Source organism: Gossypium arboreum, chromosome 10, assembly GCF_025698485.1.
Source record: "Gossypium arboreum isolate Shixiya-1 chromosome 10, ASM2569848v2, whole genome shotgun sequence".
NCBI classification, from domain to species: domain Eukaryota; kingdom Viridiplantae; phylum Streptophyta; class Magnoliopsida; order Malvales; family Malvaceae; genus Gossypium; species Gossypium arboreum.
Genome location: NC_069079.1, coordinates 112149967 through 112222055, shown reverse-complemented (window position 1 = coordinate 112222055; position 72089 = coordinate 112149967). Strand labels below are relative to the sequence as shown.

Sequence of the window (72089 nt, the reverse complement as noted above, 5' to 3'; positions counted from 1 at the left end):
CCTTTTATTTTCGTAAGTGAAATAAAATAAAATAAAATAACTAAGAGAAACAAAAGCAAAAACAAGATAAAGAGACATAAATTTTCACACAAAATAAAAAAAACCACCTTTAAAACGAGTATTCTATTTTTTTGATTAGTTACCCTTTTAGTTTTTTTGTTTTTTGCTCTTTATTTCTCTACGCTCGCATGCTTCTTTCTCTGCTATTGTGCTTGTTTCAGATGTCAGACGACGCGTGGAGGGCGACTGATGGAGCAGCGTGCGAAAGCGCATTTAAGAGGCACGGGCAATGGTGAACGTTCCTAGGGTTCTGCTGATATTTTTTTGCATTAGATTGATAGTTTGGGTTGTATTTGTTATTGGGCTGATTGTGGTTTTAAGGTTTGGGCTAAAATTTGAGTTTGGGGTTTTTTATTGGGCTGTTTATTTTGGTTTGAAAATTTGGTTTTTATTTATTTTTGTTTTTGGTTTTGAGTTATGGGCATCGGGCAAATTTAGGCCCGTACATCTATATTACGACAAAACATAATTTAAAGGTTAATTAAGCTAATTTAAAGACAATGTTTGAATTGTTTTCAGTTTGGAAATGATATGTAAACTTTATTGAATGCATAAAAGTGAAAGAAATGTGAATGTAAATCAAATCGGTATAGTATGTTCATTTAGTTATTAATTAAGACAATATGCTTAACTGAATCAATTGGCATCACTAGTGTATTTTTTACATATATATTGTTGTATTATTTGAATATTTGCACAATTTACATGTGAATTAGTTAATATTTGCATTTGAAATTAGTTATAAGCAATTGATTCGGATTTTGTATTATAATGATTTGAATCATGGAAATAAAATTGAACTCTACTGCTTAACTAACCGCTATTGTGCATAAGCGTAAAAGCAACTAATTTTATTTAAAAAAAAACTATTCTAAAGAGCAGTTTTAACTGCAAGCATGCAGTTTTAGTTGTAATATTTATAGTTCCAATGGAACACGAAGTATTCCAATGGGTCGAACCCAAAATGAGTCAACGATTTAATGATTTCTATTCAATGAAGCATACAAGAAAAGAGTAGCTAGCTGCTCACAATGGATATTATTTTTGGTCATATTTTGAGGCATTGTTAGATTAGCCTTGAGCATAAGTGATTTATGTACATATTAATTTTGTGTTTTTATTTGGATTGGATTGGGCTTTGACTTGACTTGGATGTATTTAGGAAGCTATAAATTATTTCTAAGGGTTGCCTTGATGTTATGTGAGTATAACCCAAGCAAAGATGTATTTCAAGTATGAAATTTCATGGCTCTAAATGATCTTTTAAGTATTCTATGCATTCACTTGAGTACGAGGTGTGTTGGAGTGGTTTTAGACTGTTTTTAACTTAAATTTTCATCCCCGACATCAAGGTTTCAAAACCTTGCTTTTACATATCGACACATGGTAGTCAGAGAGCAATTTTTTGCTTCAAGAAACTTAAGTTTTAGAACATTCAAGTCAGTAGCTAAAAAGTTATAGTTCCAGGCTAAAGTATCAACATCTTTCCCCTAGATAGACATCATTGCACTATTTTGGTTGTTTTGAGCTCTTCAAAGCTCATATTTGATTTCAAACACCTTCAATCATGTACGCATCGATTCTAAATTATTTTAAAATATTTTCAAAACCTTTTAAATAGTCTCAAACTTAATTTAGTGGTGTTTTTTAAATTGTTCTAAAGAATAATCTTTTCAGATTTGCAAGTTATGAATGTTTTTTGCATGTGTTATTATAGCATCTTATATCCATACTGATCATTGGGATAGATAAAAGGTGTTACACCTAACATCCTTCATTATCTCAATGAAAAACTTATTTTTTTTTCCTGCCCAACGCCATCCTATGAAAATAGGATTTATTATGATCCCCATTTTGAATCCAGCCCTGAACCATTGTTTCCAGAGGATCCCTTTATCTTCCAGTAGAAGGTTGATGCTCACTTCCAACTTCTTAATCTTGACATCACGATCTTTATACGATAGGAAGCTGTACAAGTTATCTGGCTGATATTGGTTAGATTGAATTTTCTTCTAATATTACGAGTATTTATGTTCCACTTCAAATTTTGGTCGTAAGAAACAATGTCCTTCTAAATACTATGGAATTGAGACTTCTCTCCATGACCGCAACATCATGTCTCACGAATAATTTTATAAGACTCGCCATCCTTTTTCCCAAAACCTTTCATATTTGAACTCTTTTCTGCTTTGAGGCATCATTTATCTATGGTCCAACACAACACTCAACACACAATAATGTCCATTCCAACATTACTCAACACACAATAATGTTCATTCCAACATTTTTTTGCTTATAACTCTTGCAAAAAGGCTTGGGAAAAAATTATGTAGATGATGTTGAATGGGTATGGAGAGAAGAAAGGCCTAATGAAAATGAATGGGCAGATGAGATGTTTAATGTGATTCTGCCTTTTGATGCTTTCATGATGATGATATTAATTGTGTTTAATAATGATATCCAACTGAATTTTAAAAAAAAAAAAACTCTTGCAAAATGCCAAAATCAAGTTTTATAAATTTAAACGAAACCGTGATTTTTTTAACATTAGGTTAGTCGGTTGAATTGAAAATCGGTGGTTTGATCGATTTGATCATCGGTCCGATTCTGAAAATCATGAAAAATAGATTAATATATTTGGGCACAATTAACTTTCAAACATAAGAAAATTAATGCTGAAATTATTTTTGAACAAGATAAAAATCAGGCCAATAAACAATAACTTAAAAGTTCATAAGAAAATTAATGTTATTTAACAAAAGTTACTTAATTATGAAATCTATTAATTAATAAGGTATGACTTAAATATTTAGTTTTATAAAAATATTGTTTTCATAAATAAATATTTGGTACAGCTTTTAGAACTATTTAAATAATTGTTCATATATTTATCTTTGGTGACTTTTGGTGTATTGAATTTTAGGGATCTAAAGACACATACAACAAGTCCATATCTCGAATATGTAAAAACAATGTCATGAGAAGGATGAGCCCATGAGTTTGATATTGATCACGAATGTATTTAACTCTTTATTTTTTTTAAAAAAGTATGTGTTGATATTTAATTACGTGATATGAACTTTAATTTTTTAAATAATTTTATTATAAGTTATGATTATATCTGCTCTTTTTTATATAATATTTAGAACTATTTATAATCCCTACTCAATTTATAAATAGAAGAATAATACTCATATCCTCCTATATTAACAATAATACTCATACCAAACGAGCTATAACTTAATTGACACTTTTAAAGTTATTTTAAATATATAAAATAAATTTAAAAATTTTAACCATATTCATATTTGACTTTCAGATAACATAACTCCTAACTACAATCTAATAAACATTTTAAATCATGAAAGAATACTTGAGTCCAGATGGATATGCAGAGTCTTTATACAACACATGCAATCCTCGCATACATGTTATGATATATCTCGTGTTAAAAAATTCGATTTAAAAAATTATTTTCATTCACATCCAAAAATTAAAATTTTAAAATTGAGTCAATTTTTAATATATATAGTAATATTTTTTTTTCAAAAAATACATGTACCTTAAGCAAGACGGATCTCAAGTATTCATGGTTTTCAATCAAACGACCTTTTCCACTATTTTGTACTACGAATTACTTCGAGTGTAGACTTGAATAATCATGAACCAAACATAGAACTAGTAGAATTTTAATTCCCGAAAAATATAACTTATTCTTAAAAAAGTAAATTATCACTACTTTCTGGAAGAATAACAATATATCAAACCTATATAAAGCTTGTGTAAATAACTCTACCAGTATCATCTATTTATAGGGAGAGATAGGAGAATCTAAGTTGAATTAGTAGAACACAAATAATATTTATTTAATAGAAAATAATATTTTACTCTAAGTAGATGGGGATTGCGGCACACCCTAGTAAATAATACTAAGGATGCCGCCCCTCTCTTTTATGATGAGAGGATTTGGATCTCTCTTATATTTGTTCCAATTATATATATATATATATATATTTACTTTTAACTCAACACTTTAAATTTTAATTCAACCAAACATATATTTTCTATTTTCCAAAATAAGTATTATTTAATGAATTAATTTAATTAGATAAATTAATTTTCTAATTAAATAATTTTCTTAATCTAATTCTAATTTTATTAAAGTAATGACAACTTTATCGTAAAACAATCTATGAGGAAATATATTTAACTTTCATATTCAACAAATTCACAATAACTAATTAATTTAATTCTATTTTCAAACTTCAATTTTTAGTTAAATAATAATTTAAAAAACTTAAATTAGTTCTTAAGTCATTCCTATACTTAGTGAGAAAACACATTTATTTGTGAATGTAACTCATTTCTCAAACTTCATCATTTCCATCCATTTTTGTTCATTTGGTTCTACATGCAATTCATTTCTGGTTTCAACTAGCTAACGAATGGACCAATTAGACATATGTAATTAGGGCTCAAATAATTTATAATTAAGTTTCAGCTTTTCGCCTATTAATTTTAAACTTATTTAGTCACAAAGCCATTCCACTGTAGTATCGTGACTAAGTTCTCTCCAATTATATACCATTACAAAAGCTACTTAATCAGTGCTTGTTCAATGACTTTGTCATCAGTATGTTACTCTCATAAGATATTTTTAATCTCTTTAGGATGAATTCGTTCTCCCAATATGATCATCTTTTATCTCATAGTGACCATTACATCTTCCTTCATATAATTCAATTACTACCAAATAGTAATCAAGTCATTTATCACAAAGATAAATGACTCGTAGTCATATTTATTTTTCACTTATCATGTAATGTCGATAAGAGGATATCATTTACACATTTAGTTGGGCTATGAATTCCACTATTGTGGAATAATATTACATATTGTAAAAGTCGTATACCCAACACACCAACTTTTGGTTCCTTATCAATTTGAGCTCAGGCTTTTACGTATAGCAAAGTATATGAGTCACACATACATGATCCATCATCAACTCAGGATTAGGTATGTCACACTGTGAACGTAACAAATGAATAAATCCATAAACAGATCTAGGATCTATTCTACTTGGGTACTGTCCGATGTACTATAAGTTCAGTTAGTCACATCTATGTCTCTATCTTCTGAGAGTCATCTGTTCTGATGCCCAAGACAAAACATCTCCCCAATTGGACTTGATAGACGCCATATTAATCTTTCAATTAGTTTGGTTTTTTTTTATTAGACTAAGGACATATTTAGGTTTATCTACTAATACAAATTGTCTTTCCATATTACAATCTAACAATGCAATACTGCTTAGTATTAGTTAAATATTAGATAACTAGTGAATTGATATTTGCTTCCATTTTACTTTGCGTGTAAAAACATGAAGATAATATACAAAAGGTATTAATATAATTAATGGATATTATTAAACCAATTTATTTGAAAAATACAAATATATAAAACGAATATACTACACTTACAATACTAAATCCAACATCACGACACATTTATAAGGGCAAAACAATTTTGTACTATTCCTACTTATCAAAACCCAATATCTCCAATTGTGTATTTACTTGTTGTTATTCAGCAAGTGGCATTCCAAATTGTTTACAAGACTTTTTGTTAGATACTTAAGAATAAATTACTAATAAACCTAATGAAAGAGAAGTTAAAAACAACTTGGTTTCTACATTTCAACCTCTTTTAGAGCCTTGACTAGTGTCTGATGGACAATGCAAATATGTCATTGGGAAGTATTATTGATAGTGTTACCCATGCTTCAGCACACTCACATTAGATATATTTACTTGGTCATTAATTAGACCTTTTTTTTTTTGGTCTAATTGAAATGCTATAAGTTGGCACCAAATATCATATTTGAAGCTTCTCATATGCTAATTAGCTTTGTCTCTAGTTCTATTTTGCCTATTTATAACATTCCAAATGGGGAACTTGCATTTCATCATAATTAATTGAAAATGGCTCTTCTTATTGGTGGTGCCTTTTTTACTGTAGATTATATTCTCCTTGGCATAGTGTACTAAATAAGTTTCAACCAAAGGTTCATGTTTGGCATGGTTTTGAATGTATTCTCAAATACAATGGGTGAACAGAGTGGAGGCCCTAACACAAGTAAAGCAAGAAATAATGATGCTAAAGGAAATATGTTTACTAACCAACATAACAAGGATGATTTTCTAATTGACTATGATGCTAGGTTTTGGTTTTAAAAATAAAATCATATAGTGAGGATGATGTACATGAGCACAAACTATAATGTTTCGTCCTCTACAGCACATGGGAAAAAAGCTGGTGGGTAGTTTTGCAAGGAAAATAGTTGCAGATTTGTAGAATTGTTCACCAGTAAGATATTGTAGCCTTATGAATTGTTGGACATATTACACGTTGCTACGGATCCCTGTGTTCAGCCTGATACTATTGAATTCCCAAGTTGGGTTGAGTCTTTAGGTATTACTACAAATATTGCTACTGAGATTAAAAGCTTAGTTTTGTTATCTGGATCCTATCTATAAGCCTTGGAATCTGATCAATCTTAAAACAACCAACAATACTTGAGGCATTGTCCTTTAGCTAATTGATTGTTTATTCTGAAGGATGGTTTGTAAAATTTTGCAACATCAAGCTTGATGTTTCTGCGAAAAGTCTTAGTGACAATTTGCCTTCATTACTAAAAAGAATATGAATGTAGTGAAGATAATTTGTTGCTAAAAATATCTACAGGATGGATGTTTAAATATTTTACTCTTGAAAAAGTATATAAGAATGATGTATATAGTGATAGAAAATAAATTGTTTTGGGAATATCTATACTGCCAATTGTTTTAATGATTGCAAATGTAATGAGAAACAATGGATTAAATATTAACTACTTGATAAAAAGAAATTTGTTATTGAAAGTATCTATGGTGACAATAATTTTATTGACAAGCTAAAAATGCAAGATTTTTTTAATTCAATTATGAAAACTCAATTAAGTATGAAATTATATGAGCAGAGTTTTACTTTTAATAGAAGTGAAATTTTATCTATTCACTCAGTTACTTGATAGACATGCCTGACTAAAAATTAAATCATTATAAATTGATCCTCTTTTTACCTATTAGGGTTACACAAACAAGATTATAGCTTCTACCACTTAGGGTTTGTGTGATTAAAGGAGGAAGAGGTTAATAGAGAAAAATTAATTTATCTAGTGTTCTTCTTCGTCAAGCCTAATGGTCACTTCTAATTCCAAATAAGATATTTCTTAAACTTGTGATAATATCAGTATTGAAGTTTTGAAAGCCCATGCTCAGTTCATTCATTATGTGTTCGAAAATTAACTGGTTATGTTTCTTTTCTTTGCTCTGTTATTTATGTAGGTCTACAACAAGCTTTGAGGATGCAATTATGGGAAGCATGGGTCAAGTTGCGAAAGAAATGAATGAGCCCTGGATGTTGGTAGGGGATTTCAATGTAATTTTGTGTAGTGAGGAATGCAGAGGGGGTTCAGAATCCCACAGAGCAGACTTTAATCATTTCAATTCCTTTGTTTTTGAACATGGTCTTTATGATATGGGTTTTTATGGGCCGTTTTTCATATTGAATAGAGGGAATCTTTTTCAACATTTGGATCGAGGCCTTTGTAATGACCAATGGCAATCCTTCACACCAAATTTAGAGGGTGCGACACTTGCATAAGCTTAAATTGGACCATCGTCCGATACTTTATCGATCGATAAGGCGAAAATGGGGAGAGAAGATAGACTATTTCGTTTCCTCACTAGCTGGCTGATACACCTAGAGTTCAAGGATAGGGTGAAATAATTATGGTAAAAAAATGATGGAGTTGGGAATTTGGAGAATTTTACCCAATCAGTCTAAAATTAGAATAAAATGGTGTTTGGAAATATTTTTTCTAAGAAAAGATGAGCTATACGAGAATTAGAAAGGGTATAAAGAGCTTTAGAAAGGCGGAATATGACAAGGCTTAGAAATCAAGAAGCAGTTGTTCGTTTTGGGAATAGAGCATCTAGGATATCTAATTGAAGCTGCTATGGAGGAGGGAGTTAGGAACCTCTTTTTCTCTCTCGACTGGGACCAGGTATTTCACATCTTTTCTTTGCAGATGATCTGGTTCTCTTTTGCAAAGCTGATTGGAAAAATGTAGAGTACCTCCAACATGTTCTAATGACTTTCTATCATTTTTCTGGACATCGGGTTAATCGTCAAAAGACCCAGGTTTTTTTCTTAAACAATGTTACATAGGAAGAATCAACTAATTTATGTAACAGTCTTGGATTTACAAAGGTAAAGGATCTGGGTATGTTTTAGGTGTTCCTTTCTTTCACAATCGAGTTGGTATTGGGAAGTTTCAATTCAACTTGGATAAAGTTTGCACTCGACTTAATGGATGAGAGGCACAGAAACTATCTCTGGCAGATCGTCTAACATTGGTTAATGTTACTTGCTATTCCAAATTATTTCTTGTCAAGAACAAGAATTCCTAGCTCAGTTTGTAATGCAATTGAAAAACTAGCTCGTGGATTTTTATGGGGTTCAACATCTTGTATGTGGAAACTGTCACTTGTGAGTTGGGAGGATTGCTGCAAACCTCGGGCGTATAGGGGGATAGGTATTTAGAGATTACAAGACCAAAAAAAACTTTTTCTCATGAAGTTGGGGTTTAAACTAGTTACTAGTATAGAGGAGTTGTGGGTTTAGGTCTTGAGAAAGAAGTATAAAGTGCATGGATTACTGCCAATGGACATTCATCGTACTGGCTGCTCCTATAAATGGCGTTTTATAGCCAACATATGGAGTGAGGTGAAAAAGGGTATATATTGGGTTGTTGGTGATGGTAGGCTAGTGAATTTATGGAATGATGATTGGTTCCGGGACTTGGGTATTCTATGACACTATTACATTGGTCATGAGGCCCTTCCAGACTCACTTCGTGATTGTGATGTAGTGATAGAAGAGGCGTGGAATGTTCATTGGCTAGCTACGATTCTTCCACAAGTGATTGTTGAGCATATTTTGTCTTATATACCTTTATCGGCGAATGCAGACATGGATCACTTAAGTTGGAGATAGTTTTTAGAGGGTAAGTTCTTCGTTTCGAAATCCTATAAACATTTATTTTTTGATAACATTTCAGTTAGTATTATCAACGATGAAATGACATGGAAAGTTAGGGCACCGCAAAGGGTTCGAACCTTTCTTTGCTATTGGCTCGTGGTAGACTTCTAACAAATGAGGAACGAACTAGGCAATGTATGACGACTTTTCCTTTCTGCGATTGTTGTGGTTTGGACATTGAATCTATAATGCATGTAGTTAGGGATTGTGTCTTATCAAAAGTAATTTGGCAATCTATAGTACCTAGACAGCTCTTGAATGGTTTCTTTAGTTTACCTGTTGTTTAGTGGATTATTTGGAACATTAGTAATGAAGGTAAAATAGTGTTAAAAAATGGTTAATGGCCTACCTTATTTTCCATTGTGTGTTGGTTTCTTTGGAAGAACCGAAATGATTTTATTTTTACACAAACTAGTGGTAGTAGTCAGCCTCTGCTAACATCTGCGGAACCTTGGACGAGATCTTTATTTGGTACAGATGGGCCTCATAATTGGAGTTATACTTCAATGACTAAAGGTTGGTGGTAGCTTCCGCCTCATGGATGGATCAAGCTGAATGTGGATGATTCTATGTCAAGTACTAGGAGTAGTGAGAGAAGCAAATGGAGGATGGATGGGGGTTTTAAAATGGTAATAAGGTTGTTTGATATTTTTCAGGTTGAAGCTCGGGCACTACTCGAGGGCTTAAAGTTAGCTTGGGCAAAAGGATACTGCTAAGTGGAGATCGAGAGCAATAATGCTATACTGATTTCCGTTATACAGAATGGGTTAGCAGCACGCAACATTTACAGTGAAGTTTGACTTATACATGATTGGTGCTTTAAAGATTGGAATGTGACTTTCCGTCAGATTGTGAGAGACAACAATATGGTGGCAAATCGTCTTGCTAGAGAAGCTCAAGGCGGCATGAATGAATTATTCATTCATGTGAATCCACTAATATATGTGAGGAACTTACTTGAAGACGTCATCTGTCGTGCGACGAAAATTCTACCTGCTGTTGACTAAGTTTAATGTAATTAACCTTGACTAATTTTTCATATTTACCAAAAAAAAATTCATTCGGAATTATGAGCCTGATTGAAGAACATATGATTTTCGTATTGTGTTTACCATAAATCCATGCGATAAGAGCTGTCAAGTTTTATTAATTTTCAAAGTTTCATGCGGTTAAAATAAGTATTTATGGTATATGATAGAAATAACCTCACATCAATTGTTTAAGAATGTGAATTTACTTTATTTCTAAAGAATTGCGTTATTTTGCTTTTAAAGATTTACGTCTCGATTTCCTGACGTGTTCCATCTATCATTATGATTTGCACAATTTATGTTTCAGCTTTGATAGTAAGTATAGATTTTGAATTTGATGGATATATATATTTATATTATTATTTAAACATTTTATTGAATTGATATTGTCTTTAATCGGATTATCAGTTCAATTGTTAAATTATTTATAATATCTTTCCATAATAAAATTAAGTTATATTATGTAAAAGTAATTTAATGTTTTTAATTTAAAAATCAAATAAAAATATGCAAATGATGGGATTCAAATCTAAACTAATTTTATTAGCAAAACATTTAATTTACCACTCAACTAATATTTTATTTTAATATATTTATACATTTTAATTTTAATTATGCACACTTTATTCCTTTCATCAATTGTATATCTATACTATTTATTAAGCTCTTGACTGAGTTGGTGCTACTCTCAACCGGATCACCCACTTAATTAGAAAATTACATAAATATTATTTTGTAATTAAAAAAGTTATATTATTTGAAGGTATTTTAATCTTTTATTTTAACATAAGCCAATTAATATATAAATATAGTTGGATTTGAACCCACACCAATTGAATTATTAAAAATTTAAATTTGCTAATCAACCAAAACTTCATTTTAATTTATTTAATATAATTTTATTTTAATATAAATATTTTATTATTTCTATCAGTTGTATATATTAATAATGTTACTTTTAAACATACATCTATACTTTAAATTTGTGGTTTCTACATGCATATATGTTTGATAAATTTTTTAATATAAAAGAGCATCGACATTGATGACCAATATAAATATACATACCTTACCCTTACAACTTTTGGTTCTAGTTTAGGAAAGGCAACAACATGAATATTTATAATCTATACTATTATTTAACCTACTAATTGAGTTGGTGTCACCCTTAATCGAGTCACCAACTCGGTTAGAGAAATTATAAAAATTTTCTTTCATAATTAAAATAAATTATATTATTCGAGGGTATTTTAGTCTTTTACTTAAAAACAATAAAATATGCATATGATGATATTTGAACCAAAACCAATTACATTAGTAAAACATTTAATTTACTACTCAACTAAAATTTTATTTTAATATTTTCATATATTTTAATTTTATTATGTAAACTTTATTACTTCCAACAATTTTATATATATTAATAATGTATTTAATTGAGTAGGTGTCACAAGTTACTCGACGTCGACTCAAGATTGATGACAATATAGTGATAAACAATTTAATTTAATTTCTTAATTTTAATGTCGTATATATTTTATATGTTATTATTAATTAGTTTTAAATCATATTTTTATTTTTATTGTTTGCTATTTTTAAACATACATTTATATTTTATATTTGTGATTTCCACACGAATACATGTGTGATAGGATTTTTAGTATGTTTTATGAAATTGAATACTATTATACCTATTTTACATTTGATAGCATCAGTGTGTTTAATTTTGTTAAAAAATTAAGTATATTATATTATGTGGCTTTTAAGTATTTTATATAATTAATGAATTATATTTTGATATATAAATTTGAGGATATAACCGATCATGAGTATTTTATGTATTTTATATGAATGGGTATTAAAAATTTCATCTCCAAAAGTTGAAATTTTTAATTTGATATCTATATGATGTATATAATTTGTTAGTCACTAAACCGGTCAAATTAGAAATTTTTATAGATGCCAATTAAGTTATGTATGTAAATTGTTAATATTCATGTATACATAATTAATTAATTAAAGCCTTATGATGAAAAAGTGGATAGCTAATTTTCACTACTCATTAGAACTTTGAAATTTACTTAAAGGTAAATCATCTGCTCTATGAATAGTGAAAATTATGGTGACTGATAAATCATAAAAGTAACATGTTTTAATCTCATGCTAGGCATGTTTTTGGATGATTTATTATGTGAATGTGAATTAGTGAATTTGATGCTCTTAATCCTTTAAATTTATGTTTCTATACTTAGGTGAGCATAGAGAAGTGAAAGGAGGGAAAAACGGGTTGAAATCGGACAAAAAGAGTTGTTTTCCGGAACCACACGGCCTGGGCATTTCCACACAGGCTGGGCACACGCCCGTGTCGATTTCGAACCCTGCTTCTCTTTTACGCAGAAAAACCCAATTTTTAGGGTTTTTGAGCATTCTAAAGTTTATAAATACATATTAGAAGAGGACTAAAGGGAGCACGCAGAGTAGAACGAAGAAATTACTCGAAGAACGTTGTTGGAATCAACTTAGAAGCAGATCTCCTTCAAGATTGAAAATCTCCATTTAAATTTTCTTCGAATTTTTATTGGGTTTCTTATGTCTTGTTGTTATTCTAATTTTGAGATGTTTCTCTCCCAAATTATGATCTAAATTCCCTAGATACCTAGGGAAGATGAAACCTATGGATCTTATTATTTGATTTTCTGAATTACATGATAAATACTTGATTCTTAATCTCAATTATCTATGCTTATTTCTTACTTTAATATTTTCAGCATATTAATTCAAGTGTGATGTGCTTATTTCAGAGGAGTAAAAGTCCCTGTCTAAGAGTAGATATGGTATAATTGAGTGGAGTTGCATGCAATTCTAGAAATAGGACGACGTAAATCTACCAGATTAGAGTAGAATCTAATAAGGGAATTCATAGATCGAGTTAATGCAACAATAGGGGTTTTAATTAGAAAGAGATTTCAATTAATCAACCTAGAGTTAGTTGTTCTTACTCTCGAAAGAGATATTAACATAATTTAGGGATTTCTACAGATCAAGGCACAAGTGAATAAATCTTTTAATTCAGATTCAGAATAATAAGTGAAGTCTAGGTAGATTCTTTCCTAGGTATTGTCTATCTCATTGGTTTTTTTCAAATATTTTCCCAATTTGCTATATGTCACGTTCTAAGTAATTAGCTTAGATAATTTTAGATTAAAGACATCCCCTCCAATTTTTTAGCTAGATAATAAAAAGATAGTAATTATTAGTACTTTTAGTCCTCGTGGATACGATGTTCCCGACTCACCATAGCTATACTACTATTTGATAGGTGTGCTTACCTTTGTCATGAAGTTAGCTAGTTTAGTGACTCATCAGTGAAAAATTAATATTTTTGCTATATATATATATATATATATATATATATATATATGAATGTCCAAAGGCTACATGTATATTTGGTGAAAATTATTTATTTGACCATTAAGGTTATTAACATTTATTTATGATAGTATATTGTAGTATGTACCAAAGAAGAACTAGGATATACTTGGATTGTTTACATATCTTAATTCAATATTTGAGAATTTATGCATTGTTTTCAGCTATTTCTCTTTATTCGCAAGCTTCATCTGTTACTTTATTTAATCGGTTAAACTTCTCTGAATGGAGTGAACGAGTACCATTCAGGTGTTTTGGATCGTAACTTGGCATTTTTAAAAGATAAACATGCTTCTATTACAAACTCAAGTAGTAAGAAAGAGATGTTATACCATAAACAATGGGAACAATCAAATAGATTGAGCCTTGTGTTTTTACGAATGACTATTGTCAGCAACATTAAGACCACAAACCCACAAACTGAAAGTGTGAAAAAATATCTTATGCTCGTGAAAGAATGTTTCCGTTCTACGGATAAGTCACTTGCTAGTATTTTAATGGCACAACTTACGATCATAAAGTATCATAGGTCAAGAGGAACGCAAGAACATATCATTGAGATGACTAATATTGCAACAAGGCTAAAGACTTTAGAGATGATGGTGTATGACTTATTTTTAGTGCAATTCATATTGAACTCACGACCTTCGAATTATGGGTCATTTCAAATTAACTATAACACTATTAAAGAAAAGTGGGATGTTAATGAATTGGCTAGTAAGCTCATTCAGTAGGAAGCATTAAAGAGTCAATGAAGTAATTCCATCAACCTTGTGGGTAAGGAGCTGGCAAAGAACTTAAGGAAAAAACCAAAAAGTTTAAAAAGAAGAAAAACTCATTTGTCAATGTCTCTAATGGTGAGAAAAAAGGAACGAATGGCATATAGGCATAACTTTTGTAAGAAATGAGGACACCATTAGAAAGATTGCCAAAACCACAAAGTTTAGTTCAAAAATAAAGGTAATTTTTATTTTTCTATATGTTTTGAATCAAACTTAATTGAAGTTCCTAATATTACTTGTTGGTTTAATTCTAGTGCTACTACTCATGTATCCAACATGATGCAGGGATTCCTTTAAATCCAAACCACAAATCCAATTGAAGATTTCCTATATATGGGGAACCATCGATTAAAGGCATAGGGACTTATCATTTGGTCTTAGATATTGGTCATCACTTAGACCTATTTCAAACATTTTATGTACTTTCAATTTCTAGGAACCTTATATCTATTTCAAAACTAGATGTTTCTAGGTTTAATGTTAAGTTTGGACATGGTTGTTTCAATTTATTTAAGAATAATATTGTTTTAGTTTCATGAAACTTTATTGATGGTTTATATCAATTAAAAATTGATAATATTTTTTTGTGGAATCCTTACTTGTTGATCATCAAAATGTTGGAATTAAGCGCAATATGCTAAATGAAAATTTTGCTCACTTGTGACATAAATATTTGGGTCATGTATCCAAAGAAAGGCTTGAAAGATTAGTAAATAATGAAACTTTACTGAATCTAGATTTTATTGATCTTGATGTATGTGTTGATTGCATTAAGGAAAAAAAAACTAAATATATTAAAAATTTGCCATTAGAACTACCCAATTTCTTGATGTTAGAATTAAGTGACCTAAATTCTTATTTAAATAAAATACGATAGAAAATAAAATAAAAATAAAATCCATATAGAACTAGACTTCTTTTATTTTATTTTAGAATAAGGTTTTTAAACCTTATTAAACTCCATCTATTTTGTATTGATTAGGATAAGGTGTTTCAATCCTATTAGAATATGGCTTTGCAAGCTTATAAATAGACATACTCTATTCCTCTTGTATTTCATTCAAATTTTTCGACATAGTGAATTTTCTTCTCCTCTGCCCTTAGTTTTTCCCCGAAAGGGTTTCCACGTAAAATTTGTGTCATCTTTATTTTATTTATTTTATTTTATTTTATTTTTCACAAATTGGTATCAGAGCTTCCGAGTTATTCATCTCGATCACGGTAATGGCGTCTTTGAAGTATAAAATTCCGCTGTTGGATCACAACACCAGATTTGCATTGTGGCAAATTAAGATGCAAGCAGTTCTTGCACAGATGGATCTAGAGGATGCCCTGCTAGGGATAGATAAGATGCCTTCGACATTAACAATTGAAGAGAAGAAGTGTAAGGATCGAAAGGCATTAACACAATTATATCTGCATTTGTCCAACGAAATTTTGCAGGATGTGATGAAAGAGAAAACTGCCGCTGCATTATGAAAGAGGCTAAAACAAATATGTATGTCGAAAACTCTAACAAGCAAGTTGCATATGAAGCAACGTCTTTATGCTCATCGTTTGGAGGAAGGTGCGTCTGTACACGAACACTTAACAGTGTTTAAAGAAATTCTCTCAAACTTGGAGGCCATAGAGGTTCAGTATGATAAGAAAGATCTAGGGTTGATTCTACTTTGTTCGTTGCCCCCGTCTTATTCAACCTTTAGAGACACGATTTTATATAGCCGTGAGTCTCTCACAGTTGATGAGGTTTATGATTCTTTAACCTCGTATGATAAGATGAAGCATCTTGTGGTTAAACCCGACTCTCAGGGAGAGGGTCTCATTGTTCGTGGGAGACAAGATCGGAATACTGATGATGATCGTGGTAGGACGCATGAACGGAATCCTCGTGGTAAATCTAAGGGTAGATCGAAGTCCTCAAACAGAGGTAAAACTTGTAACTTCTGCAAGAAGAAAGGGCACATTAAATCTGAGTGCTATAAGCTACAAAATAAGATTAAAAGGGAGGCTGCGAATCAAAAGGGAAAACAACCAGAAAATTTCGGTGAAGCTGATGTTCTAGAAGACTACAGCGATGGTGAACTTCTAGTCGCTTCTGTCAATAATTCTAAAGTAAGCGAGGAGTAGATACTTGATTCAGGCTACACCTTCCACATGAGTCCCAATTAGGATTGATTTACAACTTACGAAACAGTATCTGAAGGTGTTATTTTGATGGGAAATAATGCTTCGTGTAAAATCGCAAGTGTTGGAACAATTAAAGTTAAGATGTTTGATGGAGTTGTCAAAACACTTAGTGACGTGCGGCATGTCCCAGAATTGAAAAGAAATTTAATTTCGTTGAGTACTCTTGATTCAAAAGGGTACAGATCACAGCTGAAAGTGGGGTTTTAAAGATTTCCAAATGGTCCCTTGTTGTGATGAAAGGGAAGAGAAAGATTGCCAAGTTATATGTTTTACAGGGTTCTACTGTTACTGGTGATGCAGCTGTCGTTTCCTCTTTCTTGTCAGATGATGATATTACTAAATTTGGCATATGCGCCTAGGGCATATGAGTGAGAATGGCATGATAGAATTAAGCAAAAGAGGACTTCTTAATGGGCAAGGAATTTGTAAACTGAATTTCTGTTAGCACTGTGTTTTTGGGAAGTAAAAGAGAGTTCGATTCACTAGAGGAATCCATAACACGAAGGGAACATTGGAGTATATTCATTCTGATCTGTGGGGGCCATCCAGAGTGCCTTCGAGAGGTGAAGCTAATTATATGCTAACCTTTATTGATGATTTTTCCAAAAAAGTTTGGGCGTTTTTCCTGAAGCAGAAAAGCGATATGTTTTTCGCATTTAAGTCTTGGAAAATTATGATTGAAAAACAGAAGGGAAAACAGATAAAATACCTCCGCACAGACAATGGCTTAGAGTTTTGTTCTGATGAGTTTAATAGATTGTGCAAGTTAGAAGGGATCATGAGACACTTGATAGTTCGTCATACTCCACAAAGAAAACGGCTACCGCAGAACGAATGAACAGAACGATCATGGAGAAGGTTCGATGTATGTTGTCAAATGCCAACTTACCGAAGGTATTTTGGGCAGAAGCGGCCTCTACTGCATGTTTTTTGATCAACCGATCACCATCCGTTGCCATTGAGAAAAAGACTCTACAAGAGGTATGGTCTGGTAATCCTGCTAATTATTCTGATTTAAAGATTTTTGGGTGTCCTGCGTATGCTCATGTTGATAATGGAAAATTGGAACCAAGATCTATTAAATGCATTTTTCTTGGTTATAAAGCTGGTGTAAAAGGGTATAAGTTATGGTGTCCTGAAAATAGAAAAGTTGTGATTAGCAGAGATGTTGTTTTTGATGAAACTGCTATGCTACCTAACTTATCTCTTAAAGACTCTTCCAATAAAGAAAATCAAAAGCAGGTGGAGCATCAGATTAATACAGAGCCAACTCCTCAAGCCAGAACAAAAATTGAGAATAGAGTTGCTTCTTCACCACAATACTCTATCGCCAAAAACAGAACTAGAAGAGAAATTAAACCTCCAAAGAAGTATGCCGAGGTTGATCTAGTTGCTTATGCTTTAAATGTGGCTGGAGATATAGATGCGAATCAAGAGCCATCTAATTATTCGAGGCGGTTAGTGTGAAGACTCGAAAAAGTGGATGTTTGCTATGCAAGAAGAGATGGAATCACTCTACAAAAACAGAACATGGGACCTTGTGAAACTTCCTAAAGGTAAAAAGGCTGTTCGTTGTAAATGGGTGTTTAAAAAGAAAGAAGGGACTCTAGGAGTTGAAGAACCCAGATATAAAGCAAGGCTTGTTGCAAAGGGTTACAGTCAAATTACAAGAGTGGACTTCATAGATGTGTTCTCTCCAGTTGTTAAGCATAGTTCTATTCGAGCTTTGCTTGGTATTGTGGCCATGCATGATTTGGAGTTTGAGCAGTTAGATGTAAAAACTACATTTCTGCATGGAGAACTTGAGAAAGATATTTACATGCAACAACCATAGGGTTTTATAGTTTCAGAAAAAGAGGACTATGTTTGCTTGCTGAGAAAGTCCCTTTACGGTTTGAAACAGTCACAAGATAGTGGTACAAGAGGTTTGATTCCTTTATGACTTCTCATGATTTCAAAAGAAGTAGTTTAAATAGTTGTGTTTACTTTAAGAAAAACAGTGATGGTTATTTTGTGTATCTACTTCTTTATGTTGATGACATGTTGATAGCAGCAAAAGATAAAGGAGAAATAAGAAAGGTTAAAGCCCAACTAAGTGAAGAATTTGAGATGAAAGATTTAGGACCAACAAAGAAGATACTTGGTATGGAGATTCTTAGAGATAAAAAAGCAAGTAAATTGTACCTAATTCAGAAGGGGTACATTGAGAAAGTTCCTTGCAGGTTCAATATGCAGAGTGCTAAGCCTGTTAGTACTCCTTTAGCAGCCCATTTCAGACTTTCATCGGCCTTGTCTCCTTAATCAGATGATGAGATTGAGTACATGTCACATGTTCCATACTCTAGTGCAGTGGGATCTCTCATGTATGCTATGGTTTGTTCACGTTCAGATTTATCATATGCAGTCAGTGCAGTTAGCAGATATATGGAAAATCCCGGTTAAGAACATTGGAAAGCAGTTCAGTGGATTTTAAGATACTTACGAGGCACTACTGATGTTTGCTTACAGTTTGGAAGAACTAAAGATGGAGTTATAGGGTATGTTGATGCTGATTTTGCTGGAGACCTTGATAGAAGAAGATCTCTCACAGGTTACGTCTTTACAATCGGAGGTTGTGCAATTAGTTGAAAAGCCACTTTGCAAACTACAGTCGCTTTGTCTACCACTGAAGCTGAGTACATGGTTATTACTGAGGCTTGTAAAGAAGCTATTTGGTTGAAGGGACTATTTATTGAACTCAATGAAGACCTTCAAATCAGCACAGTATTTTGTGACAATCAGAGTGCCATCTTTCTTACAAAAGATCAAATGTTTCATGAGAGAACAAAACACATTGATATTCGGTATCATTTTGTTCGTAATATTATTGCTCGTGGTGATATTGTTGTGAGCAAAATTAGTACTCGTGAAAATCCTGCAGATATGATGACTAAGTCACATCCTATAACCAAGTTTGAGCATTGCTTAGACTTGGTTGGTGTTCATTGTTGAAGTTAAACCCTTAAGGGGTTTTATGGAAGAGGTGGAGAACTTGTTCATTGAAAGTTCGCGATGAAGAACTTGTTCATTGAGAATTTGTGTCAAGGTGGAGATTGTTAGAATTAAGTGACCCAAATTCTTATTTAAATAAAATACGATGGAAAATAAAATAAAAGTAAAATCCATATAGAATTATACTTCTTTTATTTTATTTTAGAATAAGGTTTTTAAACCTTATTAAACTCCATCTATTTTATATTGTAGGATAAGGTGTTTCAATCTTATTAGAATATGGTTTTGCAAGCCTATAAATAGACATAGTCTATTCCTCTTGTATTTGATTCAAAATTTTCGACATAGTGAATTTTCTTCTCCTCTGCCCGTGGTTTTTTCCCGAAAGAGTTTCCACGTAAAATTTGTGTGTTCTTTATTTTATTTATTTTATTTTATTTTATTTTTCACACTTGAGATAATACATATCGATATATGTGGACCTTTTGATGTTCTATCTTTTAATGTAAAAAAATGTATTTTATCACTTTTATTAATGATTTTTCATCTTATTGTTATATCTATTTGCTTGATGAAAACTCTTAATTAGTAAATGTTTTTGAGAACATTAATGACGTTGAAAGGTAATTAGATAGAAATGTGTAAATAGTGAGAATTGATAAAGGTGGTGAATTTTATGGAAATTTTATTGAATTGAGATAATGTCCTAGTTCATTTGCAAAATTCCTTAAAAGTCGTGACATATGTGCATAGCATATTGTGCCAGGCACACCTTGACAAAATGGTGTTGTAGAAAGATGTAATCAAGCTTTATTGGATATGGTTAGGAGTATGATGAGTAACTTCTTCTTACCTATACCATTGTGGATGCATGCACTTAAAATCGTTATATACTTATTAAAACAGGTTCCCAGTAAGGCAGTTCCAAGAGCTCTTTTTAAGTTGTGGATCGAAAGGAAACCTAACCTAAGGCACCTACATGTTTGGGGCTATCAAGTGAAAGTAAGAATACATAATCCCTATGAAAGAAAATTAGATTCCCATATGAAAAGTGAATATTTTATTGGTTATCCAAAGAAATATAAATGATATAGGTTTTAAAAAACAAATCATAGTTTGAGAATTGTAGAAAGTGGTAATGTTAATTTTTTGAGAATGGTGAAGTTAATAGGAGTGTTTCAAAACAGGTTATGAATATAAAAGAAATTAGAGTAGAATTTCCTACACCTATAAATGTTCCTTTATCTACAACAACCACAAATGTTGTTTTAGCAAATAATGAAAGTCCATGAAGCACATATAATTTGACCCAATATAAGAGAGGCACGAATCCTCATCATAATACATTTGAGGGGAGGCACACCCTATTGGTCGCTCTTCTCTCCTAGTTTAACTAGAGGATGAATTTTTTTTTTCTATTGTATAAATATTATTTGTATTCTACTAATTCAACTAGTGTTCCACTTTCTCTCCTATAAATATGTAACACCCTATACTCTTATCCGTCGCCGGAATAGATTCATAAGTTATTACCAATTAGAAACAGATCAGACTAGCCATTCATAATCAATCATGCATAACAAAATATAGTTTCTTTAATCATTCAACCATGAATAAAATTTAACCAAAGTTAAAGTAACTAATAAATTTCAAGATATTTGACACATAAGTCCATAGAACCATAAACTAGTATTTAGGAAATTAGCAAGCCATTTTCGCATAGCTAAAATATTTACAATTTCAAAATATAACTTACTTCAAAGGAGAGTTAAGCCTATACATGCCATATCTCAAAATATAAACTATCAAAAGTACCAAAACAGTGATGATAGTGTAGATGATTTTGAACTTTAAATCCCCGAGCTTGTAGCTTTCAACAAAATCTATAAAATAGGACAACACAAAACATTCACAGCAAGCCATTAAGCTTAGTAAGTCTTAAGTATCTTAAACAACAAAACTTATTTATACACATTATATCATATTCGAAATATAATACCAATTGACCGAAAATACATAACCACGTAAAAAAAATCCATTTCGACTACTTATTATTTCTTCAGAGTTCGAATTGAATAATCATACCTTCTAAATGACTCGTAGTAACTCATCGATTCAACCTTATAAATTTCAATGATCATAATTATATGTATATAACATATACTTCCATGTACTAAATTCAAGATGGCCGAATATAAATATACACAACCAACTTCCATATACTTCTCATTTCAATTCATACTTTAATTCACATCTCTTCATATGTATAACAATTTATACGTACCTGGACAATTTAATCTATTGAATGAATCTAGATATCGTATAGTTTAATCTCATATTCATAGACTTTTATTGTTTAACCGGCAATTTTCCTGCTAGGTATAAACCCGAACTTAACACCGGCACGAGGCCTGCTAGGTATAAACCTGAATTTATCACCGGCACGAGGCCTGCTAGACATTAATTTTGAAACTCATTCATCGGCATTATGCCTGCTAGGCTCATGGCCCGAAACAATTCCACCTGCTAAAAGCTTGCTGAGCCATAGGCCCGAATAATAATTCAAATACAAATTTCACAAATTCATAACGTATAAACTTCTTATATTTATGCATTTCACATAAGCTAATCACATTAGTCCTCTTTGAATTCATTCACGTATAATCACTTGATAAATATCACATTATTGCTTCTTAATTTACTATTACATATCTCCAATCTAATGAATACATCTGACAGCAAGATGATCATAACAAATTTCCTTATTTAAATCTCATGCAGACTATTCGGCTTTAAGTATGTGTATATATATATGCTAAAGGTATGGCAAATTTCTCGTGACATATCATGATTCATTCATAAATAGCTTATGTTTAAATACTGAAAACTTACCTCGAGTATTTTCCGAATAACTACGGGTCGGCTACTCAACTACTTTAGCTTTTCCCTTATCCGAATTTGTTCCTCTATGCTCTTGAGCTTAATTCAAAAAAAAATTAAACTAATCATTATTTGACTATTCAAGCATTACTTCAAAATATAATAGATATACATATTCGACTTTCACATATATAGATCATAGTAAACAAAAAAAATAAAAAAAATACTTTATAGGTCATCTTTGACCTTTCTATTTTCATCAATTTGAACCATTCTTTGGCCAAATATATTATTCGGCATTAAGATACAAACAAGTTAACATTTTCTTTACACACACCCTCAAGACCACATGCATAATTCATTTATTTTAAAGCACATATCACACAACAGCTTAACTAAAGTTTCATTCATTCACAACATATAAACCCTATTAAGCTCATACCCTGCACATACCGAACCGAATTCAAGTGGAGAAATTATCACAACTAAGACACATCCCAAAATCAACTTAACCATTTAGCCACATAACAGGGTAAGTAACACTCACAATTGTAAACAAATTGAACACATTCGAGACACATAGTAACATACAAAATTAAACAAATAGAAAGGTCAAGTGCGCATGTCTTATTATAAATACCATAATTCATATTAACGTAGAGACATACATAAAAATCTATATGACTGAAGGTTCATGTATTCATGATAAATGTGTTTATTATAATTGTATCCTTAATATAAGCTTGATATAAAATTTACCATTTATATTCAACCAAATCAATACATATACATACATGATATACACTTACTCATATGCCAAGTCATACTTAACCTCAATGAAACAAAACACATTGTTTAGTCAATAAAACTAATCACGAACCACATACAACATTTATTTTAACATATTTATACCTCGTAACTAAGCTTAATTCTCATCTATCAATCATCATCCTAACATATATATGTAAGATACAAATAAATACTTAGTCCACTACCGTACATCATTTAACATGATAATTTCCATTTTCAATATCATAGAGACCTAGGTTGGCCGAACATATATAATTTCACCTATGCATAAACATTACTCACATTCCATTACTTACATTATTCAAAATCATACCATTAAAGTAATGCATAAAGCCGAACCTTTAGACATTCAAACATCTACTTTATTTTTTTCAAATCACCCAAACGACAATTACTCACATTCTAACATTTTAATACAAAACATTTGTTCAAGTCATTTATCAAGTTCAAGTTCGGCTATTACACATATAAGTACTAGCAATTTAAATTTTAACTAGTTCAAACTTCTCTCATCAACAATTATTCATCAAAACATAAGGACAATAATCTAACCCCTTCATTATCTACCATGGCCGAATGCTCAAATCATCACCCAAATTCAAAATTTTGACATGGGCTAAGTAAGGAACTTGGTAACTAACTTAAAATAAGCTAAAATTTCAAAATCTAACATGAATTACTAACCTTATTTCAAGCTTAAGATGACCGAATGGTTTTGCTCCTTTTTCTTTCTTTAAAATCGGTTAAGAAGAACAAAGATGAACACTTTGTTTTCTTCACCCTTTTTTTTCTATTTTTTAATAATCATTATTATAAAATATAAAGCCATTTAGTTGCCATAATACTAATAGATAATACATATATTTTATATTAAATAACAACATGGCCGGCCACTATCTTAAAATGGATAATTTGACATGCAAGTCCATTCTTTTTTTTTATTATCATGCATTAATAGACCACTACAATTTAACTTATCACATTTTCAAAATTTCTCATATAAGTCCTATTTAATAAATTTCACATACAAATGACAAAATCAAAGCATGAAACTTTCACACATGCACTTACACATATAATAAGCATAGAATATAACGTTTAATTATTTTTGTGACTCGGTTTTGTGGTCCCGAAACCACTTTCTGACTAGGGTCAAATTAGGGCTGTCACAAAATAGATGGCACTGATAGGACTAAAAAAGAAAACAAGTTATACACAACTTTGAGATATTGTTATTCTGCTAGAAAATATTCATAATTTATTTCTAAGTATAAATTATATTTTTTTGGAATAACAATTATACTGGTTTCTATAAGAAAGAGATTTATTTTCTTACTCAAAGTAAGAAAAATTATTTCTGATTCGGTGTTTTATTCGAAATTGTTTGAGCCTACACTCAAAACAGTTCGTGCTACAAGAATAACAGAGAAAGTTATTCAGTTAAAGTCGGAAACGTCTAAGATCCGATCTCGCTCAAAGCACATGTACTATTTCTGGAAAAAGTTTATTGCTATAAATATTACAAACCAATTCAGTTTTCAAAATTTTTATTTTTTCACTGTGCAAGAAAATCATTTTCAAACCGAATTTTTTCCAATATAACTCATATTTGCAATTCACTATAATGCGGTAATTATGATGAGTGTTATTTTATGCGCTCTCAATACTTGTGCTATTAAAGTTTATGTTTTATTGCATTAGGCCAAGTGGAAGAATGTAAGATTTTTTAGCCCAATTATGTTAATCCAATTAAGTTTAACATAATATAGTCCAAGCTAAAGGGGATAAGAGTTTTGCTTTTACTAGAAATTAGAGTCTATCTGTTCATTTAAATTACTTGGTGGACATACTGGGTTAAAAGTCGATCATTATAAATTGAGTTACATACATACAAAATTATAGTCTCCATCACTTAAGTTTGTGAAATTGAGAGGAAAAAGTTAAGAGGGAGAAATCAATTTATTGAGTCTTCTTTTCATCAAGTCTAATGGTCAATTCTAATTTCACAACATATATTTCTTATACTTGTAAAAATCATATCATTTTAAAGATCTTAAAATCATTATTATGCAATATTAAGGATTTAATTTGCATAATATCTAGATTTAATAATTTTTTAATAAAAATGACATAAATTTTATCTAAAAGTTTCTTAAACGTGTGATTCAAGAACTTCTTTAAAAATTGTGAGTTTTAAAGTACTAATATTTTAGCTTGTCTTATTGTTTTTTTCGATAAATAAATTTTTAAATTTAAGATATTAGAGTTTAATGAATTAAAATATAATTATAAAAAGACAAAGATATGAAAGATATGAAATATGATACATTCAGTCTTAATATGAAATATAATTATAATTTTATTTCTTTTATTAATTTGACTTTTTAATTAAATTTAACTCGTAGTCTTTTAAAAGAATTAAATTTAATTATTAATATTTTAAAAATTAAATTACTATTTTTAATTACTAAAATATTAAAATTTTAAAGATGGCAACACACATAGCAATTCCCTATACTCCATACTATTTTTTTATAATTTTATGAATTTTTATAATTTTTGATTTTTATAAATTTTAAATTATTCATTAACATGACATATAAAACAAAAAATATATTATGTCAATATAAATATACAGGGATTACTATGAGGGTTGTCACACCAATATTATTAAAATCAAATTTTAATTGGATTCCTATTTAATTAGTGGTCGAGAGTTCGATCATTACTTTAGATATGAAACAACTTTAAAACTCAAGGCCAATGTCTAGCTTTTAATGAGCTTGCAGAACACGAATGAGTTGTCACTAGACTCGCTCTCATAGATACTTTAAGAAAAAAAATTATTTTGATTCCATTTGAAAAATTAATGGTCAAATTTAGCTAAAAAGTGACCAATTTAATAAAAGATATAAACATTGGGACTAAATTTCTGATTGTGCACTGTTCTTTTTATTAGCAAGCATCCTAAACGATATTAGTAATTTTAATTTCTCTCCATTTGAGAATTTATTATGTAATGGAATGCGATGATAATATAACAGCTTTATTTCTACATTTCTCTATTCTCTTGGAAAGAACCGTCCGCTTCTTCTGCTGTATACGGTGCAATCACTCAAAAGCTTTCACCGCTCCCCGAAAACCCTAATTCCATCACATACTTCCAAATCAAATACCCTGAAATATGGCTTTTATTGGACGTTCTCCGTCAATCTCATTTTGAATTACTCGAACCGAATCACCAAGCTGGAGTGAGTGAGGCACTCTTTCGATCATCGCCATGTTTGAAGCTCATGTAAGCTTCTTTTTCTTGCCTGAAAGAATCAGTAATTCAAGTGCTGAGTCTATATAGCTTCGCAATATTTTGGAAGGTTGTAAATTTTGTCAATTAAATTGTTATTGTTCGGTGAGTATTTGTTTAACGATTTATATCGGAGGAGCCTCAATTTAAGGGTTTTTTCTTAGAAAAAAAGGGGTTTGTACCCGTTGTAAATTAGAATGCAAAATGAGTTACGTGGTTATCATCACATAGAGCATAAATAACAGCAGTGTTAGATGATAAGAGAGGAGTGACCAAACATACTTATATTAGGCATAAATTTATACACGTTTTCTAGTGGGGAGATTCGTTTCTAAATGATATCAAGGTATGTGAACCAGCTAACATGGTTAATGATACGTGGATGTTTGGTTTCAATTCGATGTCTGCATTCATTCATTCAATCATCATATTTCCTTGATATTTTTATTTATTAACCGTTGAACCTTTGAGCTTATTATATTTTTATTTTTCTCATGTTATTACTTATTATCATGGCTTTTAGACAATTGATCATTTGTGCAAATATAACTTGTTTGCACATTTCTTTTGGGGCTACAGGCTACTGAATTTGTACATATTGTTCTATGTTTATAGGTTTTGCATTTGCTTCGAAGATATTTGGGGGAGTATGTTCATGATCTCTCATTAGAGACTTTAAAGATCAGTGTTTGGAAAGGTTTCTTCAGAACTATTCTTTTTTCTTCATAGGAAATATTCTTTGTTCTTCTGTTCTTTTCTTGCTGATCTTTTTACCATCTGTTTGAGCTACAACTGTTAAATGGCAGTTTCTTATGAAACTGATTTGGGATGTGAACATGATGGCATCTTTTTTACAAAATTTCTTTCTTTCTACAGGTGATGTTGTTCTCAAGGATTTGAAATTGAAGGCAGAGGCACTAAACTCTTTAAATCTTCCAGTTACCGTCAAAGCTGGTTTTGTGGGCACCATAACTCTGAAGGTAACTATGTTCATCATGAGTGTTCGTTTTATTTCTACTAGGTTTATCTTCTGGCATTTCAGCCATTGAATGGTCTTGGAAAAACAAATCCTTCTTATATATTAGTTTTTAAATATGCTTGGACATATAAATTTTTGTTCTAATTATTTATGTTCTTTTTCATTTTTGTAATTTACATTGTAGGTTCCTTGGAAAAGTTTAGGTAAAGAACCTGTGATAGTTCTTATTGATCGTGTATTTCTTCTTGCTCACCCAGCTCTTTATGGCCAGACTCTTAAGGTAGGATTATATTTTGTTTGCTAGGATTGAATTCGTTATAAAGTTCTTCTATTTTGATTTGAGATCTTATTTCAATTGTGTATAGGAGGATGATAGGGAAAAACTTTTCAAGGCTAAAATTCAACAAATTGAGGTAAACTTTTGCATTCATATATGATTTAGTACGCTTAATGCATGTGTGCAGAATATTATTGTGATTCCTCCAACTATATTCTTCTTGAAAATTTACCAGTAAGACAATAACATTCTTCTGTCATCAAGTTCATGACTAAATATTTGTCATCAAATGGAGTCCTTAAAGATCTGGATTTTTTATCTAATGCTTAAAACATTAATGATTTTGTTACGTTTCGTTCTTTTAATATTACATTTCTGTATAGAGATATGTTACAGGAGCTATTATTTGTAGCACATTAGATATTTCTTAACATCAACTTTACTGACAACAGTTTGAGAATATTGTATTTTTCGTTACTGGTTTTTGCTGTGTTGTTGAGTTGAAAGATCTATAATCCTTTTGGCTTTTAAGATCAATAATGATTTCTATAGATTGTTATTACTTTATTCTTATTTCTTTCTTCCTCTTCTTACACCCCCCATATATGGAAGGGTAAAAATGGATGCTCAACATAACGTTTTCAATAACTGAAGGCAACCTGAACTAATTATCCTAAGCTTACATGGTCGTGCAGTCATGTAGAATTGTGCACTCAAGATGCCATATCATACAAGCATTTTTGTAATTTGATGGCTTGCTGTATGAGAGTTTTCATTTCTGGTCATGCATGAGGACATAATTATTTTACACTTATGCTATTGTCTGCAGGAGGCAGAATCTGCAACTCTTGAAGCAATAGCTGGGTCAAAGCTGGGAAATGTATGTCTATGGATGCTAAAAATGTTTTACTTCCTCCCGATACTGTTTTGTTCTGTTTTTATAGATTAACTAAGATACTCTGAAATACATTTTTTTATCTGCCGCATGCCTAGTTCACTTCTTGCTAATATATTCTTCCTGGTAAAAACGTGATGGATGGCTCTTGATATGCTAATTGTTTTACTTTATATCTTTCATAGTTATTTTATGCAGCTTGTGTTAGTTTGACTAATTTGATAATGCTCTTTGTTATTACATATCAGCTTATGTATCTTGGAGAAAATGTGTTGCTTTTTGCTAATAATAGTCACTCATTGGTAGCTCTTTTCTTCCCCTTTCTGTTTGTATATGCAGCCTTCTTCTGGGAATTCATGGCTTGGTTCTCTGATTGCTACAATTATTGGAAACCTGAAGATAACTATTAGCAATGTACATATCAGATATGAGGATTGCATCAGGTGGTGATCATGTGCTTTTTTTTTTTTTTTTTCCTGTCTGTTTTCAGTTTGTAGTTTTCTTAACCTTTGTACGCTAAGATAGTTTTTTCCTTCTAATCTCTCAGTTCCATATTTGTCTTTGTCTTTACTAACATAAATGGACTGTAATCTTGTAGCAATCCAGGCCATCCATTTGCTTCTGGTGTTACACTGGCTAAGCTTGCTGCTGTTACGATGGATGAGCAAGGAAATGAGACCTTTGATACCAGTGGTGCTCTGGATAAGTTGCGTAAGGTTAGCTCTGTTTTGTTTCCTACCATATTAGATTATGCTACTGTCCTTTTGAAACAGTTGAGACTTGAGAAGGGTATAAGTAATTTGATAAAAGACGTTAATGGTTAAACACTATGGTTGTTTCTTGATATAGAGGGTATTGCATCCAAATAGAGTGTGGCATCTAGATGCTTCTCAATTTCTCCTTGCTTTGAAGCTAATAATTATTCTTGGATTTCTCAAGAGAGGATGACGTGTGTTTGAATAAACAAAATTCCAGTTTGATAAATGCCGATCTGCTTTTCAAGTCTGATGGCAAAAGATTAATTTTCTGATGTTTCAAATTTTGTGTTGTATGTATGCATGGAACTTTCACTTGAATTCGAAACAAGTATATGAATCAATTAATGTATGATTGGGGCTCCTTGAAGTTGTGAAGTTAAATGCATTATTATTATTTGAAATTAGAGAATATAGTTTCCATGATGATGATACGAGTCTTCTTGAATTTAGACTTTCGTTAACCCTCATTGGAACTGAATTTTATCAGTAAATTTTGGGGTTAGAAAAACATTGAGTTGATGAGAGATTTGTTTGTCTTTTCTTTGAGTTCTTGCAACCTCTGATGCTCGGGACTCGGCAAAATGACAGCCATGCCCATGTCGGCACGACACAACACGGGATATGGGTCGGATCTGTCAGACTTTTGTGACTGGGTGAGAAGTGAAGAAGAAGAAGAAAAGAAAAAAAGTAGAAGAACTGGGTGGGGTGAAAGAGAAAAAAGAAGATTGGAATCTTGGAATCCAAGAAAGAATATGAAAACCGAAAAAATAACCTTTAAAAAAGGCTGGAAAAGTAAAAAGATAATTAAACAAAAGGTAAAAAAGTAAAGTTAAAAAGAAAAGGTAAAATGTTGAAAAACCTATATATTGATTTTGGGTCTTTATTTATTTTGTATATGAAAGCCCAAAATATTTTTAATTGAATGTATAAATTAATTCCAAATAATATATTATTATACTTTAAGTAATATTATATTTTTCCAAAATTATTTATAATTGATAATGGTTGAAAAAATTGTTTAATTAAATATTATATATTTAAATACATATAAAATGAGTCCCTGTATCTGTATTTTCTACTCGGATCCTTTTGTGCCAGATCCCTGAGTCTTGAGTTTAACTCGATTGACGAGTCAAACCCTTAGACACGTACCTGTATCCAACACCCGTTCCCGAGGTTGAGCAACATAGCTTGCAACTGAATTCAAAGCCATGATTTGTGAGTTGGATGTCATACCATATTGGGGAGGACAATTTGTGAAAACTAGGTTGTGGAAGTGGCTGGATGATGGCATGGTCTAAACAACTCCACTTACATGCCAAACTGAAGATTTATTTTAAAAATTTCACATTTAATTGAATGGGAGAAGATGGGTCTATGCTCCTTTTGAACTTTTGAGTTTTTATGCTTTCCCTTTTAGGTTTCTTTTGTTGATTTGTCAATAATTGCTACTGCTGCCTTTTGTTTTTGAATGACATGCAAAATATTCTTGCTAATGCCTGTGAAGTTTGTGCTCAGTCTTTGCAACTGGAGAGGCTTGCTATGTATCATGATTCAGATAAACTGCCTTGGAAGATGGATAAGAAATGGGAAGATCTTAGTCCCAAAGAGTGGATTGAGGTTTGGCTCTTATGTTGCGTTATAATCACATTCACTCCCATAGTTCCATAATTTTTGTTGTGTTAGCGTGATGATGATTAACTGAAACATTCACTAAATTTTAAATGTCTCATCTTGCTAAATTGTTGTATATACAGGTATTTGAAGATGGTATCAATGAACCTGCCACTGGATGTGAAGTGGTGTCGAAGTGGGCTATGAATCGCAATTACTTGGTGTCACCAATCAATGGAGTACTTAAGTATCACAGGCTTGGCAATCAAGAAAGAAATGATCCAAGTATTCCTTTTGAGAAGGCTTCTCTTGTCCTAAGTGATGTCTCCTTAACCATCACTGAGGTCCTATACTTATTCTTTTTCCATATATATAGTATGTATTTACTTAATATCCCATTTCCTTTATTCCCTAGAGAATAAGATAGATCTAAAGTTCAGTCTTCTTTGCATCTCCAACCAAGAAACAATAAGGGAAATGCTTCTTCTAATCAAGTCTTGAAATTAACCTTTTTTCCCTTTCTACAGGCACAATATCATGATTGGATAAAACTTGTTGAAGTTATTTCAAGATATAGGACATATATTGAAATTTCCCATTTAAGACCCATGGTGCCAGTTTCAAAGGAGTCTTATTTCTTGTGGTGGCGATATGCAGCTCAGGCTGCATTGCAGCAGAGGAAAATGTGGTATGGAGTAATCCTTATATAAATATTTGCATTTGATAATTACTCTGAAGAGTACCTTGTCTGATAATCTGAAGATTTACACTTGAATTCAACCTTTTTCTTTGGGATTACTTGTCTCTTTTCCATCATCTGTGTGAATAAATGTATCCTCCCATTAAAATTATAAATGTATCCTCCCATTAAAATTTATCTTTATTTCAGTATTCGGTTCTCGTGGGATCGAATTTCACATATGTGCAAGCTTCGTCGGCGTTATGTTCACTTGTATGCCAGTTTGCTACAACAGTCATCAAATGTTGACAAGTCAGAAGTTAGAGACATTGAGAAAGATCTTGACTCAAAAGTAATTCTTCTATGGAGGTAAGAATGTTTAGCTTTGCCTAAACTCTCTGCTCCCCCTCTTTGAAATAAAGCACAACTTGGTCATTGCTTGGACAAATGAGCTGCATGCTGGACGTCCCAATCTTTTACTAGTTCTGGGAAGACATGGTTTAGTTTAGTTGAGGTATTGTTTGGTAACTACTGCACAAATTTACTTAAGCTCAAGTGGAAACTAGATAGGTTTGCTTATTGTGAGCCATCATGATCATGCATAATTTTAGTAGTTAGTACATGAAGTTATAGTCTTGCAGGCTGATAACTTTAGGTTTGTTTTAGGTAATTAGTTTTCAAAGTCCTGTATTAGTTTCAACTAGCTATTTGGTGTATGATGTCAGTAGTAACCTCCACTGCTAAGGATGAAACATCCATAGATTCTGACTGCTTTTGTGATTGCTACATGAACGTTCTTGTCATTTAGCCGTATTTATACATCTTTATCTCATTGACAATGGAAAGATTTTTAGCTTAATGATTTTAAGGAATTAGATGATAAACTAGCAGTCATGTTCTTGCCATCTAGCCGTATTTATGCTTCTGTATCTCTTTGAAAATGAAAAGAATTCTAGCTTAATAATTTAAAGAAATTAGATGATAGTGAAACCAGCGGTCATGTTTTCTGCTTTGAAAGTTGGACTTGGCTCCAGTTGCTATGTACCAGTACATGTCCTACTATAGTATGGATATGCATTTGGAATGGATGGACATGTATCAGATGCCTCCAGATACACCAGCGAAGTTGTTAACAAATGATGTTAGACTAGGGACAGATATGGTCAGTCAAGATACAGAACCTATCATGGCTTACTAAGGAGAGAGAAGCGCACTATTATGAATGTCTTCTCTTGGCCATAATTTTTCATTATGTTCAAATACTTGCTAGGATTAGAAGTTGTTGGATTACCATATTTGTTCTATTTATATGATGAATTATTATTCAAATATTGAATAGACTGCTCTAGGTATATATATAGATGCATATATGTATATACATATTTATGCGAATCTGTTTTTAAAAGTGATTGAGGATATTAATGTACAACATAGTTCCACGATGTTGCTTCTTCATTGGTCAAATGTTTAACATTTTCCATTTCTGCTTGGACCAATTAGGTTACTTGCACATGCAAAGGTTGAATCTGTAAAGTCAAAGGAAGCAGCTGAACGGAGAAGGCTTAAGAAGAAAAGTTGGTATTCATCAATATGGTATGTGGAAATATGAAAAGATTAACTTGGTTTTGGTTATGATTTTGTTTTTAGTTTTCCCCCCAAACATTAACTTCTACAAATTGTATTTACCTATAATCTCAGGCGCACACAATCTGAAGATGCATCTGATGGGGAGGCTTTGGATGGATCACAGTTAACAGATGAAGGACTGAGTAAAGAAGAGTGGGAGGCAATCAATAAGTTACTCAGTTACCAGCCAGCTGAGGACTTGATGTCACATTCAGGGAAGGACTTGCAAAGTATGATCCGGTTTATGGCTACTGTATCTATTAGTCAAGCTGCTGCGAGGATCATCAATATAAATCAGACAGAGATTATTTGTGGTAGATTTGAACAACTTCATGTGTCTGCGAAGTTTAAACATCGCAGTACCCATTGTGATGTAAGGTTAAGATTCTATGGTTTGTCAGCCCCTGAAGGTTCGATTGCTCAGGTTTGTTTGCTTTGCATGTTTGAGCTGTTTCATTCTAAAAGATACTTAGTTGATGATAACCAAAGATTTAAAATGAATACCAGGGAGAAGTTTATACTAACCTTTTTTTTAAATATGGCTTTAATAGATTCAAACTCTATGCTATTGCCAGATTGGATGATGATATAATGACATGCATTGCCTTATCTTGGGTTTGTCTGCAGAGTGTCTGCAGTGAGAAAAAGGTGAATGCGTTAACTGCTAGTTTTGTCCACTCACCAGTGGGAGAGAATGTTGATTGGAGGTTGTCAGCTACAATTTCCCCCTGTCATGTTACGGTAATTTCTTTGATCCTAGAAGGAAAAGAGGATGGGTTGTTCAGCATCAATTTACAAATGGACACCTATCCTGACTTGTGTTTTGCATCTTGTACTATAGATAGTATCTTGTTGATCTGTCAACTATGATAATGCTTTTCAATGATCTCCAAAATTGGCTCCAAGCCTTTTTGCTTAGGAGGACAACAACTAGTATAAGGTAGGAATAATCCCATAGATTTATAGAATCTCTCATCTTGGATCGAGGAAAGACAAAATGTTGCAATGAAAAGGGTAGTGCCTGACGGATATGAAAGGTCTAGCTGAATGCAGGCTGAGTGACATGGTTTGTGTTCAAATCCCATTGGGGGTAATGGAGCAAACTTGGTAACCCTACTAGATTTTGTGAGGCCTTCTCTGGAGGCCCTTAACCTTCCAAGCTATGAAAATGTCATTCTAATTCTGGTTGAAATTATGAAGTTCCTGGTCTTTGTTGTCAACTATTTTGCTCCCCCGGATATTTTATACAGTATTTTTCCTTGTTCAAATCCATCATTTGCACTTCATCTGTTAACATTCGGCAAGTGATCCTTTATTTACTTTCTCTGCTCTCTTTTAGTTAGTTTTATCACCTCTTAGCAGATGAGGCTGGATAAATTCTTATGGCTTTTTGCAGATTTTGAAGGAAAGTTGTGATCGCTTTTTTGAGTTTGTGAAGAGGAGTAATGCAGTTAGTCCAACTGTTGCTTTGGAAACTGCCACTGCATTGCAGGTAATGACATTAATAGAACTAGAAGTTTACACATCCACTATGTGGGTTAAAAAAAGATAAAAGTTAAAAAGAACTGAGAAAAATAGTTTAAGAACAGGAATTTACGATAACTATAAAAATAAGGGGTTGTTTTCTCAAAACAAATTATTCAAAATATGCTTAAGTTTGATATTATATCTTTTATTATATTTTATGATATAATTTGGATTTTGTGTCAATGCATGGCGTCACTTGACTAAATGATACCAAACTCAGTCAGTCTCAGTCACTTTGTAGAATAATGAGCATAGAAACAACTTCTTTTATCCTTTGTGCTGATAATTATTTAAAACCAATGGTAGACGAAGATTGAAAAAGTGACTCGTCGAGCACAGGAGCAGCTTCAAACAGTGTTAGAGGAACAAAGCAGGTTAAATGCTTGTTTCTACTTTCAATTGTGTTCTTCATATCTCATTTGTTTGCTCATTTTATTGGTGCTTTTTTTTTACTTGATATTATGTTTTAAGCTGTTTTATCTTATTTGATATACATTCTGTTGAAAAGGGCTTGAAGTTGAGGAACATGTCTATGAAATAATTGTTTATTAAGGGTTGGCTATGTTATTCATGTCAGTACTGGTCATGTTGCTTGGAGGTTGCTATGCCATTATATAAACTTGATGCAAGTGAGGCTAAGGTTCATATGATTGAAGTGAAAACTAAATTGATGCATGGTTTGGTATTGTTGTGTTGACCCTGTATCTATTGAAATATTTTGGGCATTCAAAATGACATGAAGTCAATGTCAGTGTAGTTTGGTAAAAAGGATATGTAAATATAAAACAATATTAAACTAGCTAAACAATGAAAAGGAAGGTAACTAGGTTTTGTGCAGTTATAATTATTGCTCTAAAACAGAACGGTCTTTTAAAATTCCCCCAAAAGTGGAGTATTCCCATGTCCTTTTTAGGCATACCCTCTCTCTGTCTCTCTCCCTCCTTGACAAGCTTGGATTGACATTTGAATTTTTTTTTCAGCAAACTTTGAGATGCTGGATGGTTCATTCTTAATTTCTGTTCATTATTTATTGTCATGAAGGGTAAATAATTGAGTTTATGTTTTGGACCAATGCTTGGTTTATTAGTTTGTTACGTCTTGTTTTCTTGATTTTAAGCTTGGATTACACAGCAGAAAAATTTCTGTTTGGTAGAATTCAAGTTGTTATCTTGGGAAATAACTTAGAGTAACTATTGCAATGCTGGATTTTATTTCTTTTTCCTAGTTTCAGCTTAAGAGAAAAAGCATGATAACTTTTATATGGTTATTTACTTTTCTGCTTTGTTTCTCAGATTTGCTCTGGACATTGATCTTGATGCTCCAAAAGTTAGGATTCCTCTAAGGACACGTGGCTCTTCCAAATGTCAGAGCCATTTTCTTTTGGATTTTGGTCATTTTACATTGCATACCATGGTACGTGTATTAATTAGTGACCTCTCAAATTGCCATTAATTAAATTTATTTGCCTAAACAGTTAATCATTATGGCAGGAGAGTCAGTCTGATGAACAGAGGCAGAATATCTATTCTCGCGTGTACATATCTGGAAGGGATATTACTGCTTTTTTTACAGATTGTGGTTCTGATTGCCAGAGCTGCACTTCTGTTGAACCGAATTCTAGCAATCGATCAATGGTGATGTCTCCTGGGTTGGAGAAGTTCGGCAATTTCTATTCTCTCATTGATAAGTGCGGGATGGCAGTAGTTGTTGATCAGGTATGATTTATCTATTTTTGGTTGCAGCAAGTAAAACCTATCACTAGATCATTTTCATTTTGAATTTCTTGAATTACTCAAATAATTTCTACTTGTGTATTGGTACTGCAGATTAAAGTTCCTCGCGTAAATTACCCGTCGACCCATGTGTCTGTTCAAGTGCCGAATCTTGGCATTCACTTTTCACCAGAAAGATACTGCCGACTTATGGAACTGTTAGACATATTATATGTTGCTATGGATCCTTGTGGTCATCCTGGTGGTGTTGATTTCCAAGCTGGGGTGACTCCTTGGAGTGCTGCAGATCTTGCTACTGATGCCAAAATCCTAGTTTGGCGGGTTTGGTTTTAACTCCATTGTAAAAGCGAGTTCTAGAATTGGTACTTTGTCCATATGCACCTGATTTTAACCATGATTAACTTTGTTGGTTTAGGGTATTGGAAACTCTGTTGCTTCATGGCAGCCCTGTTTTATTGTGTTATCTGGATTCTATCTTTATGTCTTGGAATCTGAAAAATCTCAGAACTACTCGCGGTACTTGAGGTGTGGGCCCTTCCTTATCTCTTTGCCTTTGTTCATTTCCTAATTGGTGGTTAATGTAGGATAGTAGTTTTTGGTCTCTGTCTTCTTGAATTTTCACTGATTTACCTTTTCTATTTGATAGTCCCTGTGGTATTTTTAGGAAATCTAATCTATATTTAATTTTTGGAACCCTGCAGCATGGCTGGAAGACAGGTGCATGAGGTTCCATCAACAAATATTGGTGGGTCTCCATTTTGTATTGCTGTGGGTCCAAGAGGGATGGACACTAAGAAGGTGAGCCATTTAATCTTGCAAACAAAGTGATCTTTCATTGCTAGTATGGTGTCTTATTCTAATTCTTCTAGATTTTTAAGTTCATGGGTTAAGGATCGAGTCACCGGGCAATTCACGGGAAAACCATCTTGGATTGATAAAGCTTTAGCCTTATTTCAGTTCCTATCATGTGAAGAACCTATGATTATTAATAAATAGATCTTGTCGAAGGGAGATCCTAACCTTAGAACTCATCAAAGAGAGCTGCTAACCTTAGACTTATTAGAAAGAGAGAGTATAGGGCTTTATTCTTGTAGACTAAAAAGCTAAAATTAACTTGTAGAATAAGAAACTAAAATTATGTACTTCTAATTGGAGTAAAGTACTTAACGAATTATTCTAATTAGGAATATTGCTAAAATAAAGTTGTTTATCTTCTTTCCATCTTTGGTGCTTTTGACTTCTTGACACACTCATGTTAAGTTGTGATTGCTTCGAATATCTGCTAGCCTGTTCATTCATGGTAACCTGCAAAATAACATTCTAGTCACTAGTTATTAAAACTCACAGATTCTCAGTTATCTCCCTGGCATTTATCAGTTTTCATGAAATTCTACCATTTCTTTAAACCTTAAACCTCAAGTATTTAACTTGATAGCGAGAATTGGTAATGATTAACTTCGTTACCCGGACTTGGCTTTTTGGGGTGCCGTACCTGTGTTGACATGATCTGACATGGGGTACGGATCAGATCCGTCGAAAAAAGGTGGACACGGCTGTGGGTTATATCTGAGAAGAGGAGAAAAACTTTGATTTGCTGAAATGAAGGGAAAAGATAAACAGGGTAGAAGGTGACGATGATAGAAGAAAGAGAAAAAAAAAAACGTTTGAAATAAATCAATAAATAATAGGGATAATAAATGCCATATGACTTTTTGCCTTCATAACGGAGAATAATATATAAAAATAATGTCAGGCACAATTTTTGGTGAAGGTCAGCGAGAAAAAAAGTAAAAAGGAAACTAGGAAGGTGGAGAGTCTGGCAGGGGAAAAAAGTAAAATAAAAGAGAAAGTAAAAGAATATGGGTATAGTATTAAACCAATTAGACCATATATAATATCATAAAAACCTTTAAAAGCATTAAAAAGAGATTTGATATTTTAAAAATTCAACATTAAAATCATTAATTTGGTTTTTTAAAATTAAAAATGGGTATTATAAAAAATCCACCCTAAGTATCCGTGTCCGAATTTTGGACAGTGTCCCCGTGTCAGAAATTTTACCACTTCACGAATCTGACCCTTAGATCCTTACCTGTGTACGACACCCATGTCCCGAGTCATGTTAACATAGATGATTAACGAATTATGTATCAATTTCCAGTTCAGAACAAGTGATCAATTTTGATTGGAAATGATATACAAGGAAATGAGGAGGTATGAAGTTCAATTCTACTGTCCTTTCTTGGAAAAAGTTCATTGTATGTTGCCACTATTTTACACTTAAGAATTTGTGGTACATTTCATTTTCTTTTTGGTTGTCACTAAATAGTTTCCTCAATAACTAGCATGTCTTTTGGTAGTAAAGATTAATTCATAATCAGTATCTACAGAAGAAATAGGGTCTAATTTGACTATTAAAGATGGTAAAAAAAAGGGAGTATTTAAGAAGTATTAAACATCAAGAGTCAAGGCCACAGGAAGCACCGGTTTAGGTCATAAGATTACTATACGTTCATAAGTGCTTCATGGAAGGAGATTTTCTGGTGTGTACTGGTTTCTCACATTATAGGAGGGGATTCTTATATTAAATATTGCCATTATATCAGGTAAAAATATTTATTCATTATCTAAGGTAAGCTTAATAGTTATGATGCTTTTACAAACCAGATGGAATTGGTATTTATTTATCTATAAGGAAAAGCATTACGTTTTTTTTCTTAATTTTGATTAGGTAAAACAAACACTCTTGATTTTATATAAAGCAAACTGTTAAATTATACTTTATGGTGTTGTACTTTTGCATGGGCTTGAATAATAATTTCTTTCCTTGTTTCAAATATGAGTGTCTTTTCCAGGCTTTAGAGTCTTCAGGTACCTGGGTTATTGAATTCCGAGGGGAGGAAGAAAAGATAACTTGGTTGAGAGGACTTATACGAGCCACATATCAAGCTTCTGTATGGCGATGATATAAAGTTTCCTTTTCATTCTTTTTATTTATTTATTTTCATTTGGTTTTGATTATTTCATATTCATGTAGGCTCCTCCATCTGTTGATATACTTGGAGAAACAAGTGATGGTATAAGTGAATCTGATGATCCTCAAACAAGAAATTCAAAAGCAGCAGACCTTGTTATTAATGGGGCAGTTGTGGAGACAAAGTTATACATATATGGAAAGGTTATGGTTATACAATTCTTAAAAACTTGATGGATTTCTGGCTAGAACTTACTTTAGATATTTAACCAATGTCTTCGTTTTAATGTCTCTTAAAATATTTACTTATTGAGCAATCAAATTTTACACCATTTTGCAGACAGGAGAGGGTGTTGGTGAGAAACTAGAAGAGCAACTGATTCTTGAGGTTCTTGCTAGTGGTGGAAAGGTTTGCAACTTTCTGTTGCTATTTGGTGCTAAACCAATTTGGAAATGTTAATATGAACAATTGCTGTGATATTTTAAGCTGGAAAGCAACTCAAATTTTTAAAATTTTGTACTTTATTTTAAAAATCTGTTTCTTCTCTGTTTTCCAGTTCTTCATCATGGCATGCATGTGTAGCATTAAAATATTTTGAGAAAATTAGGTTTATTGTATTTATTTTCTAGGTTGCTGCATCTTTGAACTGTACTGATGATTGAAGAACCCAGCCTATTCCTACCATCCCTTCGGATATGATAAAGATGAAACTTAATTTAGTAAAACTTCCTGCAAATTTATTTACAATAATTTGGAGGAGATCTCTTCTTTTGGTAATGTAAAACTGGAAACAGTAGCAGTAAACATCCTGTCATCTTGCTTGCAAGTAACTCTTACTGAGATGGGAGGTGCCACTGACATCTATGTCTGAACCCTATTGTTCTGAGAATCTCAGTCATAGTGCTCCTGTTATCCTGTGGTAGAATTGCAGTGGAACCATTTTTTTTTCATTTCAAACTCTGACGTGGATATTTTGTATGTTTCATTGGTGACTTATAGCTTACCATCATACTTGAAAAGGGGTTCTATTTGTCTATCTCTACAAATTTCTAATCTGGAATATGCTCTTCTGGTTCTCTCTTTTTTTGAAAAAGGTTTTCTCTTTTATGTCATGGAGTAGGGATATTTATCTTGTACATAAATCATGTTTTCTAGGTTAAAGATTTGAACATACCATTTAGGCAATATAACTGTAAATTCTGTCTCAGCCAATCATCATAGAGTTCAATACATCAGCTTTGTTTGTGGTATTATGCAAATTGGGCTTGCCAGTTCCGTCTCACCTTGGCATCAGTCTTCTCTTACCCTTATTGATCGCATACAAAGAAACAAAAACTTCTTGAAGATTGTCATGAATGAGGTGCTTATATGTGTTGTCAAATTCCACTCATGGGATTGGAAAGAGATATATCCAAATGATTACTTGTATACATATCTAGTCTTGTGAGAAAGCACTATAACATTAAAACTAGATGTTTTCAGTAAATGAAATACCAGTAATCTCCATATAGGGAGTTAGCTTTCTGTATGCTCCAAAAATAGATCAAGTGACTGGTTATTTCTTTCAACATTCTCAAATAAATATTCTTGCGTATTTCTTCTATTCTGTAAAAATAAATATAGTTCAGTGTTCTCAAACAAATAGAAGATATCGTGCGTGTGCTTTCTATATGATTTATTTTACTGAGGGTGGGTATGTCTGCTTGCCTTTTGGTATCTCCAGCAGAATTACCATTCTGCTAGTTTCTTATTTAGATTTTTTACTGCTGTATACTGTTCTCTCTCATTAAATCTTTTATTTGTTTATTTCAACCCCAAGTAACTATATTTAATTCCATTGAGTTACCTATTCGTCTATTTGTTGCTATTACCTATTCAGCAATATCTTTTTACAGGTGACAATGATTAGTTTGGGGAGTGACCTATTGTTGAAGACAAAGCTGCATTCTTTGAAAATAAAGGATGAGCTTCAAGGTCGTCTGTCAGGCAATCCACAGTACTTGGCCTGCTCTGTGCTGAAAAATGACACTTCACTTCAATCCCATCAATTTTGTGGTTCACAAGGAAACCAGATGTCTGAGTTGCACCTAGATGATGATGATACTTTCAAGGATGCTCTGCCTGAATTTATGTCTCTGACTGATCCTGGTGCTCTCTCACAATATATGGATATGCAGGATGCTTCTGGGTTTGAGTCTTCTGAAGTGTTAAATCATGAAAACAGTTTGTTACAAGGAAAGAGACTTTCTGGAGAGATATTTTATGAAGCTCAAGGTGGTGATGATTTGGATTTTGTATGTGTTACTTTCTCAAAGAGGGGTTCTGGTTCACCTTTTTATGATGGCATTGACACACAGGTATTTAGAATATGCATCATTGACATCCATTAAATTTCCTTCACTTGACTGAATTACACAGCTAATTGGTTCAATTGAAATTATCAGATGAGCATTCGCATGTCCAAGCTGGAATTTTTTTGTAACAGACAAACTCTAGTTGCTTTGATAGGGTTTGGCTTGGATTTAGGCTCTATGAGCTATCCAGCAACTGTTATGGATGTACATGAAACATTGGATGATAAATCTTTGATGAATAAAGAAAAGGCTGAAGAAAGTGGTCGTGTTGATGGGTTGCTGGGGCATGGTAAAGCTCGTGTTGTATTCTATTTGAACATGAATGTTGATAGTGTCACTGTGTTTCTTAACAAGGAGGATGGATCTCAGTTGGCAATGTTTGTGCAAGAAAGTTTCCTGTTAGATCTTAAGGTGAAGATAACATCTTGTTAATCACCTAATAATGTTTGTCTCTAATGGTTTCTCTTTTGCAATTTGAATTTGATTCTCATATTTTATTTTGATTTTGTTACATCTATAAACTCCGGGTCAGCTCAACTGTGGTTTTAAATTTCTTGTGCATATCTTACTTAGGATTTGGTTTCATAATTTTCTACTTTCTGACTATTTTTTAAAAACTTTTCCTACTAAGGTCCATCCGGCATCCCTTTCTATTGAAGGTACATTGGGAAATTTGAGACTTCGTGATATGTCACTTGGAACAGATAACTGCTTAGGTTGGCTATGTGATATACGTAATCCAGGGGTTGAATCCCTTATAAAGGTACATTGATGTTTATGCTGATATACGTTTGCTGGCATATGAGGCATTTAGATTACTTTTGATTGTATACATGTTTGCTGATTTCACATTTTCCTTTTTTCAGTTCAAATTCAATTCGTTCAGTGCTGGAGATGATGATTATGAAGGGTATGATTACAGCTTGTTTGGGCGACTTTCTGCCGTTCGAATTGTTTTCCTCTATAGGTTTATTCAGGAGGTATGCTGGGATACAGTTTGAATTGTATTCAGTTTTAGCATTCGCACATTAAGTTATGGTTAACATTTTAACATTTGAAGTTCTTGTATTCACAAATAGCCAACATTTGATCATTTTTGTGTTGCACTAAGTCTAGTTGTTCGCTTATTCTTTAGACTATTCCCACCTTTCTTGTTCTTATCACAGTGTTTGTTATTTTGTATCTATAAATGACTGGAAACGTGGTTCTGCAGATAACAGTTTATTTTATGGAGCTTGCCACCCCACATACTGAAGAAGTAATAAAACTTGTTGATAAAGTTGGCGATTTTGAGTGGTTAATTCAGAAATCCGAAATTGATGGGACTACTGCTTTGAAGCTGGATCTCACACTTGACACTCCTATAATTATAGTTCCAAGGAATTCACTGAGCAGAGAGTAAGTTTATACTCCGTCAGCTCTTGTTATTATTTAGTACTCATTTGGTTAGCCAACTTCTCTAAAATTTTGCATTAAACAGTTTTGAGATTGTATAGTAAAGATCGAGAACTGCTTTCCTTGTATCCATTTAGTTTATGCTTGAATGTTAGCAATTCACATGAGTGTAAATTTACATGGCATATAGCTTACTATTTCTGTCAATATGATCAATGTTTTCTTGAACTGTAACTTCTGAAAAATGTTTCAACTTTTAATTAGCACAGTTAACATAAGTAGCATATTTCTAGGTTTGCATCTGTTTGCAAAGTTCTTTCTGTTTGTTTCTTTTTCAATGTCTTTAGCCTTGTTCCTGTTTCCTCTACTTATTCTTCGTAGACTTTTTGGGGATAAGATGCTTTGTTTATCCAAGTATAAGCAAAACTGTTTGCTGCATTTATGAACTGGTAAAAAAAAAAAACACTATGAAATGGTTACAGAATCACCCAATATGCTGTCAAAAACCTGCACATTACGTTAATTATCCGATCCCCAATTAACAAAAATCTTATAGGAACAAGTCTGAATTTGCACTGAGCTGAGTATCCATCTTGAACTTTAATTTTGATCTGAATGAATATCTGGAAACTGCCTTCCTTGCTTCCCATGTAACCAAAAGTTCTGTTCCTGCCAATAAATTTAGATATAGGACTTCCTAGCAAATGCTGGAATAGGATACTTTTTAATTAGAAATTGAACTTCCCAAGATGTTTATATTACTGAATTGTGTGAATAATATTAATATATTTTCTTTTTGCAGCTTCATTCAACTTGATGTGGGTCTGCTAAAGGTCACTAATGAAATAACTTGGCATGGATTTCCTGAAAAAGACCCTTTAGCTGTTCATCTTGATGTTCTTCATGCTGAGGTATATTGCTTATGTTTATGCAGTGTCTCAACTTTGAGTATTAAGTTATGGTTGAAATTGTGTTAAATTTGCAGATTCTTGGAGTAAACATGTACGTGGGAATTGATGGTTGTATTGGTAAACCACTGATTCGTGAAGGCAGAGGGCTCGATGTTTATGTTAGACGGAGTTTGAGGGATGTTTTCAGAAAAGTCCCATCATTTGCTTTGGAAGTTAAGGTAATCTTTGAACTTGAAATTTTGGTGTTCTATAATTGTTAAAGTACTATAGTGGCTGCTCCATTTTGTTAGGTTGATATAGTGGGTAATATTGTGCGCATGCTAGTTAGTTGTTCCTTCATACTGAAAACTGTGGAAACTACATCTTGCATTTAAGTCTTTTCCCCTTTTATCATTTTTACCCCTTAATAATGGCTGCAAACCTTTGCACTGGGTTAGATTCAAGTTCTTGCTGTTGATACTTGTGCACAGTTACCCTATGAAAAACACGTTGGTGGCATATGGGTCCTTCAAATTGAAGTTGGAAACCCAAAAATTAATCTTTTGTTTAGCGATTATATGAATACATAATAGACTGTCTTACACTGCCTAACTGGTTTCAGTTTTAGCACTATTAAGCACTATGACTGAACATGGACATTTCTCAGTTGTTTTCTTTTAGAACTCTCATTTTCCTATACTTTGTAATGCATTAATGGAGGCTGCATTGTTCCAAATATAATTTTTTTTCATTATATCTTGTCATATATCAGGGGGTGTATCCCTTGCTCACTTTTTCTTAATTTTTAACTCTTAATAGTATTTAGTTTCATTTCATAAGTTCATATTATATGAAATCTGGCTTTGTTGGATTGGAGTACCTTGCTAGTGATTCCTTTTTACAATAAAATTCTTCAGTTAGTTCCTTTTGATGCTATTCTCTGCAGGTTGATTTTTTGCATGGTGTAATGTCTGATAAAGAATATGATGTTATTCTGAATTGTACAACTATGAATTTCAATGAAACCCCAAATCTGCCTCCAAGTTTCCGTGGCGGCAAATCTGGTTCTAAAGATACAATGAGGCTACTGGTTGATAAGGTCAACATGAATAGTCAGATGCTTCTATCACGTAGTGTAACTACTGTGGCAGTTGAAGTCAATTATGCATTGTTGGAATTGTGTAATGGCATTCATGAGGAATCACCTTTAGCTCGTATAGCTGTGAGTATTGATATTTATTTACTATTTTTATTGCTATTGTTTGTTTTTGAGGCTAGATATTTTATTTTCTTGTTTAATGTTTTGCTCTTGACTAAGCATGTATTGTTTGTAATAAGTAAAAAGACAATAGCCTTGATTGGATATTTTTAATTAATTTGAAGTTTTATGCCTTCACTTACACATACTCTTGCTTTTTTCTAGCTAGAAGGTCTTTGGGTATCATACCGAATGACTTCATTATCAGAAACAGATTTGTATGTGACTATCCCGACCTTTTCTGTTCTGGATATCCGCTTCAATACAAAGGCTGAAATGAGACTCATGCTTGGATCTTCTGCTGATGCTTCCAAACAAGCTTCCAATGGAAACTTTCCACATTTATTAAACAAGCGTAGCTCGAGCAGAGTGAATTCTGAAGCTGGTTTTGAAAATGTACCCATTTCAACGATGTTCTTAATGGATTACAGATGGCGACTATCCTCCCAATCATTTGTGCTTCGAGTTCAGCAGCCTCGAGTACTTGTTGTGCCGGATTTCCTTCTTGCTTTGGGTGAGTTTTTTGTACCAGCATTGGGGGCAATAACTGGAAGGGAAGAAACAATGGACCCGAAGAATGATCCAATAAGCAAAAATAATAGCATCGTGCTTTCTGATAGTATTTATAAACAGGAAGATGATGTTGTGCACTTGTCATCAAGCAGACAGTTGGTTGCCGATACCCATGGCATTTATGAGTATATATATGATGGTTGTGGAAAGACTATCATTTTAAGTGAAGAGAATGATGCAAAGGAGTCTCACTCTACAAGTTTTCGTCCTATTGTTATCATTGGATGTGGTAAGAGGTTGCGATTTGTCAACGTGAAAATTGAGGTATTTGTGCTTCTAAACTTTGTGTTTTGTTTGATATTGTTCAGCTTCTTTGCATAAATGAATATGCCAATGAGAAATGTCAGACATGAACTGGAAATATTTCTGAGTATAAGTGTTCGAATGTCTGTTTTGTATTTTTTTTGTCATCATATAAAATAGGCAACCACATAATCATTATGAATAATGTCCAATGCATTTCACAACTAATTCTAAATGATCACACTAAAATGTTAATAGTTCCAGCTAATGGTCAACACCTGCGTGGCCAGGATATTTGTGGGCATTGGCAAAGTGATCTTAGCTATCACTTCTCATTTGGTTATTTCCTTGGCATACCTATTAAGTATGAAATTGGTGAATTTTACATACTGGAAAATATAGTTTGGCTTCAAGAATATGTTCTAAAAGTGATATAATGCGGAATACTGTTCCCTGTATAATGAAAGGTTATTATGGCTTGTCTTATGGTTGAGTTATTCATTGAATGCTGTCATACTCTCTATAAAGAGCAAATTTTATATGTTATGTTTTTGTTATTGAGTATTTGATGGTCATGATCGTGAATTTCTGTCATGTAACTATTATCAGAATTGTCTTTATTTTATAAGCTTCTTGATTGTATTTTTAAAAATATCTCCATCAGAATGGTTCACTTTTGAGAAAGCATACGTACTTGAGCAATGATAGCAGCTATTCAGTCTCACCAGAAGATGATGTTGATATATTGTTGATGGATAATTTAAGTTCTGATGGAGACAAGAAGAATGTAGATAGTATGGAGCTAATAAACGCTTCAAAGGCTTCTTCAGATTTAGAAGACAACCAGAATTCTGTGGAGAGTTTCACTTTTGAAGCTCAGGTATGTATAAATCCTTAAAAAGTTGCATATTTTAGATAATCCTTTAAGGTGGAGTTTTTAAAGTGAAAAACCTATAGTTGTTGGCTTTTCGCATTAAAGCCTATATTGTTATTCAGATTTTCCTGCTCACTACTCTGGTTTCACTTTGCTGCCAGCATGTACTTTCCACCCTGACCCTCTTCTAAAATAATGGATTTTATGATCCTTTTATTTGGTTTTATGCTAGATTTTGTGTTCTTTGAAGTCAATAATTAAAATAGATAAGTTTTTCTCTCGAATATTCTGAAGGGATTGTGGCAGTCTAAATTTCAAGCTGTTGAACGTTTTATAACGTATTTAGCATATTTTGTGCTCCTCTTGGTTTCACTCTGTAAATTGAATGTTACTAAAATATCAAATCGTTTTTTTGGGACATGGTTTTGGAACATTGTTGTACCTTATTAATATTTCTTGCTATGCTGAAATGAGGCAGTTAATGGGAAAGATTTCCAATAATTAGCATCTGCATATATCTTATATTGTTTTGTCTACTCTCTGCTGCAATCTTGATTCTATCAACTTTTTCAACTGTTGCTTCAAAGTTTGAACGTGCTCCTTTCCTGAATCCTGTCTCTGGTGCTGCAAAATGAAATAGATTGTTAGGAAACTAAATGAAACATATACTAACTTGATAAAATATGCCTTGGAATGAGATATGCATTTCATAATAATTATGTAAACTGCTCCTCCTCAGGAAGAGCGGCAGTGTTTTACGGAAAGCTCCTTGCTTGCTTATGCATATGGAGCTGAGTTTGACCAAATGTCAGCATGTCTGTATTTGTGAAAGTTTGCATTTATAGTCCACTGGCAGTGTGGGCTTGCTGTCTACCTAGTTTTAACATCGAGCTTTATTTAAGACCTTTCGTAATTGTCCTTGCTGTTGCTGTAGTTCTCAGCACAATGGTTCTTGCATTATATAAGCATTGTATTATCAAGAGTTGACAAATAGGGATCTAGAAGTGGTTCATTCATTGGTTTGAAACTTTGGAAAACATTTATATTACTTGGCTAATTGGGATCCATCTCTCATCATTCCCGAAATCTTTTTTTTTTCTGATTTGACAATACCTGATTAAACCCTCTCATCTGTGGTTAGGTTGTTTCTCCAGAGTTTACCTTCTTTGATGGTACAAAGTCTTACTTGGATGATTCGTCTTACGGTGAAAAGCTTTTACGTGCAAAAATGGACTTGAACTTCATGTAAGAGTTGCACCAGATCTTGTTTCTATATTTTTGTATATTCTCATGGTTATTTTCATTTTGCTGGTGTGTGATAAGAGGCAGCAAATGATTTCTCAGAGGATTTTTTCTTTCTGGTACGAGAAAAATAAAGTAGGAGCGTTTGGTTTTTAAGTTACGAATAAAATTGACATAAAATATAGTTGCAGTGAAGATTTGATATATGGTTGCAACATGATCTAAGCCACAGAAAATTTGCTCTCTCTCTCTCTGTCCATCCCTCCCTCTCTCTCTCTTAACATGTACGCTTGTCTGTGACGTTAGATAGGTTGATAAGGATATGTGTATGTGACTAGCCCATAATATGCGTATGCATGTCTTTATTTACCCACGTATGGATGGAATCCATGCAATCGTATATCTTATGTCTGTGTATGTATTGGTTCCTTACTGTTTGTGGAACATTAATATGGAAATCAAACTAGTACACATCGATGTTATTATTCTTTATATTGACATTTTGGTCAGTTTGAGTTTTATGCTAGCTTAAAAGAGAAGTAACTGTATTACAATCTTATTTATTTTTCCTTAACAGAACATAACATGTAAGTTATGTGCAATATCTTGTGTGGAACTATTAATATACATGACTAATGATAGGTCCTATTTACTTGAATGTTGTTATGCTATTCAGTAACTTCTCTCTGTTGGTTCTTGTTAGTCTCTATATTAGTGTAAGCATTCTCTCTCTCTCTCTTTTTATATTTTTCCGTTCTATTTTTCTGAATGTTCATGTTTATTTCCATACATGGTTTTTGAACAATATCCTTTTGGCATTTTAATAAAAATCAAGCTTTTGGTCAGAATAATGTAAATGTTTTCACTTGTATATTTATCTTATGAATAGGTATGCATCAAAGGAGAACGATACCTGGATTCGTGCTCTGGTGAAGGATCTGACTGTTGAGGCTGGTTCTGGTCTTATCATTTTGGATCCACTGGATATCTCGGGGGGATATACTTCCATCAAAGACAAAACAAACATGTCTTTGATGTTAACTGATATTTGTATTCATCTTTCATTAGGTGCAATTTCTCTTATACTTAACCTACTGAACCAAGCAACTGCAGCATTACAGTTTGGAAATGCAATTCCTCTAGCTCCTTGCATCAATTTTGACAGAATTTGGGTGTCGCCTAAAGGTTTTCTTCAATTTAGTTGAAATAGTATGATGCTTTATCTTAATTATTTTTTTTAACATTTTTTTTTTGGTTTTCTCTCTGTCTTGTTTTAATTTGTCTGCAGAAAATGGATCCCATAACAATCTTACTATTTGGAGGCCACAGGCTCCAGCAAACTATGTTATATTGGGGGATTGTGTGACATCTAGGTAAAAGATGATTTTCCATGTTTCAACCATGGCATATATCCAAATTAAAACGAAATCCTGGTCTATGCTGTTAACTCCTATCTTTATGGGAATGATGTACGGGCTTTTTTCTGAGGATGAGTTGGGTGTTTAATGGGCTGTGTTTTTGTTTTTAGGCTGAATATCTGTCTTTGGGTCTTTTTTGATTTCTGGGGAAATGTTTTTTGGCTGAGATAGATTATGACTGGGAAGTGGGGCTAGGAAGATGTCTTTGAAGAGAGTATTTATTTTTCTTTTTGATATTTTAAGATGGAAATGCTTGACAGTTTTAGTATTATTTACTACGAGACTTAGGTTTAGTAAAATTTCAAGGTTTGGAACTAATATTAGTCTTCTCTTTGACATTAATGCTCTTCCATGTTTCTGTTGACTCTTCTTTTTCTTTTTCTTTAATATTTAATGGCTCTTTTTATTTCTGCACTTTGTTCTGGCTATTGCTTCTTTCACTGAGTTTACTTTTTGAAGAAAGATATTATCCAGCTTTCCTAAATGTAAATGGTGTTTTTAATGTAATTACTTGTATCTGCTACATTTATATTTTTTTCATTAATATCTTAAGCTTTTACTATTAATATGGTTTTCCTTCTATTGTTCTCTAGGCCAATTCCTCCTTCACAGGTTGTACTAGCAGTAAGTAATACATATGGCCGTGTGCGGAAGCCAGTGGGTTTTAATCTTATTGGCTCTCTCTCTCGTGTCCTTGGATTGGAAGGAAAGGATGGCCATTCTGATGTTGACAGTGACTGTTCCCTTTGGATGCCAGTTCCGCCCCCAGGGTATACTTCAATGGGTTGCATAGTAAATATAGGCAAACATCCACCACCAAATCATGCTGTATATTGCCTGCGCTCTGACCTTGTAACATCTACAACTTATTCAGAATGCATGATGATCATACCATCAAATCAGCATTTTGCTTCTGGATTTAGCATCTGGCGTTTGGACAATGTTATTGGATCATTTTCTGCCCATTCTTCAACCACATGCCCGTCCAGAGAAAATAGTACTGACCTGAGTCATCTACTACTCTGGAATTCAGCTTTGTCCTATGCATCTATTAAGGAATCTATTCCTGGGTTTGCTGTGGATAACGATCGTGCTAGTCAGAAAAAAGGTGACAAGAGCACTAGTTCATCTGGATGGAACATTCTCAGGTCAATATCAAAAGCAAGTAGTTGTTATCTGTCAACCCGTCACTTTGAGAGAATGTGGTGGGATGTAGGCAGTGAACATCGTAGACCGGTGTCAATTTGGCGGCCTATATCTCGTCGTGGTTATGCCACAGTGGGTGATTGCATTGTGGAAGGGTTAGTTCTCTTTATATTGGAATGTTTCTTTGTTAAGCTCTTTATCATAGATATCTTTTGGTCTCTTTATGAGTTTCTGTTGACATTTTCCATTGTATTTTTTCCCCCTTTTCCAGCTTAGAACCCCCTGCTCAGGGTTTGATCTTTAAGTCTGATGATCCAGAAATCTCTGCAAAGCCGGTAAAATTTATAAAAGTGGCCCAAATTACAGGGAAAGGTTTTGATGAAGTTTTCTTCTGGTACCCAATTGCTCCCCCTGGTTATGCTTCTTTGGGGTGTGTGGTTTCCAGAACAGATGAAACCCCATGCGTGGATTCTTTGTGCTGCCCAAGGATGGATCTTGTTAACCCAGCCAACATTCTTGAAATGCCAATTTCAAAATCTTCAACCTCAAAGGCATACCAGTGCTGGAGCCTTTGGAAAGTTGAAAATCAGGTAAATAGAATGCTCATTAAATTCAGTCCGTGATTGTCTATCATTTTTAAAAATGAAACAAATGTCTATTAAAAAATACGCTTTTTTATTGAAGCTCATATCTGATATAATCTTAGTCCATGGCTGTTTATTGTCTGAATTTTACTTGGAAGAAAAAAATAATAATAATGTTTTGCTTCCTGTTTCTCTGTAGGCTTGTACTTTTCTTGCATGCTCTGATACAAAAAAGCCATCAACACAGTTGGCTTACACTATTGGTGATTATGTGAAGCCGAAGACACGGGAAAACGTTACTGCTGAGATTAAACTAAGATACTTCTCTCTAACTGTTTTAGACAGTCTACATGGAATGGTATGTTTTCTAAACTAATGACCTGGGCCTTTTGACATGATTTGCCTTTTGTTTATGATGTATTTGTACTGTTTCAGATGACACCGCTATTTGATGTGACCATTGCTAATATCAAGTTGGCGACACACGGTCGGGTGGAGGCTATGAATGCAGTCCTTGTTGCTTCTATTGCTGCTTCAACCTTTAATACACAACTAGAAGCATGGGAGCCCTTGGTGGAGCCATTTGATGGCATATTCAAGTTTGTTTCTTCCTCATTCTAGTTACTATTTTTTCTCTAATGAGAGTGGCAAAAGTGCACAAGCTTTTAATGAGTTTGGTGTTCTTTATAATAATTATTTCTCTTTTTCCTTTTTAAGGTTCGAAACATATGATGCGGATGTGAATTCACCATCAAGACTTGGGAAGAGGATGCGCATTGCTGCCACCAACATTGTGAATGTAAATGTCAGTGCTGCAAATCTTGAAACTTTAGTAGGGACCATTCTATCATGGAGACGACAGTTAGAGCTTGAACAAAAAACGACCAAGCTGATTGAGGTCAATTGGAACTTGCATCTTGATTTTGGTTTAAGAAGATGCTGAGCTGATTTCTATACTGCGCCTTCAAACATCTGACTAGTTATTCTTTTTCAGGAGGCTCGTGCTCATTCTGGACATGATGAAGATATGGCCTTTTCTGCCCTGGATGAAGAGGATTTACAAACATTGACAGTAGAGAATAAGCTTGGTGATGATCTGTTCCTGAAAAGAATTGAGCAAGATTCAAATGTGGTTGACCAACTTCATCATGGTGACTGTGCTTCAGTTTGGATTCCTCCTCCAAGGTTCTCAGACAGGTTAAATGTTGCAGAGGAATCTAGGGAAGCACGCTATTCTGTTGCTGTGCAGATTCTTTTTGCCAAGGTTCTATTATGATTGATGCTTTTGCAACATAAGTTCTCTTTTTTTTTTTTCCTTTGAAGCTTAATTACTTGTAAACAGAAATATGACCCGGTATATTTGGCAGGGTTTACCTTTAATCAATGATGGTAATAGCCATAACTTCTTTTGTGTTTTGCGCCTTGTCGTTGATGGTCAAGCAACAGATCAGCAAAAACTTTTCCCTCAGAGTGCGAGGACAAGATGTGTGAAGCCCTTAGTTTCAGACATGGAGTATCAAAATAAAGGCATTGCAAAGTGGAACGAAATTTTCATATTCGAAGTTCCTCGAAAGGTCTGTTTTGTTTTTGTTGTTTTTGCTTATTGACTGTTACAATAGGCATGGTTTAGTTTGTGGTCTTCAGTAAAAATTGCTAATATATTCGTATTGTTCTGGAATTAAGGTATGTTAGCTAATTAAGAGTAGTAAAATATTCCGTCATAGCAAAATGTCACGTTATGATAGGCATAATTAAGGGAAATCTGCAATGTGGTTCTGTTTCGCGAGAGCTGGTAAGCACTAGCTATTAATTTCCCAATTGCTAAGGTATTTTTGCATGTGCTGTTGTAGGGGGCTGCAAAATTGGAGGTGGAGGTAACAAACCTTTCAGCAAAAGCTGGTAAAGGTATGTTTTATTGGTGTATGAACTTGAGTTAAAATGGAATTGACGTAAAACCAGATAGTGTATTTTTTTTTTCTGGTTTTTGTTGCTTGTGGTGCTAAATCTGTCTCTTATATTTTTATGAGTTGATGCCTCTTGCATTTATTTTCATGTATATTTTGGTAACAAGAACACTATTTATATAGCCATAGAAATTTGTATGATGATTTTTTCTATTAATTATAGTGTGGTTCACTTGTTATTCTTCTCTTCCTTTGCTCTCTTCTATGTATTAATTTTTGTTTTATTTAGTTCTGTCTCATGATCTTTCTAGGTTTATAACTTCTGGTAGGTTTTTAATTATTTTTTTTATAATACATCAAATATTCGGTCATCCTCTTTACTCAATCTTGAACATGTATATGTTTGTTCTCTTGATCTTGTAATTTAATAAAGCAGGTGAAGTTGTTGGTGCACTTTCTTTTCCTGTTGGACATGGTGCCAGTATTTTAAAGAAGGTATCTTCATCAAGGATTCTGTCTCAAATAAATGATATTCAGAATGTCGAATCATATCCCTTGAGGAGAAAGGTGAGGCCCTCTTTTCTGCATCTTTGGTCTAAAGGGTTCTATGTTTCTTTGTTTCAATGGATTTTAGTATCTGACATATATTTATTGTCCCTCTGTTACTGGTTCAGTCCAACAATACTGAAGATACTCATGACCATGGATACCTCTCTATTTCGACATCTTATTTTGAGAGGAAAACAACTGCAAATTTTCAAAGAGATGCAGAAAGCAAGGATACTTCTCCTAAGGATATTGGTTTCTGGATTAGGTTTGGAAAAGAGGGTTCATGGGAGAGCATTCGTTCACTGCTTCCGTTGTCAGTAGTTCCCAAATCATTACAAAGTGAATTTATTGCAATGGAAGTTGTCATGAAAAATGGAAAGAAGCATGCTATTTTCAGGGGCCTTGCAACAGTTGTAAATGATTCTGATATTAATTTGGATATTTCAGTATGTCATGCATCAATGATTCAGGATTCAGGATCAAGCAGTCATAACATTGTGGTGGAAGAAATCTTTGAGAATCAACGCTATCAACCAAATTCTGGTCAGGGCAATGATCCCCCGCTCTGGAGCACCAAAGACTTGTCATATTCTTCGAAGGTGAGTGATTTTGCGTGCTAACAGTTGTCACATTCTTGGTATTTATTTCTTGTGTAACTGTCGATATGTATTTGTTTCTTATATCCTCCTTTATCTTGAAGGATTTCTTTGAACCTCCCCTTCCCAATGGGTGGGAATGGATATCAACATGGAGTATTGATAAATCCCAATTTGTTGATGAAGACGGCTGGGCTTATGGTCCTGACTATCAAAATCTGAGATGGCCCCCAACTTCTTCGAAGTCACATGTTAAATCTAGTCATGGTGTCCGCAGGAGGCGTTGGATCAGAAGAAGGCAACAAATTGCTGAGTGCGGAAAAAGTTGCATAAAGAGTGACTTCACTTGCATAAGTCCTGGATGTTCTACTGTTTTACCATGTAGAAGTACATCTAAAGCATCCGACCAGTGTTTACGCATTCGTCCTTGTGTTGATCATCCTCAGCCCCCATACACTTGGGGTCGTGCCATTGTTGCTGGTGTCAGTTCTAGTTTCGTTAGTGGAAAGGACCAGCCTTTCTTGGATCTAGGTTCACTATATAGACAAGATTCTTTTCCACAAGGAAGCAAAATGCCCAATTTTGCTCTCCATTTGAGTCAACTTGAGAAGAAGGATGTAGTTCTTTGTTGTTGCCCTACTGTTGGGAGTAAACAGATATGGCTCAGTGTAGGTGCAGATGCATCAGCCCTTCCTACAGAGCTTAATCAACCTGTTTATGACTGGAAGATATCTGTCAATTCTCCATTGAAGTTGGAAAATCGACTTCCTTGTCCTGCTGCATTCACGATATGGGAAAAAGAAAAAGAAGCGAACTATATTGAGCGAGAGCATGGTATGATTTTTTCACGCAATAGTGCTCAAATATATTCAGTGGACATCAGAAGACCCGTATATCTTACATTTCGTGTACAGGGTGGTTGGGTTTTGGAAAAGGTAATGAGTTTTACTTTGTTTGGACAGTGCATTGTGTTTTCTCATCTGCATGCCAATGTGTATTAAAGCTTGTGGTCAATGCATTATTATTTGCAGGACCCAGTTCTTATTCTGGATCTTTCTTCCAGTGCTCACATTTCATCTTTCTGGATGTTCCACCAGCGAAGTAAAAGGTTTGTCTCTTTTTCTTTTCATGGATGGGAGCTCCTAAAAGTTTTCCTTCCTACATCTCTTATTGATTTGTCAGTATGGGAGGATACTGCATAAATTGCTACATTATTTTCCTATGCTGCTTACTTGCAATATTTGGGTCCTTTTTCCCTTAATTCAAACACTAATTGTTATGAATGAGGTTTAATACAAACTGGACTTAACCTTTCGGAAATTTTTTTTTGGTTTGACAGATTTTTTCCCTCAGAACAAATGCATATTTAAGCAGTTTAGATTTTATATACACCTATTTCAATGCACAAGGTATCAGAAAGGATACTATGGTTTCATTTTAGTTTCTACTTTGATATTTAGATCGACATTTGGTTTTCACTACATCCTTTATATATCTATAAAGAATCCTAATTCGATATTGGTATACAAATTCTGCATAATGTGTTTGTTGCTTTCTACTTATATTTATATATATCCCCCTGCTAAATTAGTTATAGGTTTTTGTCAGACCTAAATTTGTTGTGATCTTAAATATGTAAGAATCCTTGTCTGATTGTTTATGCATGATATTTTCTGGTGCCCCCATTCTTGACTAGGTGTAGTTTGCTACTTCTCAAAAGAAATGGAAGTAAACTATATTTCATTCATGTATGTTTGCTCCTTGATAATGGTTAGTTCCAAGTGTATAGAAACCTGAGCGAATGGTGTCAAATTTGATGCCATGTTTCTCTATATCTTTTTCTGACATTGGATTCATGAGATAATTGAAAGGAATATATATATATGATTCTTGATCATGCATGTTTATGATCAACTTTGTTGGAATTTATTTACTGAAAGAAAGATACTTTGATAAAATTTCCACGGTAAAGGGATAAATTAGTCACTAATTGTGAACGGTAGGCTGTAAATTCTCTTTTAAGTTTTTTCTTTCGTAGAAAAAAAACCCTTATGCAGTACGCGTGATCCATCACATGGTTTTACAGGAGATTGCGTGTGAGCATTGAAAGCGATATGGGGGGTACCAATGCTGCGCCAAAAACAATAAGGTTTTTTGTTCCATATTGGATCATCAATGATTCATCTCTGCCTCTAGCTTATCAAGTGGTAGAAATTGAAGGTTCAGATAGTGCAGACACTGATTCACACTCACTCTCTAGAGCAGTTAAATCTGCAAGAACAGTTTTGAGGACCCCTTCTTACTCGCTGGAAAGGAGAAACTCTGGTCTGAGGAGAAACATACAAGTACTTGAAGCTATTGAGGACACCAGTCCAATAGCAAGTATGCTTTCCCCACAAGACTCTGCTGGTCGTAGTGGTGTTATGTTGTTTCCATCACAGAAAGATACATATGTGTCCCCACGGGTTGGCATTTCTGTGGCTATCCGTGATTCTGAAATTTACAGTCCTGGTATTTCTCTTCTTGAGCTTGAAAAGAAGGTAGGTCAAGAATCAAAATGCTTAAGTACTTTGAATCTTGTTTCCTCTCTTTTGTGGGGTTGGTGGAGAGGGGTACTGCTTCTGTTAAATTGTTCGGTGGTGTTTCAGATATTGGTGTTGCTGATTGATATGTAACTTCTATTCCAGGAACGTGTTGCTGTAAAAGCATTTGGTTCAGATGGGTTGTACTATAAGCTTTCAGCTATAATGAATATGACCTCAGACAGAACAAAGGTGGAAACCTGTCTTTAAAAAATTGCTGTTGCTGGATTTTATTGTGGTTCTTGGTTCCATTCTCTGGCAATAATACTATAGTAGTTTTATTCTTTTATAACACATTTTTTTCCTCATTGGGGCTTCCTCTTTTGCATCTCTGTCTCTCACTCCAAAATAATAATAATAGTGTAATAGTGTTTCTACTTCTGAAAGTTGTAGCCATCCGTATAAACTTTGACCTTCATTTGTTTCATGCTGAATTGAGATTTTTATAATCTATGCAATCTATGCTATCTTTCCTTTTCCCTCTTCTGGCCTAGATATAATTGCCGATAGGCATTAAGATCATTGCAGCCTCAATCTAAGAAACAGTTCTTGCCTTGTGTATTACTTACTTTATCCCTGTGTTGGCATTTACTGACCTGGAAATTCTGGGTCAGACTATGTTCTTTACTGTAGATCATCTGAGTAACCTATAGATTTGTAAATCATCACTATTCAGCGTGCTTCTACTAGTATTGAATTAGAATATAAAGGATGTGTTATTTATAGATTTGGAAGTTTATATTGATTTAGATTTTGAAACAGCTTTAAAAATAGTTAATGTTTATTTATAGATATACTGTTTGGTGAATAACTACTAAAAATGGTTGATGTTCAGGTCATTCATCTTCAGCCATACATGCTGTTTATCAACAGGATAGGTTTAAGCCTTTGCCTGCGGCAGTGTGATTCTCATACAGTGGAATGGATCCATCCCACTGATCCTCCAAAACCAATTGGGTGGCAGGGTTCTTCAAAACTTGAACTGTTGAAGGTTGTGTAAATCAGTCATTCATCATCGTCGTCGTCGTAGTCGTCATTGTATCCACTCTAACTGAATGGACTTTTCTTTTCTTTTCTTTTTTTTTTTCAGTTGCGTGTAGATGGATATGACTGGAGTACACCGTTCAGTGTTTCTAATGAAGGTGTGATGCGTGTTTCTTTGAAAAATGGCAATGGAAGCGATCAGTTGTTTTTTAAGGTTGAAGTTAGGAGTGGAACAAAAAGCTCACGCTACGAAGTTATTTTCCGCCCTAATTCCTCATCCAGTCCTTACAGGTTACATGATACACCTATGTTACATACTAATTTACTTAAATACTCACAGAATGGTTGATGGGGTAGAGGATTTTATGTTTCCCATTGTATTCTCTTTACTTTTTCCCATTTACTACTATTAATTCCCAAGCTTATAAGGCTGGCAATTTGGTGGTTGAGTTGGGTTCTGGTTGGAGCAGCAAGTTGAGTCATTTTGGGGTTTGGTTATGGTATGATCATCTTATCTTTGGGTTTCAAATTGCTCGGTTCTGGGTTGTCAACTTTTTAAAATGATTTTGTTAAGCATCTAACTAAAAACCAATTGGTGATAGGTGGTGGGCCTGAACTTAATGTAAGGCAATAGGAAACCTAATGCTTAACAGGTATAGGATAACACCAATTAACACTTCTCCCCAGGTGTATCTCTCAAGGCCTACATGTGAAGAACCTCACCAAGGGTCATCAACTTAACATAGGAGGAAGAACAAAACAAACATGGGCTCTGCTACCATGTTAAGCATCCAACCTAAAACTAGTTGGTAATAGGTTAAGGGGCTAAATTTTCATATATGACCATAGGAAACCCAATACTTAATGGGTGTGGGATAACATCAATTAACTAATTTCAAACAGTGCTCAAGTCCTAGTGACGCAGGAGCTTTTCTTTTTATTATAATATTTTATTATGTCAGTTTTATCTTATTATATTTTATTTAAGCATGGGATATATATTATCGACGGCTAGGGTTATTAAGTATCATTAGGATTTAAACCTAGGGCTACGGATAAAATTTTGTTTACATGAAAGCCTAGTAACTTTACTTGCAAGAAAGAAAGAATATATAAATAAGTTGTTGGCTTTACAGCCATAATAATTATCATCATTATTATTGAATTAATAGAAAATCTAGAGGCTTTCTATAACCCTAAGTTTTCTAGAGTTTCATCTTCTTTCCTATTCATTTGTTCAGCCCTAATTCATTTAGTTACTACTGTTTTCTCCCCTAAACTGCACCACCTAGTCATTTTTTTAGATGACTTATATTTTAGTATTGATCATCCAATGTAAAAGCAATTGGCAATAAGCCCAACTTGAATATAAGATCATAGAAAACTCAAGACTTAACAGATGCGGGTTAAAACCCCCATCACATGTAGTTCAACAAGCATTTGGACAGCCTTACCTGGGTTAATAGGTAGTAAGAGCAAAACACTCTATACTCAACTTGGATATAAGATCACGAAAAACCCAAGACTTAAAAATGTGTGATAACACCATTTGACATATATATTATTTCTTAAGTTGAAGTTTAGAAAGAGAAAAGAATAAAAGTTATGCTCAATTGAAGTTTTGGATTATTCAGGTCCATTTGCATCAAACTCGTGTTCAAATTTAGGTCATGAATACCAAATCAAATAAGGTTGTTCCAGCACACATTTCAGCTTGGGTCGGATTTTCGTGTTCTGCATGCTTAATCCACTTTCTCAAATTCTTGTGTTTCTTTTATATTCATTTGTAATATGATTTATCGTCTTGGGACAGGATTGAAAATCGTTCCATCTTTTTACCAATTCGCTGCCGGCAAGTTGATGGTACCAGTGATTCATGGCACTTTCTTCTTCCCAACACTGCTGTTTCTTTCTTATGGGAAGATCTTGGTCGACAGCATTTGTTGGAAATCCTTGTAGATGGGACTGACCCATCAAGGTCAGAAAAGTATGACATTGATGAGATTGCTGATCACCTACCAGTTGATGTGACTGGCCCTGCCAGAGCTTTACGGATTACCATACTAAAAGAAGAAAAACTAAATGTTGTTAAGATCAGTGACTGGATGCCTGAAAGTGAGTCAGCAATCACTGGACAAAGGGTTTCGTCCTCGTTATCAGATTTCTCTAGAAATGAGTCCTGGCAACAACAATTGCAGTCTGCGTCAGAATGTGAGATTCATTTTATTGTCGAACTTTCTGAGCTTGGGGTGTCCATTATTGACCATACACCTGAGGAACTATTATACATTTCACTGCAAAATCTTCATTTGGCATATTCAACTGGCTTGGGATCTGGTTGTAGCAGGTATGTCTGCTTTAATAAATTCTGCAATGCTGCAATAGAGAGATTTATGTAATCACAACACAAATTTGCGTGTACCTCAAAGAATTGCTCTCTTAGAAAAAGAAAAACTGTAAATTTTTTATTTGAACCATTCATTATATGCTCTATATAAAAATTTCAACTTGGTTTTATTCATGAAATTATTGTGTATCATTGAGTTAATGATGCTCTGTTTTTATTGGGAATTCTATTTCAAGTGATAAATTGTCTATTGACTCATTGTGGATTTTCCTTGATCCATTCAATTCTTATAGGATACTTATTGCTAGTACAATTATGTATAAATTACACAGTTAAATAGTTCTTTTAAGCATAAATTTATTTATGTTCATGTTGAACGTTAAGAATTTCTAAGCTTGCTTGTGTACATTAAATAATTGGGGATACCACAACTTGTTTCCCCTTTCACACCCCAACCTCAAAGAAGGCTCTGAAGTTTTTAGTTGAAACCTTAGATTTAGCAGAACTCTTCTTTTTTGCACACTGTTCTGCAGACAACCTAATAAATCGTCTACTTATTATGTAGGCAGAAAAGATGTCCAAAATTGTAATTTCTTATACCAAAACCATTCTCTGTTTTCTTACTATTTGTCAATGTTTATGGAATTTTGCTATTTCAGGTTCAAATTAAGGATGAGAGGAATTCAAATGGATAACCAGTTGCCGTTAACCCCAACTCCAGTTCTCTTCAGACCACAGAAAATCGGGCAGGAAACTGATTATATTATGAAAATTTCTGTGACTCTGCAGACAAATGGATCACTGGATCTCTGTGTCTATCCATATATAGGTTTTGATGTGGGCATGGTAAATCTCAACATCATGAGTAGAGTGTATTAGTTTTTACCATCTCTGTCACTTGTACCATCATATTCATTTTTATTGGCTTTTGACCAGGGGCCTGATAACTCTGCATTTTTTATAAACATACACGAACCAATTATATGGCGCATACATGAGATGATGCAGAAGGTCAATTTCAGTAGGTTATATGATGCTAAAGCTACAGCTGTATCAGTTGATCCAATTATTCAAATTGGGTATGTGATGACCTTTCTTCAATTTACGTTTTAAAAATGTGCTTTGCTCTGTACATGATTACTTGGAGCTTACTACCTGTATTTAACTGGAAATGCAGGGTTCTCAACATATCAGAAGTTCGACTTAAAGTGTCAATGACTATGTCACCTAGTCAAAGGCCTAGGGGAGTACTTGGCTTCTGGGCATCCCTAATGACTGCACTAGGGAACACTGAGAATATGACTGTAAGTTTTACATTCAATCCCCTTTTGTTTCCTCATTTCTATATCTCTCAGCGTTTGACCTTCAATTCCCTGGCTGGACCTGAGAAGCCACTTATGTATGTATATGGAAGCTAGAAAATAATTTGCTGTATAAATATCTCTTATGAGTCACAGCCTCCAAATGTATATCTCTAAGTTGCAGTAAATTTGTTGATAGAACTTATTTTGGTAATTACAAGGGTTTGGTTGCGTAACACTGAACTGTGACTCTATTAACTGCTATGTTTCAATTAATTAAGTAATATTTTTTGGATGAAGTAGCACTGGCAACTCTTTGAGCTATGCGTATCTCTAGATTTTCTAAATTTTAATGAGCTATTTGTGGTTATTTATGCACGTTGTGATAACAACCTTTTGAATAAACAGGTCAAGATAAATCAAAGATTTCATGAGAATGTGTGCATGAGGCAGAGTACTATGATTAGTAATGCTGTTTCAAACATCAAAAAGGATCTTCTTGGTCAACCACTTCAATTGCTCTCAGGCCTTGATATATTGGGGAACGCAAGTAGTGCTCTTGGTCATATGAGTAAAGGAGTTGCTGCTCTATCAATGGATAAGAAATTCATTCAAAGCCGACAGAAACAGGTGCTCCACAAACCCAAATTTTGGATGACTATTCATTCATTATTCTAGATTGTGCTCTTTTGTCTAAACAGCTGTAATTTTTTTGCAAACTGTATAAAGCTATTGTGAGCCTTGTTTACTACTTAGGTGCTTGATCTAATTTGAAAGTTGTGTGTAATAGCTCTAAACCCTGAAAGATGATGTGTATGACGTGTGTAATAACTGTTGAATAACTGGGAAAAGGGATGTGTCTATGTCAATTTTGAATGGGGTGACTTTCCCTTGTAGATTTCTCCCTTAGACAATATATGATCATCCAATTAGGTGACTGTCAACTTTTTTCTTTTTCTACTCGTGCTGTTGCTAATAATCTTCTGTCTATTAAAGTCAATTGTCATCCAATGGACCTCTTCTTGGGTAATACTTGTCCCGGAACATTCACATTTTCTTTTCAATTTGTTTTTTTCTGGCAGGAGAGCAAGGGGGTTGAGGACTTAGGTGGTGTCATTAGAGAAGGGGGTGGAGCACTAGCAAAAGGCCTCTTTAGAGGAGTTACTGGCATATTAACGAAGCCTCTTGAAGGTGCAAAAACTTCAGGTGTTGAGGGCTTTGTTCAGGGTGTTGGAAAGGGCATAATTGGCGCAGCTGCACAGCCTGTGAGTGGGGTTCTAGATCTTTTGTCAAAAACTACTGAAGGTGCAAATGCTATGAGAATGAAGATAGCATCAGCTATAGCTTCAGATGACCAACTCCTCCGCAGGAGACTGCCTCGTGTAGTTAGTGGTGATAATTTGCTTCGACCATATGATGAGTATAAAGCACAAGGACAGGTACTTTATTTTTTGTGTCCCCTCATCTCAGGGGTATAGTTGGTTTTGAGTACATTAATTAAAAGGGCAAGTGGAAAAGACCCTTTCTCTAATATAATTTTGTCCTTCCATTTCTGTTATGGTTTTGTATTTACTTTTTATGTGTTGTATTTAAATATTAAAATTCTGTTGATGATCACCTGCTTACGTTATAAGTACAACTCTTTTAACCTGCCGGCCTTTTTTGAAGGTAATATTGCAATTGGCGCAGTCAACTTCTTTCTTGGGCCAAGTTGATCTATTCAAAGTACGCGGGAAATTTGCATTATCAGATGCATATGAAGATCATTTCATGTTACCAAAGGGAAAAATTATTATAGTTACTCATCAAAGAGTAATATTACTGCAAGTAGGTTAACTGACCTTGTCGGAAAGACTTTATAGTTGACTGGTACCTTTTTTCTTGTTATTATTGAAGCTGGTTATCAAACTAAAGGATCACATTCTATTTTGTCTTTCTCAGCAAAGCTCTAACATAACTCAGAGGAAATTCAATCCGATGAGGGATCCATGTTTAGTATTGTGGGATGTACCATGGAATGATCTGGCAACAATGGAATTGACTCAGGGAAAGAAAGACCAATTCAAAGCGCCACCTTCACGGCTCATACTCTACCTAAGGACTAGACCATCAGAGACAAGAGAACAAGCTCGTATCGTAAAATGCAGCCGAGATACTCATCAGGCTCGTGAAGTTTACTCTTCAATAGAACGAGCAATGAAGACATATGGACAAAACATTTCAAAGGTTAGTTTCCAGATGATTTTTTTCCCTTCATTATGTTTATATACACTATTTGGTATTTTGCATCATATCATATTTGGACTTCTTTTGCTATTTTTAAGGTTTGGATATTGAAAACTTGAAATGGGTGCAACACAGATTGGAATATCTCTAAGCATGGCCTTGGATCATCCTTATTAAGATTTAATGTTTTATTCCTGGTAGTAAAAGCTTCTTTCAATGAAACAGGAGTTGCTGAAGAAGAATGTTACTAAACCATATTCACCAGTTACTGATAGCATTGCCGTTGAAATGAGTCTGAAAGAAGGGGGTCCGACCTGGTCTCCTCAACAGGTGCCTACATCGAGACCAACTTTTGGCAGCAGCAGCAACAACTAATTTGGGAATGAGTGCCAACAGACACTAACATCAATTTCAGCATCCATCTTGGATCATTGAATCAGCGTTGGCCGAGTGCTACAAATTTTGCATGCTTGCATTGTTGGAGCTGTAAATGGCATTAAAGGAAACGGTTAGTGGAGTAGTATATATTTGCAAAGCCCATAACAAATATTGGGTGATCGTGAAATTCAATTGATATTTCTTTATACATAGCATATGTTAGTATACATTATATACTATTATATAATCAAAATTCGGTAGGCGCTTCTTGACTTAGAGATATTTTAACATTTCTGTTCTCTTCTTTGAGAAATGTCGTCAAAGCCACTGTCCATACTGGGTATCGACTTTGTTGCGTACAATAATAAAGAAATCAAATGAGGAGAAAAAGGCGAATTAACATTTTTGTTAAACTTCTCAACTCTCTGGATATTAGAGCTGGAATTGCTTAATCAATATAGTCAAATCTTTAGATTATTAAGCATAATTGATTAAACACAATTTGGTATTAGATCCACTGTGCAATCATGTCAAATCTTCATCCAATAATTGAGCTCATAATCTCCAAGGTCCAAGCTTTGATTGATCTTCCATCACATTTTATGATCCATTCGTTCAAATGAGAAATTTAATCTAATAAATGAAAGAGAAATTCAAAATCGACTAAAAACTAACTTGAATTGGGGAGAGAATTACGTTAAACATCTAGAGATGCGGTTAATAGAGACTAAACAGAAGTTCGAAAGTCAAAAATAAATCAAAGGCTCTATTGATGGGTAGTGCAATTTGTTTTGATAGAGATTTAAGATTAAAATTATTGGTGAAATATGCTTTTGGATTCAAACCCAGTATGGCAGTAAAATAAAGATGATGTTTAATACTCTTATATAATTTAACATAAAAAAAAATAATTAGCTCAAAGCAAATAAATGAATTAAATTAAAATTTAATGGTTGAAAAGACAGCTAAAAAACGATTAAATATAAAAAGCTCTCTTGGAAAAATGTTGAAAAGTTAATCTTTCATTGAAGCATATCAGTCCAAAAACTGAACGGCCGAATTTATCTTTTGTTGGAGTATACCAATTAAAAATTGGATATCTGTGTGAAGTTTCAACTGAATTGAAGCTTATCAATAAAATAGCTCGTTTTAAACGTTTGGGCAATAATTAAATCCAAAGATAGCCTAAAAATTTAAAATGAACTCTAATTTCTTTGTAAAATCTCATTCTAAAATCTGATACAAATTCAGTTAAATACATGGCTATCTGCAGGTGGAAATCTCAGACTTGGTGAAAAGACCAAGTGTAGAAAGTTTAAAATCACAAGATGCCGAGGGGTGCTCGTCGTGGCACATGGCTACTAAAAGTATTAAAACAGAACATTTAAACAGCAAAAGTAGGCTACTAAAAGTATTAAAATAAGGGAGGGACTTATTTATACTCACGTAAAATTATTTAATTTTACATACTTGCATAAATTTTTTGTACGATTGATACAATAATAATTTAATTTTTGAATTTATCAATATACTTGTATTTGTTATTCATGTTATAATAGGCCAATTTTGGCTTGGGCCCAATCAAATAATAAAACCAAAATATTAATAAGTTCAATGTCCAAGTCCAAATTATAAGATAAAATAGCATGCCTAAAAAACCCAATAGCCCAATTAAAACCCAATTACTAGCCCAAAACTAAAAAACTAACCCTAGCCGACTAACCCATAACATGTTCAGAAAACAAAAAACCCTAGCCACATGCCTTTAGTCGCCACTCCTCCCACGCGAGCCGCATGCTAGCTACCGCTCCTCCGCGCTTCTCTGACATCACTTGCAACACACAAGCAAAAGAGGACAAGCAGAAGAAACAACATGCAAAAAGACAAAAAAATAGAAGCTAACAGTTTATGAATCGGCTATAAAAGCCTTAATATTTCCTATGTAATTTTTTTACGAAGGCACACAAACAGACATTAAAAATAAAAACAAAAACAAAAAAGTATTAAAGGTGATTTTACTTCCACTTTCGTTTTAAGTTTTGATTTTTTTTATTTTTTTATTTTTATACGAAAATAATAAAAAGAAAAGGAGAAGAGACTTACTAGTGGTCGATCTTCCGACTTCGCTAGTGACCGAGGTCGTCACCGCCGATGAACGATGACCTCTTTTTTATGTCGAGAAGTGCTTGAAACCCTAGAATCAAAGGGTTTTCTTTTTTCTTCTTTTGGCGAGTTTAGTCATTTCCTTGAAAAATTGACCCCAAATCAAAGTTTGGGGAGTCAAAAATATGACAAGCCCATTTTTTAAAAAAACTCCGGCCACCGTACACGATGGTTCTTCTTCGCATGCATGACGGCCACGACGACAACAATTTGTGGCCCGTGGTAGGATAAGGAGAGCATGGGGAGGGGTTGAGAGAATTTCAAGTTTTTTAAGAAAAAGGGAGCGCTGAAATAAGGAAAATTAAAAAAACTTGGGCTTAAATAGCAACCATTAAACGACGCCGTTTTGAAGGCTAAGTTTAGAGGCCAAAACGACGTCGTTTTGGCCTCTGACCCGAGACCCAACCCATTTGCCCTTAGGATGTGAGTGTTTTTGCAGTGAATGGCCTATTTGCGCGCGCGGTCCCTCCGCTTTTACGATGCTTGTGATTTAGTCCTTGTTTGTTTTTTTTTTTTTAATTTGGCCACACAATTTTATTTTTGCTTCACTTTGGCCCATTTTGAAATGCTGCATATAAGGAATGGGAATAATTTCCCAATCGATCCCCCCTTTTTTGCAAGCATTCCATTTGGGTCCCTATTTAGGTTTTGTCATTTTTTTGTTACAATTTATACCTTTAATTCCATTTTAGTTTCAATTCAGTCCTTTATTTAACTAATTTTATCTTTTTATATTTGTTTCAATTATTTATGTAATATTCTTTTTAAAAGGAAATACCTAATTTAATATATCTTATTTGTTTGTTTATTATTCTTTTACTCTTTTAATACTTAAATCTATTATGATTTGTCTTATATATATTTTTATTTACTATTCTTTACTTTTTAAACACTTAAACCTAATATTGTTTTGTACCTATTATATTTATTTGCTTATTATTTTTACCTTGTAAAATACTTAATTTTAATATCATGTATATTTATGCATTCATTTACTTATTTATGTATTTATACACTTATTCGTTTATTATTTTTACATTTAAAATTAAACATTTATATTCTTTCATTCGCGCAAATTTTATTATTAGTTTCATTATTTTTTTCGTTGCTTATTTATTTATTTTATTTTTTGATACTTTCATATTTTATTCAGTTTTTATCGTGCATGTTTCATTTTTAATTAATATTAGATTTAATTAATTAGTGTCACTGTTTATTTGATGTTTTATTATATAGATGCTTCATTGTATGATATTTCGTTATTTTTTATACGTGCCATTGTTCCGTTTATCCACGCTATCATTTTATTAATGTTACAATTACATCACGAGCCGTTTTAAATATATTCATTCTTTTCTATTATACCCCAAACGAGATAAATTATTTATTCGTGAAAAGGAAAATCTTGAAAATAAAGGCAACGTTTCGTATTTTAGAGATTCGATAAATCACACCCTAAATTATGGAGTTTCGATTTTTCTCATCAAACCTAAATAATTGAATATCCTTTTAAAATTAGAATACATAATTTTTAAATAAAAATAAAGACAAGCTTATTCTCGAGAGTCTAAAATGTCGTGTCATAACTTACGAGATGTGACATTTCAATATCTAGAGACGAGAGGGTCTTAAATGTTCGCTTCAATTTATTCAAGTGTTTTTTTTTAACTAACATTAATAAAAAGAAACCTTATTTTTTTTAATTCTTTCCAAATTTTCAACATTCGACATTAAGACATTAACTAATCAATTAGGTACCAATTTTGAGCGTTACGAGGGTTTAATCCTTCCTCGCATGTAACCTACTCCCGAACTCGTTTTCTCGAATTTCGTAGACCAAAATCTTTGTTTTAGTAAATCAAATCGTTTTATTAAAACAATCAAATTACGAGGTGATCCGATCACACCTCATGAAAAAGGATTGGTGGAGACTCCATTTTCGTTTTTAAATAAAAGTCGACCTTTTTTTCAAAAAACGGTTTCAACACATGTAAATTGTTAAATTGATTTGGTATCTCTATCGTGTCAAACGAAAATATCATCTATATAAATATACATTGAACGGTTGAGATTTTTTGCATAAAATAAATTGTTAGAGTTTTCTAATTTACGCCAAACTTAATGTGCATGATTTAAATTATTAGAACATAAAATATGATGGTTGAATTGTTAAAATATGAAACATATAAAAAGTTACAGAATGAGTAAAACTACTTTAGTTTTATACTACTGTAAGTGGAGCCCTTCCCTTAAAATAAAGCTAAACATGTACACCTCAAAAACTTACTAAATAACAATAAAAATACCTAAAACACTAAAACCTTGAAACCTTAAAACAATTAATTGACCCTAATTATATAAGTCCAATTGGTCCCTTTGCTAGCTCAGTACAGCCTTGACGGTTTGCATTTGAATTGATGAGATGAATTGAAGAAATAGATCGCATGTATCACTATTCTCAATGAATATGTCTTATTGCACGAGATTAAATTAATTTCTTCAAATCATTATTTAATTGATTATAATTAAATAGTTAAAATTCAAAATAAAAATTAAATTAATTAGTCATTTTAGTTTGTTGAACAAGACAATTAATTTTATATTTACTCATAGATTTTAGTACAATAAAATCGTAATTGTAATGCCCTGAGTAATTTAATTTTGTTTCTGTGAAACTAGACATAAATGTGCATTGGGTTCAAGTCCCACATTAGGGAAATTTTGTTATTTTAGATCCAAGCTTTATCCCTGTTGGGTGTGCTTATATAAAATTGTTTGTATATCCATATTAGAATGAGCTTGCTAGTTTAGGTCGTAAGGAGTTAGCTTGTTGGAGGTCTTGTGTTTGAATCTATGCATGAGCGAAAGTGATAATTTTCGCGTTGCAAGGTTCGATGGAAGTGGAATTTTGAGGTAGTTAGGAGTTAGTGGGTTGGTTAGTAGTGGGATAATGTGGGGGTTGAGATACTGGGGGAATTAATTTGAAATTTTATTTTAATTTCTCAAATTCTTTTCCTCTCTCTCTCTCTCTCTCTCTCTCTCTCTCTCTCTCTCTGATGTTTTCCTCTCTGTTCCACTACCAATTTCTTTTCTTTTCTTTTCTTTTCTTGATTTTGGTCTTATTCTTTCCTTTAATTTTCGGTCCCTTAGAGTGCTTAGTAGGTAAGATTTCGTTGTGGGTTAAGGGAGTGGTTGCGTAATGCTTTAGTTTCTGTGGGTGTTTTGGGCTAATTTGTTATATCGTTTTGATAGGTGTTTCTCAGGAAATTCGAAATCCTTCAGTTGCGTAGTGAAGTTTTGGGCCTGTCATTGTCGAGGGTAAGCTTTTGAATCGTTTTAGTACGAATTTCTGTTGTGATTTTGCGTTTGGTTGTGTTGTGCTCAAGAGGGTGTCTCGTTTGGAATTGTGAACTCATTTTGATTGTGGGCGTTTTGTGATGATTTTAGGTTCTGTTCACTCCGGGGGTGTGATTGCTTCGAAAACAAACCAGGTGTGTACCCTAAACATGGGCGTGTGGTTGGCTGTGTGCAAAACAGGACCATGTGACTGATGAATGTGTGGTCGTACAGTTGACACGGCTATGTGACGGTGTAAGCGTGGCCGTGTGGGCCATACGGGCTAGGTTAGGATGGGCGTGTGGGCCACATGGACATGTGAGTTTTGGGCCAGGCCGTGTAAACCACACGAGCAAAGCCAATTCGGGCGTGTGGGCCCACACTGGCAAGTTACACAGGCATGTGGGCCCAAAATTCTAAAATTTTCCCTAAGGTCGCACGAGTCATTCTAATCAACTGTGGGCCTACCGTAGGGTCGGTAAGGGCTAACCAAACCCTATTTAATGTGATATGATAGTCTGTTTGAGTAGGAAACTAATATGTATGTCGGATTGTATTGTTAAGTATGCATTTATCTGTATACGAGCATGTTAAGCATGTTTATTCTGTTATTTTTGGCATCTGTATTCCGTATCTGTGTATGGGGTAGATTTGTATATGTAGAGGAAGTGATCTGTACGGTGACCTTTCACCTATATTCTAGTAGTTTGAGTGCATATTATCTGTTACGTGTCGTATCGACACTATATGGTGTGTAGGGATGGGTGGGTATTTTTAACCCTACATGGTGTGATGGGATGGTCGGAAATGGTGTATAGAAGATTGGGGTAAGATTCTATATATCTGTTTTGTTTGTTTGATTATGATATATGTATCTGTTATGGACTTAGGTCCGAATTCGTATCTGACTGTATATGAAATTCTATATATGTTGCATGACTATCTCTGTTAGCTTACACACTGAGTTTACAAAATCTCACTTATGTTTATCTATTCTATTCAGATAATCCACAGACATAGGTGGATTGGTGCGACAAAGGCTCAGCGGTGACCACTTGATGAAAAGGTTTTTTATTATTAAATTATTTAACAGTGTTACTAAAATTTTCGGTTTTCGTGAGAGTTTTGTAATTTTTGACTCTCTGGACTTTTTGGACTGTTGGTTTGAATTTTTTAGGTTGATTACGTTATGATTTTTAAATTGCGATGATTCGATAAAATACCGATTTTACGCGAACATGTGTTATTTTTGAAAACACGAGTGTGGTTTTGTTTTAAACTATTTTCAAACTTCCGCTGTGAAATAATTGGTTAACTTTAAAGGACAACATGTAATGGTTTCAATAATATATATAAATATGTTTTATAAAACTTGGATGTTTTATCAAGTAACTAAACATGGTTTTATCGAAGTATCATCAGTTTCAAAACCCTTCTTCGTAACACTCCCAGATTCGACCATAGTGTCTAGGCCAGGTTTGGGGTATTACAGTTATGACTTTAACCGAATTAGAATTGGGTTAAGAAAATAATTTAATTAGGAAAATTAATTTAATTTATTTCCGTTAAATAAATAATGTTTGGAAAATAGAAAATTGTTTATTGAGTTGGTTAATTATATGAGTTGGTTAAAAGACCATATAATACATATAATTATACCTAACACACAAGACTAACCCTGTGACCCATCTTGTAGCATGATGGGCAACAACCTTAGTTCCCAAAATCCCCTCCCCATTCTTAGTAAGAACGTGTGGTATTTTCTATCAAAACATTATTATTTTGTTAATCCTTATTCAAGTAAGACTCTTGTGATTTTCTCTATAAATAGAGACCATATGTTAGGTTGAACATAGACTAGACTAAGCATCGACACTTTGTCAAAATTTAATGAGATCTATTTTTTTAATAAAATTCTAATTTTCGGACAGTTTACTTTTCGGTTTCTAATATTTGAGAGCTATTGTTATTCTCAAAGAATATCAATAGAAAGGTTTCATTGTGTTAATCAATTTCTGAATTAGAGTCCACTCTCTAAGCAAGTTGAAGTTCGAGAATAGCAGAAAAA

At 33.4% G+C, this 72089-nt stretch overlaps 1 protein-coding gene and 1 long non-coding RNA gene across 3 annotated transcripts; both read left to right on the top strand.

Moving 5' to 3' along the window:
- Nucleotides 1-7424: 7424 nt before the first annotated feature.
- On the top strand, nucleotides 7425-10271 carry LOC128282439 (uncharacterized). Its single transcript, XR_008272707.1, has 2 exons — nucleotides 7425-9169; nucleotides 9861-10271. It is a non-coding gene; the product is annotated as an uncharacterized LOC128282439 (long non-coding RNA).
- A 15969-nt stretch (nucleotides 10272-26240) lies between these two features.
- LOC108488884 (uncharacterized) lies at nucleotides 26241-64935 on the top strand. 2 transcript variants are annotated; one of them, XM_017793162.2, is made up of 63 exons: nucleotides 26241-26609; nucleotides 27231-27312; nucleotides 27492-27595; nucleotides 27779-27874; nucleotides 27960-28007; nucleotides 28701-28751; nucleotides 29106-29209; nucleotides 29365-29482; nucleotides 31043-31144; nucleotides 31282-31482; nucleotides 31666-31826; nucleotides 32028-32186; nucleotides 33318-33410; nucleotides 33516-33867; nucleotides 34071-34184; nucleotides 34840-34935; nucleotides 35277-35344; nucleotides 36263-36383; nucleotides 36461-36685; nucleotides 36797-37024; nucleotides 37119-37228; nucleotides 37405-37501; nucleotides 39559-39657; nucleotides 39741-39881; nucleotides 40018-40086; nucleotides 41574-42035; nucleotides 42123-42443; nucleotides 42664-42795; nucleotides 42899-43012; nucleotides 43246-43430; nucleotides 44230-44338; nucleotides 44413-44556; nucleotides 45264-45539; nucleotides 45741-46412; nucleotides 47056-47271; nucleotides 48407-48510; nucleotides 49397-49692; nucleotides 49796-49880; nucleotides 50519-51226; nucleotides 51343-51661; nucleotides 51855-52013; nucleotides 52091-52254; nucleotides 52373-52553; nucleotides 52650-52919; nucleotides 53023-53229; nucleotides 53506-53560; nucleotides 53996-54126; nucleotides 54234-54707; nucleotides 54809-55639; nucleotides 55736-55812; nucleotides 56791-57244; nucleotides 57392-57478; nucleotides 58122-58277; nucleotides 58377-58561; nucleotides 60084-60617; nucleotides 61277-61463; nucleotides 61554-61696; nucleotides 61795-61921; nucleotides 62327-62548; nucleotides 63001-63357; nucleotides 63587-63745; nucleotides 63860-64144; nucleotides 64370-64935. In XM_017793162.2, the coding sequence occupies exons 1-63, from the start codon at nucleotides 26595-26597 to the stop codon at nucleotides 64517-64519; spliced, it is 12792 nt and encodes a 4263-aa protein (XP_017648651.1). In that variant the 5' UTR covers nucleotides 26241-26594; the 3' UTR covers nucleotides 64520-64935. The 2 variants fall into 2 exon arrangements, with proteins under 2 accessions (XP_017648651.1, XP_052876128.1); XM_053020168.1 differs by having other exon boundaries at nucleotides 39547-39657.
- The last annotated feature ends 7154 nt before the right edge of the window (nucleotides 64936-72089 follow it).

What these genes read in the sequence shown, in the direction of transcription:
- LOC108488884 (XM_053020168.1), top strand. An exon ending in AAACTGCCACTGCATTGCAG is followed by an intron (nt 34,936 to 35,276) that starts GTAATGACATTA and finishes AACCAATGGTAG; the next exon opens with ACGAAGATTGAAAAAGTGAC. An exon ending in CATATCCCTTGAGGAGAAAG is followed by an intron (nt 54,127 to 54,233) that starts GTGAGGCCCTCT and finishes TTACTGGTTCAG; the next exon opens with TCCAACAATACTGAAGATAC.